The sequence below is a fragment of the Hyperolius riggenbachi genome, chromosome 4 (genome assembly GCF_040937935.1).
Source record: "Hyperolius riggenbachi isolate aHypRig1 chromosome 4, aHypRig1.pri, whole genome shotgun sequence".
Lineage (NCBI taxonomy): Eukaryota > Metazoa > Chordata > Amphibia > Anura > Hyperoliidae > Hyperolius > Hyperolius riggenbachi.
Genome location: NC_090649.1, coordinates 119,070,611 through 119,142,699, shown reverse-complemented (window position 1 = coordinate 119,142,699; position 72,089 = coordinate 119,070,611). Strand labels below are relative to the sequence as shown.

At 45.0% G+C, this 72,089-nt stretch overlaps 1 protein-coding gene across 3 annotated transcripts; it reads left to right on the top strand.

Moving 5' to 3' along the window:
* The first annotated feature begins 26,750 nt into the window (after nucleotides 1-26,750).
* Nucleotides 26,751-53,122, top strand: LOC137570480 (protein kinase C delta type-like). Of its 3 annotated transcripts, XR_011031064.1 has the most exons (10): nucleotides 26,751-26,948; nucleotides 40,085-40,191; nucleotides 41,720-41,890; nucleotides 44,496-44,587; nucleotides 46,327-46,389; nucleotides 47,975-48,107; nucleotides 49,868-50,056; nucleotides 51,404-51,532; nucleotides 52,615-52,765; nucleotides 52,924-52,985. XR_011031064.1 is itself a non-coding variant. In XM_068279148.1 (9 exons), exons 3-9 carry the CDS (start codon nucleotides 41,837-41,839, stop codon nucleotides 53,080-53,082), a joined length of 819 nt encoding a protein of 272 aa, XP_068135249.1. In that variant the 5' UTR covers nucleotides 26,751-26,948; nucleotides 40,085-40,191; nucleotides 41,720-41,836; the 3' UTR covers nucleotides 53,083-53,122. The 3 variants fall into 3 exon arrangements, 2 of the variants coding, with proteins under 2 accessions (XP_068135249.1, XP_068135250.1); XM_068279148.1 differs by lacking the exon at nucleotides 52,615-52,765 and having other exon boundaries at nucleotides 52,924-53,122; XM_068279149.1 differs by lacking the exon at nucleotides 52,924-52,985 and having other exon boundaries at nucleotides 52,615-52,863.
* The last annotated feature ends 18,967 nt before the right edge of the window (nucleotides 53,123-72,089 follow it).

Genomic DNA, 72,089 nt, shown 5'->3' with positions numbered 1-72,089 from the left:
ATCTGACCAGAGCACCTTCTTCGACATGGTTGCTGTGTCCCCCACATGGCTTGTGGCAAACTGCAAACGGGACTTCTTATGCTTTCTGTTAACAACGCCTTTCTTCTTGCCACTCTTCCATAAAGGCCAATTTTGTACAGTGCATGACTAATAGTTGTCCTATGGACAGAGTCTCCCACCTGAGCCGTAGATCTCTGCAGCTCTTCCAGATTCAAAATGGGCCTCTTGACTGCATTTCTGATCAGCGCTCTCCTTGTTTGGCCTGTGAGTTTAGGTGGATGGCCTTGTCTTGGTAGGTTTACAGTTGTGCAATACTCCTTCCATTTCTGAATGATCGCTTGAACAGTGCTCCTTGGGATGTTCAAGGCTTTGGAAATCTTTTTGTAGCCTAAGCCTGCTTTAAATCTCTCAATAACCTTATCCCTGACCTGTCTTGGACCTGTCTTCTTGTGTGTTCTTTGGACTTCACGCTGTTGTTGCTCCCAATATTCTCTTAAAGAAGAAAAAGCAATGTCTCCGGGCTCGACCACAAACTTTAAATACCAGGGAGTCGACCAGTAGCACCCTGATCCATCAAGGGTGGGGGAAGTCAATACACGAAAAAAAAGGAAGTAACTGGGTCTCAACCTGGATTTTGCAGTTATAGCTTTGGCTTTATTAGCACCATAGTAGCAAACAGCACGACGTTTCGGCCCAACGGCCTTTATCAAGTGTTACCAAATACAAAACTCACTCACATATATAAACATTAAAACACACCCATCAAGGGCGGGCACACACTTAGTAAGTTCAGAGAGACATTAGCAATTAAAGAGACAGTATCACAGAAAGCATTTGAGGCTAAAGTCCTCATTAAGTCCATTTGGTGTAAGCGTACTTAACTTATCCATCCACCTGCTTTCCCTTCTGAGTAGTGTAGTTTCACCATTTTCACCTTCATTCGTGTAAACTTTTTCCAGGACACACCAGCGCAAATCGCTGACATTATGTCCACAATCGTAGTAGTGTTTTCCTACAGGGGAGTCAATTTTTTTATCAGGATTATTAGCATATTTCTTATATACTCTAATGTTACTACGGTGTTCATTAGTTCTCACACGAACCGCTCTAGAAGTCTGTCCTACATATCCAACCCCACAGGGGCATTTCAAAAAGTATATTACATTTTCAGTTACACATGAAAAATTCCCTTTAATATCTATCTTAGTACCCTTTAAAGGATGTCTAATATGGTCACCCCTGATGATACTAGAGCAATTCTGGCAGTTCATGCACGGGAAAGTCCCCATTTTTTTAGACAAAAAGGTTCTCTTCTGTATGGCATTTTTCCTAACATCTGCCCGCACTAGCATGTCCCGAACATTTTTTCCTCTACGATAGACAAAAGATGGCGGTGTGGGAAATATTCTTGACAAATGACAACACAGGGTCAGCTTCGATCAATGTCCAATTATCCAGGATGCTCCTCCTGACTAATTGTGCATGGTTATCGAACGTAGAGATGAATTGGACATCCCTAGTGTGCTGGTTTTTAATCACTTTTTTCCTCAGCTCTCTCCTATCAAGCAAGCCAACCTCTTGTGCAGTTTTCAACAAAGCTTCCCGTTCATAACCTCTCGCACTATAATTTTCTATCAGCACATTAGCTTGGGCCGAAACGTCGTGCTGTTTGCTACTATGGTGCTAATAAAGCCAAAGCTATAACTGCAAAATCCAGGTTGAGACCCAGTTACTTCCTTTTTTTCCCAATATTCTCTTAGACAACCTCTGAGGCCCTCACAGAGCAGCTGTATTTTTACTGACATTAGATTACACACAGGTGCACTCTATTTAGTCATTAGCACCATTCAGGCAATGTCTATAGGCAACTGATTGCACTCAGATCAAAGGAGGCAGCATATTTATGCACACAGCACTTTGCAGTAATTTATTTGTAATTTGTAAAAAAAAATGTTTGTAATCATGTATGATTTTCATTCCACTTCTCATGTGTACACCACTTTGTATTGGTCTTTCATGTGGAATTCCAATAAAATTGATTCATGTTTGTGGTAGTAATATGACAAAATGTGGAAAACTTCAAGGGGGTTGAATACTTTTGCAACCCACTGTAGGCTATAAGGCCTTAAGACAAATACTTTGTTTTTTAATACTCGAATTCCCTATAAGCTAAACAAGCCTCGCCCACAGCTACTCCAAAACACCAAGACACTCAGACCCATGTAGCAAGGGCTTATGGGAGCTCAGTCTGGGCAGGAGGAGGAGGAGGTTACTGTTGAAGCTCTTTTCAGCCAGATTTGCTGTGTAAACTATCTAAACTTTAAATAAGATATATAGACAAGTTACTTGTTATAGTTAGTTTTTCATCTCGGATCCGCTTTAAGTGATTAAAATGTCTGTGCACCGATGCCTCCCATCCAACCTGAGGGAGCTTGAGATGTGCTGCAAAGAGGAATGAGCGAAACTGGCCAAGGACAGGTGTGCCAAGCTTGTGGCATCACATTCAAAAATACTTGAGGATGTAATTGCAGTCAAAGATGCATCGACAAAGTATTGAGCAAATGCTGGGAATACTTATGTACATGGGATTTCTCAGATTTTTTTTTATTTTGAATACATTTGCCATTCACATTGTCATTCTGGGGTGTTGTGTGTAGAATTCCAAGGAAAAAAATAATCTTATCCATTTTGGAATAAGGCTGTAACATAACAAAATGAGGAAAAATTGATGCGCTGTGAACTTTCCCAATGCACTCGATATATTTTGTTTCATTTAACAATAAGCAATAACTATACCCCCAAGAAATCATATCAATAATATCCAAATCCAAATCTAATAAAGCCCCAGGCCCGGACGGCTTTACGAATGAATATTACAAATGTTTTTCTAACATATTAGCTCCTAAACTCTCTGACTTATTCAATTCTTTCATGACAACTGGCTATATACCTCCAGAACTCACATCAGCAACCATCTCGGTCATTCCTAAACCGGGAAAAGATACTAGTCTTGCCTCCAACTATAGACCTATCTCCTTATTAAACTGTGACTTAAAATTATATGCAAAAATGTTGGCAAATCGCTTATTCCCTATACTACCGCAATTAACGGATGCAGACCAAGTAGGCTTCACGAAAGGTAGGCAGGCTCCAGATGGCACCAGAAGGGTTCTAAATGTTCTACATTACTTGAACACCTGTCGGAGGCCTTCTCTGTTCCTTGCCCTGGACGCGGAGAAGGCCTTCGATAGGGTTCACTGGGGCTTCCTGAGTGAGGTACTGAGCAGATTTGGGCTAAAGGGAAACTACCACATGGCGGTGATGGCGCTATACCAAAATCCCTCAGCTAAAGTAACAACCTCTGGGTTCTTATCAAAAAAATTTTACATCAAAAATGGCACCAGACAGGGGTGCCCCCTTTCACCCCTCATCTTTACCCTGCTAATGGAAACACTAGCCATATCTATACGTAATAACCCAGAAATAACAGGAATAAAAATGAAACAACAGACTAGCCTAATCAACCTATTTGCAGACGATGTCCTGCTAACGATATCTAACCCTTATAAATCTCTAGAGCAAATATGGAACGCCCTTAACACATTTTCGTCGGTCTCTTTCTATAAAATAAATGAATCGAAGTCACTTCTGCTAGACTTTAACCTGCCCCTCACTACAAAAAAAAAGATATCCCAGAGATTTCCATTCCCTTGGGCCAAACAATCGCTGGATTACCTTGGTATCAAAATACCCAAACATTTCTCAGACCTCTATGCAACCAACTTCAAACCAGCCCTATCAATCTGGAAATCAGATGCAATGAGAATTAGCAAGTTAGAACTGACTCCCACAGGTAAAATAGCAGCATTTAAAATGCAGATCTTACCAAAAATTTTATATCTTTTTCACACAATACCCATCTTTTTACCAAATAAATTCTTTAAGGAATTAAAAAAACTGCTCCTATCATATATTTGGGGGAAAAAGCGCCACAGAATAGCTCTCAACACACTAATGATACCCTCCTCTCAAGGTGGGTTTGGTCTTCCAGACCTTCAAAAATATCATAAAGCATGTATCTTGGACATGATAAGATACTGGTGGAACACAACCCACGGAAAAAAATGGGTTCTTTGGGAAAACTCAGCCCAGTGCAGCGTCAATCTGAAAAATCTACTATCCCTATCTGCTCTGCCCCGCAAAAATATAATCAAATTACCCCCAATTATCAATCTAACGACCCAAACATGGGCAGAATTACTTAAAGAACTACCAATAGACCAAACCGCCTGTAAAATCCCAATAAACATTCCAGCTTTAACAGGACATATTCACCATTTTTCATATCACAAATGGCTAAAATTAGGTATATCTTCTCTAACCGACATTACACAGGACAACAAACTAATGTCTTTTTCCTCCCTAACAGCCAAATTTCCGGGGTTCGAACATACAAAGTTCCAATTTATCCAAGTAGCTCATTGGTTACAAACATATCGCACAACAGAAATTACTATACCATGCCAGGTATTAACGCTAATTGACAGCCCACTCCAATATAGAGGGGGTATATCAGCCTGGTACCAAATCCTATCACAGAACAAATCCAACGCTTTAGAAAAATACGCAGCATTCTGGTCCACAGAGCTGCACTCGCGAATCACAGTAACAGATTTCATTAGAGCCCACAACACTCTTAGAAAACTATCCAAATGCTCTTCACATCTGGAGACCTCAAAAAAAATATTTTATAAGTGGTATACCACTCCCAGACTGCTAGCCAGCTTTTCCTCTACGCAGTCCCCCCAATGTTGGAGAAACTGTGGAGAACAAGGCACGATATGCCACTTACTGTGGGAATGCCCCAAAATCCAAACCCTCTGGACCGCCATCTCAAGCATAATATCAACTCTCACAAAAACACAGATGATGTTACCCCCGGAATTGGCGCTCTTTCTAATTGGCCTAGATAAAATCCCTTACAATTACAGGAAAATAGTTGCACACATTATCAGCGCAGCCAGACAGGCTATTCTATCCAACTGGATGACGGACAACATCCCACCAGTCTCCAAAATCATACAAAACACCCATTGCAATCTGGAAATGGAAAACTCAATTTCCCAACACTACAACTCAAGCACCAACCCTCCTACCCCTAATATTGACTGGGCAAAACTAGCACTAAAGCATATCTAATATTCACCCTTGACAAGTTTATATTAACACTAGACTAAGACATAAATAAGCCGAAATAGAAAAAAAAATAAACAAATAAATAAATAAATAATTAAATAAGATAAACCTATAAGTAGACAAATAAACCCATTACAATATCCTCTTATCCTTCCCGTCCCATACCCTTCCCAACGCCCTATTACCACCCCTCCCCACACTCACTCTGCTGAGGCAAATTGCGCGTACCTAAGTTACCTACCATGGAGTTTAGAGGGTAGGCTAAACCTGGGTAAAGTAAAGAAATGGATGATTATATCAGTCCTTTCTAAATGCACGATATACGTGTTTCTTTAGTTCTCTTTCCCTAAGTTGATCTCAAGTAACAAAAGTAAGGGGCCCTCAGGCCTAGCTTCTTCAGTTACTATACTTAACAGAAAAGATGTCAAATGTTCAAATAGTAATTACATGTTTCAAAAGGAAGAAATGACTAGATAACAGGTGATATACTATGATACTCATTGCTGATATATTGTTTAAAATTCATTGGACTAAACTGTCATGCAATTCTTATTAACGAAACCTGTATTCTATGTTATGCTTCAATAAAAATTTAATATTAAAAAAAAAACAAACAAAAAAACAAAACAATAAGCAATAACTAAAATACTATTATTATCACATGCTTTACACACAACTGGGCCTGATCCAATTCCCATTTTCTCCTAGGTTTTTTCCTAGGTGATATTTTAACATTATAAATAAAATAGGAGATATTGGCAGTGCTTCCAAATGCAAGCTGCACCCGAGATGACCAGCTGCATAGATGTGCAGATCCCACACACATACATAGTATGACCCTGAGGCTGCTAGCCATAAATGGTCTACTCATTTTCTAAAGAACAGGGTAATGATTGGCAATGCTCAATCAGGCTGCCGGCAACTGAAATGAAACCAACAGAGGGGTGCAGGGACTTAAATTACACACCTTGTATACAAATCAGAAGCAATACTATGCACTAAACCCTATTCTAAATAATTTGAATGCAAACTGATACACATGGATGCAGCTAGCCATAATAAGACTTACACTTTTGTACTACAGGAGATATTGGAAGTGCTTTGAAATGCAAGCTGCACCCGGAGGCCTCCCGGGATGGTGTGGACAGCCTGCAGCATTTGCTCTAAGGAGCATGCATGTGTCTTCCTTCCTGACTTGTAGCTACAATGGGGGGTGGAACGTGGAACTACATCATTGGTGCAAAGGCCAAGGTATTTAAACCCTGGCCAATCACTGTTCTGTCTGAGCAGCTGTGGTGTATGTCACACTGTCTCCTGTCAGTTCTCTGTCTCAGATCCCTGTCAGCCAGTCCTGACACTTTGTTCTGTCAGTCAGTCCTGTCATTACATCCTGTCAGCCAGTCCTGTCCTTTATCCCTGTCAGCCGGTGAGTCCTGTAAGTTTGTTCTACCAGCCAGTCCTGTCATTATGCCCAGTCATTTTGACCTGTCAGCTAGTCCTGTCATCACGTCCTGTCAGCCAGTCCTGTCATTTCACCCAACCGACAAGTCCTGTCAGTTAGTCCTGTCTTTACGTCATCTCAGACAGTTTCGTCATTACGTTCTGTCAGCCAGTCCTGTCAGTACATTCTGTCAGCCAGTCCAGTCATTATATTCCGCCAATCAGTCCAATCAATACGTCCTGCCCATCAGTCCTGTTTTAGGTATGGTCAGCCAGTCCTGTCGTTCTGTTTCCTTGTCAAGCAGTCCAGTGCCACCTCCTCTAGTCCTTCCTTCCCACATCCTAGGATTCACCCCTCCTGTTCTTTTCGCCACCAGTGAAGTAGCCCTGAGGGTTGTGACCTTGTGGGCACCAGGCAGCAAAGTACTCCATCTCCCATTAGGGGTTGATGGCCCATCATCCCTTGAGGGGTGCGCTGGTGAAGACCCATGCTCACTTAGAATCCAAGTGTGATGATTTGCTCAGCTGCCTGTGCAGGCAGCCAGCCTTTTGACCATTGTGTAGGTTTGCATGCTGCAGGACTCTGGAAAGAAGAGCTTCTGTCAGTTTTGCAGCTTGTGCTTACAGAGGAATTTGCATACGTTGTCATGCAAATTGCCTGGCCACATTCATTGGAGGCGTGTACTATAAGTACTATGTCTTTCCCACAATGCTTCGCTGTTCATAAGGATTTCGTCCTATGTAACACTCCTGGTGGGGTGTCAGCCTTGCTCTCTGTTTGAACATCAGCTTAGAGTAATTCCTGAATCTGCGTTAGGCAGATTTCCCTAGTGCAGTTAGGATTGTATTATCTGTATTGCCTGTTCTGTCTTGTCTTGCCTGTTGCCATTGTCCAGTCCCTACGGTGGTCGACAGGAAATGGTTCTGATCTCTGTTCTTGGAGTATAGCTGGTGCAGCGGTTGCTACCAGCTATCTCTTCTGTTCTGTCTCCTGGGATCGCGCTAGCTACTTTTCGCTAGCGCTGGGGATCCTTCTGTTCTGTCTCCTGGGATCGCGCTAGCTACTTTTCGCTAGCGCTGGGGATCCTTCTGTTCTGTCTCCTGGGATCGCGCTAGCTACTTTTCGCTAGCGCTGGGGATCCTTCTGTTCTGTCTTCTGGGATCGCGCTAGCCACTTTTCGCTAGCGCTGGGGATCCTTCTGTTCTGCTACTCTGTACCTGGATCGCGCTAGCCACTTTTCGCTAGTGCTGTGGATCCTATCTCTCGCTTGTCCCTGTTTTCGTGTGTCTGTCTGATCTGCTACAACCGCTTGCTGGAGGCTCGGTGAGGTAACCGTTAAGCAAGCGTTCGCGTCCTCTGTTTCATGTTTGTCTGTCGATGGTTATTTAGGCGTGCTTGTCTCTATTGTGCTTATCACGTGGAGACCGCGCATTACCGCGTGCACTGTTGCGAATGAGTGCGGTGTTCACGGTTAGCTAGCGTTTGTTGTTTTCTGCATCTTCTCATTGTATTATTTACTGTGCCTTTGCTACCCTCGTATTCTATTCTGATCTGCCTTGTGTCACGTCTGGCGATCGCACCTCTCGCGATCGTGTTCCTATTTCATATCTGCTGTTGTGTGTGCGCGGTCGCGGGGTGGCGACTGGATTGGCGCACACACATACAACCTGTCCCTTTGCTCAATCTCATTCGCAATCACCTCTCTTGCGATTGCGTTCTGCGCTTCGTACAATTCCTGTCTGGCATTTGTGGAGGTACAGAGGATTGGTTCCTCTGCACTCCCCAGCGCAATCTGCCGACAGGAATTTCCCTCTACAGGTGCGTAGCACCTTTTGCTGGGTGCCTGCAATTACACGCTTGTGGAGGATTTCCGCCGTGTCAGCGCATGCGTTGTGCGCTGATCACGGAGAAAGTTCCACAATCGTTACACCAAGCCTCAGGGGTACCCACACCAATCACTGGTGTCGAGATTAACAGGACCTTGACAATGGCTTTGAAGCCACCAGCAAGCAAGCAAGAAAATACTCAAAATACTTTGACAGTACTTTTTCACCTACTTTTGGGTTCTTTTTCAGTTACAGAATGTAAAATGTATTTTAAACAGAAGATGAAAGATTATCTCCTAGAAGAAAACTTAGAAGAAAAAGGTGAATTGGATTGGGCACCAATATGTTAAATAAATGCTGAAATAGTATACAGTAGTTTCACATTTTCTCCAAATGTATTGAAGTCAATGGGAATGAGAAAACCTGTTTTCATTTTCTTTTGAAAATGTATCATATGTTTTGAAAAAACTAAATTTAGATGTGAAATAACTTTGGGAAAAAATCAAGCTCATCCCAACTGTTAGCTCAGACAAAACAAGTATCACATAAGACTGAACCCTTAAAAAATGGAAACGGCAAACTCAATTTTTTTTGTTTATTTTGTCTTAATTACATCTCATTCTTGTAGTCATACCATTGCTGCTATATGTTAATAAATGTCTTCTTACAATCTCTGAACTTGTATGTTGTTTTTTCAGTAGCAACATTTTTGTTCTTAAATTTGTATCCACAGATTAAAGTGGAATAAAACTTTGACATAACATTCAATAAAAATGTGTTTTCCTACTGTGCATTACCCATACAGTTATCATATTTGCTTTTGTGCACAAGCAATATTGTCCATTTACAAATTACAAGTTCCCAAAGTACAGTTTATCTGCTCTGAAAGGTGCGATTGCATTTTATTCATTGCTGCCTTTATATTATATTTTAACATTTCTATTGAGCTCTTGTTAACTGTGAGCATGCTTGAAGCAGAGAGAACTGGTTTTCAGCACAGCTAAGAATGTATCAACTAGTGAATGTAAGCAAAAGATAATGTTATCTCCTCTTTGGATTAAGATCATGCTGAAGGGGCTTTCCACTGCAGAATAAAGTGCTGTGTTTAACTATTTGAATGCTGTTCTGAAACAAACATTTTTGTGCTAGTAGGTTTAAGGCTGTAAGCAATCTTTTAGAGCACAGAAGAAATGCTGACTTTCAGACCACTTTAATGTTGTTAGGATGAGGGTCCATCCACTTCATTAATTTCACTTTACGCACAAAATGTGTGAGTTATTTTCAGGGCCTTTTCTGACCTATTTGGATCCCTAAGTACAGCAATCTGAGACAACACCCTCACTACTACCACATACACATACAAAACAGTACTAATACAGGGCAACCACTATTATTATTTTTATTATAACGATTATTATTATTTATATAGCACCAGCATACAGTTGGGGACATCAAACTTGGAGAAGGACTTAGGAGTACTCATCGACAGCAAGTTAAATAATTGTACTCAATGCCAAGCCGCTGCAGCCGCTGCAGCTAAAGCTAACAACTGTAAGGCTTGGTGGTGTATTCTCCACAGTCAGCGTGCAACGCATGAGCTGACGTGGAGGAGGTACACACACTAGCACAAGGAAACAGGCTATCCCTAGTATAGTGGAGGGGAGGACTGACTCCAATAGGAGATTGTGGCGCACAGAGCCGGTGCAGATCTGACAGCCACAAACAATGCTTTCGTTATAACGTCTCAGCGCAAAGTAGCGCTGAGCGCATAAACCAGAACTGAGGAGATCAGGACAGGTAGACAGAATGAACGCTTGCTAGCTAGCGGCTACTTAGCGACAGCAAGCGTCCAAAACCAGACAGACTGGAATGAGGCAGCCAATGCGATGCGGCGAAGGCGTGCCTCACAAAGACAGGACAGGACAGTCAGAAAATAGCAGGATTAAGATAGATGAACGTAACACAGATAAATATACAATAAGTATGTTTTCCTAGCGTATTACAATTACAGCTATCAATGAAACTATTTGTAACGTCTGACTAACATATGTATATATCGGCAATGAACCGATATATGACATAAGCAGGAACGCTGACTAGGAATGGAGTAACACAGGGAACAGGACTCAGAAGGATTCGCTATCTCTTCGCAGAGATGAACGCAATCCACAAACGGTAACAGAACAGGATTCAGAAGGATTCGTTATCTCTTCGCAGAGATGAACGCAATCCACAAACAGTAACAGAACAGGATTCAGAAGGATTCGTTATCTCTTCGCAGAGATGAACGCAATCCACAAACGGTAACAGAACAGGATTCAGAAGGATTCGTTATCTCTTCGCAGAGATGAACGCAATCCACAAACAGAACCAGGAGCAGGGTAACTACCTCAGCACGGGTGGTCACGGTACGCGCAACCTACCAAAACGTGCTGGAAAGCTGACTAACTGCACACAGGATATAAACAGTTCGTGTACGTATAAATCAGCGACACTGATGTATCAACGTAACACAAATACAAGGAAAATAATAAACGTGCTGGTATGCATATATATTGGCCATGAACCAATATATGATGCAAAGACCAGCAAAGTATCTTTAGAACAAGAAACACGATCGAGGGCTGAAGCGACAGCAAGACAGGCTTAAGCTGAAGCTATGAAAACCCAAGGAAACCCTGCAGGAAGCAGATCTTTATACTGAGGTCATCCAATGGGAGCAGACATGCAGATTCCCACACAGGTGAATGATAATCAGTCACAAGCTGACAGCAGGGAAAGACAGACAAAGCTATGCAGCTTGCATGGAAATAGATCAGAACTGCCTGAGCTGCAGCACTACTACTTCCAGCAATAGCTGCTGCAGCAGCGATCATTACAACAACATTTTGGAATGCATTAAAAGGGAAATAAAAACTCGAGATGCTAGCTTAATATTGCCCCTGTTTAACTCTCTAGTAAGGCCACATTTGGAATATGGAATTCAGCTCTGGGCACCACATTACAAAAAAGATATTGCAGTTTTAGAGCAGGTGCAGAGACGAGCAACAAAATTGATACGTGGGATGGAAGGTCTCACTTACCAAGAAAGGTTAGATAAACTGGGTTTATTTAGTCTAGAGAAAAGACGCCTTAGAGGAGATCTAATTAACATGTATAAATACATCAGATGGCAATATAATAGCTTGGCAGATGAGCTTTTTGTCCCTAGGCCTTCTCAAAGGACTAGAGGACATGATCTGCGCATGGAGGAAAAACGTTTTAGCCATTTATTTAGGAAAGGGTTCTTTACAGTAATCTTGATTAAGATGTGGATTGCGTTGCCACAGGAAGTCGTTATGGCAAACTCTATACCTGCATTTAAAGGGGGCTTAGATGCTTTCCTTGCGTTAAAAGACATCCATGGCTATAATTACTAGGTAATGACTAATGATGTTGATCCAGGGATTTTATCTGATTGCCATCTGGAGTCGGGAAGGAATTTTTTTCCCTTTTGGGGCTAATTGGACCATGCCTTGTAAGGGTTTTGCGCCTTCCTCTGGATAAACAGGGATATTTCAGGGAGCAGGCTGGTGTTGTACTTTGTTCTCTGGTTGAACTCGATGGACGTATGTCTTTTTCAACCAAAATAACTATGTAACTATGTAGCATTGTAGCGCTGTACATAGTTTAAAAAGTCAAATATTGGGGAGCATGGATACATGAGAGGTTCAAAACTCTTTAGAATCAGGACATCCAGCAATACAAACACAAATACAGACATTATTGATGTGAGGTTTGAGACCTCACCAATATGGGCACATGTTCAAATGATAAATTACTAATCAGTAATTACTAATTACTAATTAATAATCAGAATAAGACACACCAGGAGGCGGTCTCTGCCCTTGTGAGCTTACTGTCTAGAGGAAAGATATGAGAAAACCACATATTAAATACTAAAACCTGGGTTTCTATTGAATAAAATAATAAAAGCGCAGTGAAATTATATTGCACCACACAACTCTCCTGGCCTTGGAAAGAAGCATTCTACAGGGCAGCACGGTGGCATAATGGTTAGCGCTCTTGCCTTGCAGCGCTGGGTCCCTGGTTCAAATCCCAGCCAGGGCACTATCTGCACGGAGTTTGTATGTTCTCCCCGTGTCTGTGTGGGTTTCCTCCGGGCACTCTGGTTTCCTCCCAAATCCCAAAAACATACAGATAAGTTAATTGGCTCCCCCTAAAATTGGCCCTAGACCAGGGGTCTGCAACCCGCGGCTCCAGAGCCGCATGCGGCTCTTTTTCACCTTTGCCGCGGCTCCTAGGCCGCGGCTCAGGTAGTGTGTGTCAGTGGCTGCGGCGCGCGTGTGACGTGTGCTGCCGCTGGCCGGCAGCCTATCCGAGAGGCCGCCGGACCAGTGCAGTGCAGCGCTTCGGCCGGCCATTTTCCCATAGCCCTGCAGTGTAATGCAGGCAGGACGTGACGTTGGGAAGGAAGAGGATCGTGGGAGTTGCGCGCCACAAGGAGGTCGGGACCGGAGGTCGGGACAGGAGGAGATGGTGACAGGAGGTCTTCTGACTGGGTGAGTAAATGGGTTTTTCTTTTCATATCTGCTGAAGGATTGTGCATATTGGGGTCATATCTGCTGAAGGATTGTGCATATTGGGGTCATATCTGCTGAAGGATTGTGCATATTGGGGTCATATCTGCTGAAGGATTGTGCATATTGGGGTCATATCTGCTGAAGGATTGTGCATATTGGGGTCATATCTGCTAACGATTTGTGCATATTGGGGTCATATCTGATCCCGTATATAGCATTAAGGTAAGAAACAATATATGCAGTGTTAGATTTGTTTTATAATGGTTTTGCGGCTCCCAGTTTTTTTCTCTTTTCGGAAATGGGTCCAAGTGGCTCTTTATGTCTTAAAGGTTGCAGACCCCTGCCCTAGACTATAATACATACACTACGTGATACATACATAGACATAGGACAGTAGTAGGGATTAGACTGTGAGCTCCTCTGAGGGACAGTTAGTGACAAGACAATATATACTGTACAGCGCTGTGTAAGATGTCAGCGCTATATAAATTCTAAATAATAATAATAATCCTACATGAGGCAAACAGATTTCATGGCTGACACTAACTGTAAAGATGGGAAAGTAAACATATTTCATGATGGAATGGTTAGTAGAGTAGGTAAGTGTCGCTATATGACCAGTAGGTGTAGTCAAGGGTGCAAAAAGAGACCATGTCACATTATAATAAAGGTTAAAATAGTAGGTTGGTGCTAACTCTGGCCTCCTGGATCTTCTGACTGCTGGCCACATACATATAACCATGGCACTTCCACTGTCCGTACATTACTTCTAGACTCAAACATTTGTACTTCCCTAGTCCTATTTATGTTATCTTTCTTTTCCTCCTCCCATTCCCCTTCCTACCAATTTCCTTTTGCCTTTATCATCTTCATCATCATCACCTCCCACAAACATCCTATCACTCCTGAGCTTTACCCACACAGTGTGCCTTTCTGACTTTCTAACAATCTTCACTAAACTTTCACTATTTTGTCAATTTGCATTGATGTCTGTGGGGACAAATGCCGTAGTTGATCCCAATATATTGATACCAAATTTCAGAGGTATATCAAGGATAATCCCGGGAATATGTATAAAAAAACTTGACCTCAGTTTTTAAAAAATTGACTTTAGAGGGGAAACGCGGTTTATCCCAGTGTATTGATATATTAGACAAGCTATTGTCACCAGATTTGCTAGGTAATTCAAGTTCAATAGCTCCGTTGCTGGGAGCACTCTGCACATGAGCACTACATAGTGACTTGTAGTGTGCATGAGCAGAGCACTCCTGGCTACCGGAGCGTGATCAAGGACAGGCGCTGCTGGGCCAGTGCTTGTGCAGTAATGTGCCACCTGACCAACATGGCGTGACGCATGGGGGCATTTACCAGGGAACAGAGGGGGAGGAGGAGAGTGGGGTAGGGGTGGGCATGAGGACTGCTGCCAATACATGCCGGCTCCCTCCATTTGTACAAATGACTTTGCTTTGGGTATCCTTTCAGTTTGCATGCATTGATCTATAAAAGATTTTTTTTCTGTGTCAATTGGTGAAACTTAAAATTTAAAGTGATAGTACCCTTTTTTTTTTTTTTTACAATTGCTTGGAAGGGAGGGCTCCATGCTGTCTGTTTTCTAATTGTTAGGCTGGATACACATGTGAACTTGCAAAATTGCAACAATTTAAGAAAAAAAATTTAGTGATAGAAATTTTCTTCCAATTTTCCACAATCGATTCTTACTTTTGGAAATGGGATTTCATGTTATTTAGTTAATTGCAGGAAAATAAAAAAAAGTAGAGTTAGGTTTGCTTGTGGCATGCGATTAATGGATGCATGAAGCCAGAACAATTATTGCACACTTGTGCAGTCCATAGAAAACATTACAAGTGCCACAGTGTGACCAACGCTAAAGGGACACTTAAGTCAAACAAAAAAAAATGAGTTTTACTCACCTGGGGCTTCCAATAGCCCCCTGCAGCTGTCCGGTGCCCTCGCCATCTCCCTCCGATCCTCCTGGTCCCGCCGGCAGCCACTTCCTGTTTCGGTGACAGGAGCTGACAGGCTGGGGATGCGAGTGATTCTTCGCGTTCCTGGCCACAATAGCGCCATCTATGCTGCTATTGCATATATCATATACCATATAGCAGCATAGAGGGTGCTAATGTGTCTGGGAACGCGAAGAATCACTCGCGTCCCCAGCCTGTAAGCTCCTGTCACCGAAACAGGAAGTGGCTGCCGGCGGGGCCAGGAGGATCGGAGGGAGATGGCGAGGGCACCGGACAGCTGCAGGGGGCTATTGGAAGCCCTAGGTGAGTAAAACTCATTTTTTTTGTTTCTTAAGTGTCCCTTTAAGCCTTCTTCACTTTACAAATGGCTAGTGCAATCGCAAGCACTGAGCGATTTGTTGAGCATTTTTATAAAGCGCTTTTCCCTGCGCCTTGTGCTTAGAAAAGTGCTTTTATAAAGTACTTTTCTAAGCGCTTTTGCTGAGCGATTAATTTTTACACTTCCTAACATCGGTCTCTCTTGTACCCCGGAAATGAATAAATACAATGTAGCTATCGATAAAAGTGCTCGGGAAATCGCCATTCATAGCGCTTTTTCAAGCGCTTTGCAATTTCCCTATACTTTGTATTGAAGAGCAAATGCTCAGAAAATGGTACAGGTAGCGCATTTGCGATTGGAAAGAAAGCTCATTGCTCATGTGAGAACAGTCACATAGAGCAACATTGCACTAGCGCTCTTAAGGCAATTTTTAAAATCGCCAGCGCTTAAAAAAAAATCGAAAATGCTCATAGTGTGAACAAGCCCTCAAAGAAAATGTGTACTGTTACTTTAAATTTTAAAACTGTCACCAATTGACTAAGAAAAAAGCTGTATGAGTATTTATCAGAATTTGTTTATGTTGTGCATTTTTGCAATTTTACGTTTGTCGCAAATGTGATACATTTTAACAGTATTGCGTTTGTCCTGCTTTTTTCTGTTTTTAGTAAATTGTAAAATGTTCTGCAGCTGTTCTGTGTGTGATGTGCAATTCAAGTTTAATACAACTATGTGAGAATAAAGAAAAAAATAATTTTTTGTGAAAGTTTACATGAATTCAAAAGGATGTTGGATGCACTCATCTAATAGAGGAGCTTCTGTGTTCCCAAGCCTAAGATATCAGTACCTATGAGGCCCAGTGCACACCAAAAACTTCTAGCAGATCTGCAAAACAGTAGAGGTTTTTGAAGCAGATTTCAGAGTGATTCTAGGCATGTTTGGAGACGTTTTCTAAACATGCCTATCGTTTTTTGGAGTGTTTTTGTGTAGCAGATTACAAATATTGTTACAGTAAAGCTGTTACGGAACAGCTTCTGTAACAAAAACGCCTGGAAAACCACTTTAAACAAGCGTTTTTCAGAGCGGTTTTGCACTTTCCTATACTTTAACATTGAGGCAATAACGTCTCAGAAATCTAAAAAATGCTGCAGCCCCTGAATTTGCGTTTGTGGAAAAAAACGAGCCGCTCTGGTGTGCACCATCCCATTCACTTTCATTAGCCAAGCGGTTTTTCCCCTGCAAGCGTTTTAAAAAACGCTTCAGAACCGCTCTGGTGTGCACCAGCCCTGAGATCTGTCAGCAATATCCACAAAAAGGTTGGCACCACAAAAATAGCAGTAAAAATTAGCTCTTTATGGCCCAGTGCACACCGAGCGGTTTTTGGAGCGATCCGCCGGCCGCATCCGCCTCTAAAAACGCTTGTCTAATGTATTGCAATTGGATGGTGCACACCGGCGGTTTGCGTTTTTTGCCAAGCCGCAAACGCGCCTCCTGCTGCGCGTTTGCGGTTTTCGGAAGCGTTTCGTCCTCAATGTAAAGTATAGGAAAACCGCAAACCGCTCTGAAAAACGCTAGTTCAGAGCGGTTTGCCAGGCATTTTTGTTACAGTAGCTGTTCTGTAACAGCTTTTACTGTAACAATATGTGTAATCTGCTACACAAAAACGCACCCAAAACCGCTGGGTATGTTTAGAAAACCTCTCTAAACATACCTAGAATCGCTCTGAAATCAGCTCCCAAAACCGCTAGCGTATTGCGGATCTGCTCGCGGTTTTGGTGTGCACTGGGCCTTAGTAGGATGCCATTAAAACAACATGATAGGCCTGGTGCACACCAAGCGTTTTTGGTAGCGTTTTCAAAAACGTTGCCGCTTGTAAAAACGCTTGGCTAATGCATCTCAATGGGATGGTGCACACCAGCGGTTTGAGGTTGTTAGCAAACCGCAGACGTGGCTCCTGCAGCATTTTTGCGGCTTGCAGAAGCGTTTCTGCCTCAATGTAAAGTATAGGAAAAAGCTCAAACCACCCTGAAAATCTCTGGATCACAACTGTTTTCCAGGCGTTTTTGTCACAGAAGCTGTTCAGTAACAACTTTACTGTAACAATTTACGAAATCTGCTACACAAAAACGCTTCGAAAAACGCTAGGCATGTTTAGAAAACCTCTCTAAACATGCCTAGAATCACTCTGAAAATCTGCTAGAGGATTTTGGTGTGCACTGGGCCTCAAACAAGAAAAAAATAGGCGATACAAAAACTGTTCAATAAAAAACATTGAAACATAAAAATAGGCTATGGCAGCGATAGCCCGCTGTTTCGAGCTGGATAGCTGAGTGGCTTGAAAAAGAGCTATCCAGCTCGAAACAGTGGGCTGTCACCGCCATTGCCTATTTTTATCTTGACTATCATGTCATTTTAATGACATCCTAATAAAAGAGCTAATTTTTACTGCTATTTTTGTGGTGCCAGCCTTTTTGTGGATATTGGTGAAAGTTCAGATGGAATCAGAAACACTTTCATGTAAATAAACTTCATTGGTGTACACAGAAGAAACACAATCTGAATATTTGTTTACAGACAAAAATACCAAAACTGCAGAGGAAAAAAAAGGAAAATATCTGAAAAGTTACAAAATGCAGATTCACGCACGCGAACAAATGTGTAAAATAGCTTCTGGAATTTGAATGAATAAGTGTGAGATGAGTGTGAGAGATGCCTAAGGGGAACTTCACAATATACTGTGTTGCTCATTCAGAAATATAGGAAGTTAACACAATGGTGATGAAAAGTCACATTGCATGTTATCAGTGCGATACAATGCATGTTCTGCAGCATACAATCCATAGACTAATGCTTGCGCCTCAGCCATTACACCCGGTAACGCAATACATGCTGATGGTATCCAGGCGGAAATTATCGCACCGCAAATACACCAATGTGGTAGCGCTATTAACCATTTCAACCCACGGGTGTTTTTCACCTTATGCATTAGAGCAATTTTCACCTTCCATTGATGTGCCAATAACTTTATCACTAATTGTCACAAGGAATTGATCTATACCTTGTTTTTTCCACCACCATTTAGGCTTTCTATGGGTGGTATATTTTTCTAAGAATATTTTTTTTTTCTAAATGCATTTTTACAGGAATATTAAGACAAAAACTGAAAAAATTCATTATTTCTCAGTTTTCGGCCATTATAGCTTTAACGAGAACCAGAGACGAAGAAGAAATAGATTTATACATACCTGGGGCTTCCTCCAGCTCCATAAGCCTGGATCGCTCCCACGCCACTTTCCTCCGCTGCCTCTGTCTGCCGGTACCGGGTCCCGTCATTTCGACCAGTCGACGCAAGCGCAGTGCGCTCCCTCCGTACTGCACAGGCGCATGCGTGCAGAGCCAGAGGGAGCCCCTTTGGATGCGGAAGACTGGTCGTGTCCGGCGGAAGTGACGGGACCTGGTACCGGCGATAGAGGCAGCGGTGGATGGCAGCGAGGGAGCGATCCAGGCTTATGGAGCTGGAGGAAGCCGCAGGTATGTATAACATCTTTTTCCAGTTTTCAGTAGTGTTGGGCGAACACCTAGATGTTCGGGTTCGCGAATGTTCGCCGAACATCGCCGCGATGTTCGGGTGTTCGTGCCGAACTCCGAACATAATGGAAGTCAATGGGGACCCGAACTTTCATGCTTTGTAAAGCTTCCTTACATGCTACATACCCCAAATTAGCAGGGTATGTGCACCTTGGGAGTGGGTACAAGAGGAAAAAAAATATTTGAAAAAGAGCTTATAGTTTTTGAGAAAATTGATTGTAAAGTTTCAAAGGAAAAACTGTCTTTTAAATGTGGAAAATGTCATGTTTCTTTGCACAGGTAACATGCTTTTTTTCGCCATGCAGTCATAAATGTAATACAGAGAAGAGGTTCCAGGAAAAGGGACCGGTAACGCTAACCCAGCACCAGCAGCAGCAGACGTGATGGAACAGGAGGAGGCGCAGGAGGAGAAGGCCACGCTTTGTGAGACACAACAACCCAGGCCTTGCATGAGGACAAGAAGCGTGCGGATAGCATGCTTTGTACCGCCATGCAGTCATAAATGTAATAAAGATAAGTGGTTCAATAAACAGGGACCACGCGGCAACGCTAACCCAGCAGCAGCAGACGTGATGGAACAGGAGGAGGCGCAGGAGGAGAAGGCCACGCTTTGTGAGACACAACAACCCAGGCCTTGCATGAGGACAAGAAGCGTGCGGATAGCATGCTTTGTACCGCCATGCAGTCATAAATGTAATAAAGATAAGTGGTTCAATAAACAGGGACCACGCGGCAATGCTAACCCAGCAGCAGCAGACGTGATGGAACAGGAGGAGGCGCAGGAGGAGAAGGCCACGCTTTGTGAGACACAACAACCCAGGCCTTGCATGAGGACAAAAAGCGTGCGGATATAGCAGCAATGCTTTTTGCCGCCATGTAGTCATAAATGTAATACAGAGGTTCAATAAACAGGGACCGGAAACGCTACACCATCCCAGATGTTCCCAGATGTTCATTGGTCATGTTACTTGGTTGGGGTCCTGGAGTGTTGCATAGTCATTTCCAATCCAGGATTGATTCATTTTAATTTGAGTCAGACGGTCTGCATTTTCTGTGGAGAGGCGGATACGCCGATCTGTGACGATGCCTCCGGCAGCACTGAAACAGCGTTCCGACATAACGCTGGCTGCCGGGCAAGCCAGCACCTCTATTGCGTACATTGCCAGTTCGTGCCAGGTGTCTAGCTTCGATACCCAATAGTTGAAGGGTGCAGATGGATTGTTCGACACAGCTACGTCATCTGACATGTAGTCCTTGACCATCTTCTCCAGGTGATCGGTGTTGGAGGTGGATCTGCACGCTTGCTGTTCAGTGGGCTGCTGCTGCATGGGTGTCAGAAAATTTTCCCACTCCAAGGACACTGCCGATACCATTCCCTTTTGGGCACTAGTTGCGGCTTGCGTTGTTTGCTGCCCTCCTGGTCGTCCTGGGTTTGCGGAAGTCAGTCTGTCGGCGTACAACTGGCTAGAGGAGGGGGAGGATGTCAATCTCCTCTCTAAAGTCTCAAGGGCCTGCTGGTATTCTTCCATTTTGACCTGTCTGACTCTTTCTTCAAGCAGTTTTGGAACATTGTGTTTGTACCGTGGATCCAGAAGGGTATAAACCCAGTAATTGGTGTTGTCCAAAATGCGCACAATGCGTGGGTCACGTTCAATGCAGTCTAGCATGAATTGAGCCATGTGTGCCAGAGTCCTACCAGAATCCTCATCATCCTCTTGTGAGCATTGTGATAGTTGTTGTGATGCATCATAGTCGTCACCTTCCTCCTGGTCTGCTTCTGCTGACCATTCGCGCTGAATTGTGGAAAATCCAACGTGCACCGCTCTGGCCCTCGTCAGTGGTGGCATGAAATTCCTGCTCCAACTCCAGCTGTTCCTCCTCCTCTTCTTCGTCATAGCTGCTGGGGCCAGCGTTCCCTGAGGCGGATGGCCTGATGTTGGTACCATCACGCTGATCGTTTTCTCCTTCAGATTCCCCCAGTTGCATCATGACAGCTGTTTCCTTGATTTTCAACATTGACCTCTTTAGTAAACACAGCAGTGGTATGGTAATGCTGACTGAAGAGTTGTCACTGCTCACAAGCAACGTGGATTGCTCAAAATTTTGGAGGACTTGGCAGAGGTCCAACATGTTGGCCCAATCGGATCCACAGAAGCTTGGCAGCTGTCCGGATGCGCCTCGGTACTGCACCGTCATGTACTGGACCACTGCACTCTTCTGCTCACAAAAGCGGGCTAGCATGTGCAGCGTAGAATTCCAGCGCGTAGGGACATCACACAGCAAGCGATGGTGGGGGAGATTGAAGCGCTCCTGCATCTTGGCGAGTGCCCCCGAAGCAGTACTGGAATTTCTACAATGTTTGGCCACTCGACGCACCTTCAACAGAAGATCGGCCACGCCTGGGTATGTCCTCAGGAACCGCTGAACTACTAGGTTCATCACGTGCGCCAGGCAAGGGATGTGTGTCAGCTTAGCCAACCTTAAAGCGCGAATGAGATTACTCCCATTATCACACACAACCATGCCCGGTTTCAGGTCCAGCGGTGCCAGCCACAACTCCGTCTGTTCCTTTATTCCCTTCCAAATTTCCTCCCCTGTGTGCTGCTTATCCCCAAGGCAGATCAGCTTCAGCAATGCTTGCTGACGCATGCCAACAGCTGTGCTGCACTGCTTCCATGAACCTACTGCTGCTGGGTTAGCGTTTCCGGATGAGGTACAGCTTTGAGATGCGTTGGAGGAGAAGGAGTCAGAGAGGTAGGTGCTGCTGTTGTTATCCAGTGGGAGGGACGGCGGTGCAGCTGTTTGTGGCGTGGGCAACACCCGCGCCGTAGCAGGTGAGGAATCGCTGCCAGGCTCCACAAGGTTCACCCAGTGCGCGGTAAGGGAGATGTATCGACCCTGGCCGAACGCACTCGTCCAGGTGTCAGTGGTGAGGTGAACCTTGCAGGCAACGGCATTCTTCAAGCTTCGGGTTATTTTGCTGACCACGTGCTCATGCAACTCAGGCACTGCAGAGCGTGCAAAGTGGTAGCGGCTGGGAACCACGTAACGTGGGATGGCCACTGACATCATGCCCTTGAAGCTGTTTGTCTCCACCACTCGATATGGCAGCATTTCGCAGGCCAGAAGCTTGGCTATGCTGGCTGTTACTGCCACGGCCCGGGGGTCATTTGCTGGCAATTTCCTCTTGCGCTCAAACATCTCCGACACAGACAACTGAACCGTAGCGCTGCACACGGAAGGGCTGTTGGTTGTTGTGTTTGATGAAGACTGGGAGACCTCAAGAGCACTACTCCGGAAAGTGACAGTGTCAGCGTCGTCTGATGTTTGTGAATGTTGTGAACCATGCAATGGCTGGGCTACCGCTGCTGCTGAGGCGGGTCTGGTGGTGAGTCTGGTGAACCCAAGGGAGGCAGTGTTGCTGGTACCCTGTCCTGCCGAGTTTGCCCACAGAGTGGGATGTTTGGATAGCATGTGGCGGCTCATGCTGGTGGTGGAGAGGTTGTTAATACTTTTCCCCCTGCTCAGGCGGGTCTTGCACACCTTGCAAATCGCCATGGTAACATCCTCAGTGCAGTCTTCAAAGAAAGCCCAGACTTTGGAGCACCTGCCTTGCTGGCGATTTCTGTTTGCTCCTCTTTTGCCTCTCACTTGAACTTCCACGCTTGTGGTGCCTGAAATTGCGCGCCGCCTACCTTGTGGCACAAGGCGAACTCGTGCAGCAGTGGGTTCTTCAACAGACTCATCTGTGCTGCTGCTACGACGGCAATGTTCTCGTTCACAAACAAAATCTGGGTCTCTGTCCACATTGTCCATACCCTCCTCTTCCATCTCCTGAAACTCGTCATATGTCATTGTGGGGGGCCGCCGCCGTGGAGTAGAGCTCCCCAGAACAACCTCTGCGCAGCTCACTCCAACGTCGTCTTCCAGATCTTGTCGGCCGACCTCCTGCAATTGCAACCCCTCCTGCCCAACTTGCTCTGGGATTTGGGTTTCCGAGTCCTCCTCGGACTCGCCTTGTATTTCAGTGCGCGGTGCATTTCCCACAGTTAATGGTTGCGAATCCGGGCACAACATTTCTGGCTGTTCCTCCATTGACCTTTGAAAGGTGGAAGTTTGTTGGGCTGGGAATAGCTCCTGCGAATACCCCATTGTGTCCTGAGGTAATTCATCAGACTGGTTATCTGGCAGTTGTGTGCGTGGTGTCGCTGCCGGTTGTGTCAGCTTTGTGCCCGCTGGCTCCTTGTAACTGGCTGAGGACTCGGACCTCGTGCGTGATGTGCTGGTGCTGCTTAACCCACTGCTGGACGCTTGAGAGGTCATCCAAGTAATTATCTGGTCCTGTTCTTTTGGATTTGTGAGGGTTGTTGTCCTGGACAACATGGGCGGTATTGAGTGGGTTTTCTTGGGTGCTCCCCTGTGGCCTGTACGTGAACCGTCAGGGGAAACACCTTTTCCCTTGCCCCTCCCTCTTTCACCAGATTTCTTCCTCATTTCACTTATCCTTACAGTACACGCTGACTGGCAGCAGTACAGTGGCAGTACAGAAATGCTATACAGTACCACTATTCCCAGCAGCGACACAGAGCACAATGCTATACAGTGGCGGGTGAGCGGTGTACCACTATTCCCAGCAGCGACACAGAGCACAATGCTATACAGTGGCGGGTGAGCGGTGTACCACTATTCCCAGCAGCGACACAGAGCACAATGCTATACAGTGGCGGGTGAGCGGTGTACTACTATTCCCAGAAGACACAGAGTGGCAGTAAACAGAATGCTATATAGTGTGGCTGAGCGAGGTACACAGAGTGGCAGTAAACAGAATGCTATATAGTGTGGCTGAGCGAGCCGTGTACTACTATTCCCAGCAGACACAGAACAGTAAACAGAATTCTATATAGTGTGGCTGAGCGGTGTACCACTATTCCCAGCAGCAACACACAGCACAATGCTATACAGTGGCAGGTGAGCGGTGTACCACTATTCCCAGCAGCGACACAGAGCACAATGCTATACAATGGCGGGTGAGTGGTGTACCACTATTCCCAGCAGCGACACAGAGCACAATGCTATACAGTGGCGGGTGAGCGGTGTACCACTATTCCCAGCAGCGACACAGAGCACAATGCTATACAGTGGCGGGTGAGCGGTGTACTACTATTCCCAGAAGACACAGAGTGGCAGTAAACAGAATGCTATATAGTGTGGCTGAGCGAGGTACACAGAGTGGCAGTAAACAGAATGCTATATAGTGTGGCTGAGCGAGCGGTGTACTACTATTCCCAGCAGACACAGAACAGTAAACAGAATGCTATATAGTGTGGCTGAGCGGTGTACCACTATTCCCAGCAGCGACACAGAGCACAATGCTATACATTGGCGGGTGAGCGGTGTACCACTATTCCCAGCAGCGACACAGAGCACAATGCTATACAGTGGCGGGTGAGCGGTGTACTACTATTCCCAGAAGACACAGAGTGGCAGTAAACAGAATGCTATATAGTGTGGCTGAGCGAGGTACACAGAGTGGCAGTAAACAGAATGCTATATAGTGTGGCTGAGCGAGCGGTGTACTACTATTCCCAGCAGACACAGAACAGTAAACAGAATGCTATATAGTGTGGCTGAGCGGTGTACCACTATTCCCAGCAGCGACACAGAGCACAATGCTATACAGTGGCGGGTGAGCGGTGTACCACTATTCCCAGCAGCGACACAGAGCACAATGCTATACAGTGGTGGGTGAGCGGTGTACTACTATTCCCAGCAGACACAGAGTGGCAGTAAACAGAATGCTATATAGTGTGGCTGAGCGAGCGGTGTACTACTATTCCCAGCAGACACAGAACAGTAAACAGAATGCTATATAGTGTGGCTGAGCGAGCGGTGTACTACTATTCCCAGCAGACACAGAACAGTAAACTGAATGCTATATAGTGTGGCTGAGCGGTGTACCACTATTCCCAGCAGCGACACAGAGCACAATGCTATACAGTGGCGGGTGAGCGGTGTACCACTATTCCCAGCAGCAACACAGAGCACAATGCTATACAGTGGCGGGTGAGCGGTGTACCACTATTCCCAGCAGCGACACAGAGCACAATGCTATACAGTGGCGGGTGAGCGGTGTACTACTATTCCCAGCAGACACAGAGTGGCAGTAAACAGAATGCTATATAGTGTGGCTGAGCGAGCGGTGTACTACTATTCCCAGCAGACACAGAACAGTAAACAGAATGCTATATAGTGTGGCTGAGCGAGGTACACAGAGTGGCAGTAAACAGAATGCTATATAGTGTGGCTGAGCGAGCGGTGTACTACTATTCCCAGCAGACACAGAACAGTAAACAGAATGCTATATAGTGTGGCTGAGCGAGGTACACAGAGTGGCAGTAAACAGAATGCTATATAGTGTGGCTGAGCGAGCGGTGTACTACTATTCCCAGCAGACACAGAACAGTAAACAGAATGCTATATAGTGTGGCTGAGCGAGCGGTGTACTACTATTCCCAGCAGACACAGAACAGTAAACAAAATGCTATATAGTGTGGCTGAGCGAGGTACACAGAGTGGCAGTAAACAGAATGCTATATAGTGTGGCTGAGCGAGCGGTGTACTACTATTCCCAGCAGACACAGAACAGTAATCAGAATGCTATATAGTGTGGCTGAGCGAGGTACACAGAGTGGCAGTAAACAGAATGCTATATAGTGTGGCTGAGAGAGCGGTGTACTACTATTCCCAGCAGACACAGAACAGTAAACAGAATGCTATATAGTGTGGCTGAGCGAGGTACACAGAGTGGCAGTAAAAAGAATGCTGAGCGAGCGGTGTACTACTATTCCCAGCAGCGACACAATGACTGGGGGGACCCTGGCTAGCGTGGCTGGAGCGCGAACTACCCTGCCTGCCTACCCAAAGCTAAACCCACAGACAAATGGCGGAAATATGACGTGGTTCGGGTATTTATTTACCCGAACCACGTGACAGTTCGGCCAATCAGAGCGCGTTCGGGTCCGAACCACGTGACCCGTTCGGCCAATCACAGCGCTAGCCGAACGTTCGGGGAACGTTCGGCCATGCGCTCTTAGTTCGGCCATGTGGCCGAACGGTTTGGCCGAACACCATCAGGTGTTCGGCCGAACTCGAACATCACCCGAACAGGGTGATGTTCTGCAGAACCCGAACAGTGGCGAACACTGTTCGCCCAACACTAGTTTTCAGCTTTCCCTCGTCTCTGGTTCCCTTTAAAATAATACATGCTACCATAATTAAAACCTTTGTATTTTATTATATAATTTAAAAAATGTTTGTAATATACCATCTTCACATGCATATAAATTTTTTTTTTTTTTTTTTTACCATTAAAATTTTTTGGTGGTAATTTTTGGTGTGGGAGGTAAACAGTTAATTTTAAATGTAATAATGTGTGTTTATTTCATTACAAAATGTATGTAGATGTAGTTTTACTATTTGGCGAGAAGATGGCCACAGTCACTGGCGTAACTATTGGCCCTGCAAACACTGCAGAGGCAGGGGGCCCAGGGGCATGCAGGGGCCCGTGGGAGAGACTGGAGGTAGGACGGAGGTGTCCCCCAGCCCTCTCCACTTCAAACGTAAAGTCTGCAGGACCGGAAAAATCTGTAGCACTGAGGCTGCCACCACTCACATCATAGCCCCGCCCCCTGCAATCCATACAAGTCTCTTGCTCTTCAGCCTGTGTCATCACGTCTGGGCCACGCAGAGTGCAGGGATTGGGCCAATTAGTTACTTCCTACTCCTCTGGACTCCTGTCATCCTCTGCGCAGCTAAGGCTTGTTGTGCAATGATCTCTGCACCGTGACAGACTCCAGCGATGCCCCACTCAGATTCACGACGTGTGAACTCTGTATACCTTTCCTCATATTCACCAGGCACATCTACTTCAACAAGGAAGAGGTCATATGGCAGGGCAGGGGGCGGATGGAGTCCAACGTTACAATCTAGCAGCAGGTCAGAGGTGACTATCTGGTATGTAATGTGGCCTGACGATGATAACATGCATACCCTCTGTCACTCCTCTCTGACAGGCACATCCAGTGTTTTCTGTAGCGTGTCTCTGCTTGTTGGCATATGACATTGCTTTTCCTATAGTTGGAACTTGGGCTAGAAGTATGTAATGTTGCTTGTGCAAAGCTCTGCTGTACTCATCATGGGGTATGTTCTTTAGTAGCCTACTGCCAGTGTTCTCAGCAAGGAGTGAGTTACAAGATGTTCTGCAGCAGCTCAGAATTGCTGTCCACTAAGCCAAGTTTCAGTGTTCTCACCGTGTTGTGCTGCTTGTTTCAGGATGTTCTGCAGCAGTTTAGCAAAGCTGCTTGTAAGTTAGGGGTGTTTTAATACTACAGCATTTGCTGCTGTAGTATCAAGATAGCCAGTACAGTACTTTTCATTGGTTTGTGTACAGGAGATGGATGCAAATCAGTATGGACTGGATCCCCTGGCAGCAGGTGTGTACCATGCCCTCCAGCACCCAGGGCAGAGACAAACACGCTGAAACCAGCGCAGGAGATTTGGGTGCAGCGCAGGAGATTTGGGCAAAGCCGCCGCCCCCACAAGCCGTAATAGGAATTACAGCTATAGCAGCGCATAGGGGGTAACTTCAGCGCTGTCAGAAGACGGCGCTGAAGTTACTTTTAAAACATAATAATTCGGCTTGCAGCAATCGCTGGATGCCGAATTATATCATTCCCCCACTATCCATGGCGGCCTGGAGGAGGAATAGTATTTAATACGGCCGGGACTTGTGCGGCAGCAGGATCAGCCATATACCAGCTGTATCCTGCGCTGAAGCCTCCTGCGCCGATTCCTCTTGTACGGGGGCAGAGATGCTAGAGAGTGCTATTTCTTCCACAGCCATCATGCTCTGATTCCTTGTGTAAGCTGCAATACACTCATAGATTTTGCACGATGTGGCAAAACAATTGTTTAATGGGGAAACTGTCACTAATTATGTGTGTTTAGTGGGGGAAACAAACTATGTGTGTTTTGCTCACTAAACTCTGGCTAATTATGTGGGGGGGTTTGTGTGTGTGTGAGAGACACCGATGGCTAATTATGCGCTTTTTTGTGTGGGGGAAATGCTGACTAGTTGGGCGTTGTTCTGTGGGGGAAACACTGCCTAAAGTTTTGTGGTGGAGCGTATAGAGGGGGCCCCATGAGATTTTTGCAGGGGGGCCACAAGGTTTCTAGTTACGCCCCTGGCCACAGTCAAAACAATGTTTAGTCCGGGAAGTGAACGCTTTCACTTCCAGAAAGCGTAAGGAGGACGGGAAACTTTTTTCTATCAGAAAGACGCCAGCTTCTGTTAAGAAGCCGTTGGTCTTTCAACCAGGGACTTAGATCAATAAGTGGGAACACTTAGATCAATGAATGGGAACTATGTTCCCATTTATTGATCTCCGGGCCAATGGGGGCAACACAGGCGAGAGCACGCAGCAGCAGCTGCCTGGATGTGACAATCATGTCCAGGCGGCTTAAATGGTTATATCTGCATCACACATATATTTGCATTCCACAATTGATGTCACTATCCTATATGGGGTTTGTGTAATTAACCAGGAAAACTGTCCCCATAGACTTCAACGTAAATGCAAGAATTGGAAACTTTGTGAAATTATTTCTAAGTACCAGGCTACCACAGGAGGGGTCTGATGCAGTAAACTGCGTTAAAGTTTCTGTGTTCAGGGACCGCACAGCAATAACACCATTACTAACACCGGGGGAACACCGTCCGTTAACTCCTTAGCGCCATGCGTGTTACCGGGTTAGTGCACATTGCTATGGCAATGTGTGGTAACAAGTGTGGCGCTAAGGGGTTAATGGGCCGTTCTCCACCGACGCTAATGAGGGTGAAATTGGCAACTTTGCCGCAGTTTACTGTCTCAGGCTCCATATTACACCAAGATAGCAGATACAGTATCCCAACCTTTATACCCAACTAGCTGATGCCCCAGCATTTCTCTGGTATGTATTTGGTTGTTGTTGTCGCTGCCCAATTTTACTAACTTTGACACACAGTCACTCATTAACCAAGTTTGTGAGTTTTGGGGTCCTTTGCATGAATACTTTAAATGTTTTCATTGCAATGAAACAAATCTGACTGGCTGTTTGTGGCTCCACCTTCTTTTTGTAAATTTTGACCCCAGTCATTAACCACTTCAGTCCTAGTCGTTTTCACTTTATGCATCCGAGCAATGTTCATCTCCCATTTATTAGCCTATAACTTTATCACTACTTATCACAATGAACTGATCTATATCTTGTTTTTTCCGCCACCAAATAGGCTTTCTTTGGGGGGTACATTTTGCTAAGAGCCACTTTACTGTAAATGCATTTTAATAGGAAGAATAAGAAAAAAACTGAAAAAATTCATTATTTCTCAGTTTTCGGCCATTATAGTTTAAAATAATACATGCCTCCATAATTAAAACCCACGTATGGTATTTGTCCATTTGTCCCGGTTATTACACCGTTTAAATTATGTCCCTTTCACAATGTATGGCGACAATATTTTATTTGGAAATAAAAGTGCATTTTTTCCGTTTTCCATCCATCACTATTTACAAGCTTATAATAAAAAAAAATACAAATATTTCATCTTTACATAGATATTTAAAAAGTTTAGACCCTTAGGTAAATATTTATGTGTTTTTTTATTGTAATTTTTTTTTTTTATTAAACATTTTATGTGGGTATTTTTGGGAGGGTGGGATGGAAATAGTATTTATTTTTGTAAATATATGTGTATTTTTTTAATTTTTTTTTTACATTTAGATGTAGTTTACTTTTCGGCCACAAGACGGCAGCCATGAGTTTGTTTACAATGACGTCACATTAATAGTAACATGTAAGCTTAGAGGGTCGTAGGGGGGACATAGGAGGCAGAAAAAGCTAGGCTTCCGAGAGAAGCTGTCGCTTTTCTGCGCGGGAGAGGAATCAGTGATCGGGCACCATGGCCTCCATTCACTGATTCCCTGGCTAACGAACCGTGGACTATTCCAGGTTTGAAGCCTCTGCCACTAACAGTGTAAGAATGGTAGCAATTTAAATATTCTCATTGAAAATGAGTAGGTTAATTCTGATTGGCTCATCAGAAGAAAAAAGTTGAGGCACTGTAACTTGCAAAGGTACATTTACTCACAGTATACAGACAGCGGAAATGCGGTGGGGGTGACGAGGCCTAAAACTTGCAAAGGTACATTTACTCACAGTATACAGACAGCGGAAATGCGGTGGGGGTGACGAGGCCTGACAGCTGTTTCGCTTAAAATAAGCTTCCTCAGAGGCCAAAGGTATGTACAACAAGACCCGAGTGTGCCCAGTTTTAAATAGGTTTCACTTACCGCCATAGTTGCGGCTGACGCCGTCCGCTCTCGCTGGCCGCGGCTTCCGGCGCATAAGCTCCGCCCCCCGGAAGAGATTCAGACGCTGCTCCAACCTATCGGTGAGCTGCGGGTCTCCCCGCCTCTGTGCGTCATCTACTTCCTTCTGGGGATGTCATCGAGCGCTTACCCATTGGCCAGCAGTAGCGGCAAGCTGTCAACATGTTCATTAACCCTTTAGGGCACACAGGGGGACACAGCCGTCTGTTAAAAAAACAAAGTGGATACAAAACTTTAATTACAAGAAATTTAAAATACACATTGTACTAAGGACTACAGAGAGGAAGTTTCTACACTAGTATTTAGAAAGATAACAATGCAGCTCATTTCTTTCATTAAGCCCTAACGGGCCACATGCATTAGTTTCAGAAATTAACCTGGCTTCTTGTTGCAGTAACATTTGCTCATGATTACCACCCCTATTAGGAACAGGGACTTGTTTCAACCCCATAAATCGCAAATGATTAACATGTCCATCATGGACATCTCTCATATGGGCAATGAATCTACCTGCACCTACTCCTGTCTGCACAGAATGAACATGTTCTTGAAATCTTGCACAGATCATGCGGGTTGTTTGCCCTATATAAAATCGATTGCAAGTACAAATCAGTGCATACACGGCAAATTTGGAGCGGCAATGCAAAAATTGTTTAAAATGTATTGTTTTTGCGCCCAATTGCACGCTTTTGCCAGTTAAAAACTGGTTACAATGATTGCAATTTCCGCATCTGAAGTTGCCTACTGGTATATTTCTCTGCAACCAATTTTGATCTGGTTCCACCTTGAATTCACTATTTGTGACGTGGTCACCAATCGTTTTGGCCTTTCTGAAAGAGATTAAAGGTTTTGAACTAGCTACAGCGGAGGACCTAGTGTTTGATTGAAATTCACACCAATGTTTATGGATTATTGCTCTTATCTTTTCGGCCATAGGGGAGTAGTCAAAAATACAAGTCAGGGCTTTCCCTCCTCTCCTGGAACTTCGTTTCCTCTCACTTTTATTTATCATCAAGTCAGTACGTTCCAGAGCATCTGCTCGTTTAAATGCTGCATTTAGATCAGCCATAGGGTATCCCCTAATGGACAATCTGATTGCCAGTTCTCTACTCTGGAGGATAAAATCCTCCCTTTTGTAGTTATTACGTTTAAGTCTGACAAATTGTCCATAGGGGATGGCTTTGATCGTGTGAGGGGGATGGAAGCTGGTCTGGAGGAGCACGGAATTGGTAGCCGTGGACTTTCTATGCCCTCTGCTGAAGATTTTATGATCTTCAACATACAGTTCTAAATCCAAAAAGGACAGACTGGTTTCAGCCAATTCGCCCGTGAACTGCATGTTGAGGTCATTCACATTAATATAATCAAGGAACTCCCCAAACTCACCATCCGTGCCCCTCCAGGTCAGCACCACATCGTCCACATAACGGTACCAATGACCAATTTTCTGTCTAAATGGATTCTCCTCTCCCAGGATGTGTCTTTTCTCCCACCCCCAGAGGAACAGATTCGAGAAGGTTGGGGCTACCGGCGTTCCCATGGCAACCCCGGATCTCTGTTGGTACCATCTGTTGTTAAAGATAAATACATTGTGGCTTAATACAAAATTGAGACACTGCATCAGATAGTCTACCCATGGTTCATCCTCTCTACAGGTCAGGAGTAGTTCTTTAATGACACGGATGCCACAAGCTTGGGGAATTCGGGTATAGAGGTTGACCACATCAATTGTGGCCAACCTCTCATTCTCCCCAAGTTCCACTCCCCCAATTCTCTCCAGGACGTCCAAGGTGTCAGCCAGGTGGGTAGATACTACCCTGAGGTACGGTCTGAGTTGGTAATCAAGATATTTGGATAAAGGCTCTGTCAAGGAGCCCCTGGCTGACACAATCGGTCGTCCCGGAGGTGCAACCGGGTCCTTGTGGATCTTGGGGAGAAAGTACCAGACTGTTTTTTTGGGATATTCGGGTAGTAAACCCTCTCCCATTTTTTTGGATAGAATTCCAAGTTCCACCCCTTGTCTAAGTAGACTTTGTAGAGCAGTTTTGTGCTGGTGAAGGGGATTGCTTTTCAATTTGGAATAGAAACCATCGTTCCCCTCTAATTGTCGAGTGGCCTCCTGTATATAGTAGTCCTTGGACATAATAACGAGGTTCCCCCCTTTGTCCGCTTTTTTCAGGATTATTTGATTGTTTCTTTTTAGCCACTCTAAAGCTTGCCTCTCTTCTCTGGTGATGTTTGATTCCACTTCTGGATAAATAAGTGCTTGCATGTCTTGTAGAACTTTGCGATTGAAAATGTCCACTGCTGATCCAGGATTTGTTCTAAATTCTCTAGTAGATTTACAGGGGCGGAAAACCTCCTCACTGGGATTGTCAATGTTCTCCGCTATCTCCATTTCCACATTACCTTCCAACCAGAGTGATTCTAAATTGGCAAGGGCTTCCTGGTCTGTAGTATTCTCGAGATTGGGGACAAAAAAGCCTAAGTTACTGATAGTTGTGTGGCTATTGAGGCGAAAGTCCTCTGGAATGTCAGTTCCTTTTCCCTCTTGCCACAAAGCAATATTAAGCTTTCTGATGGTCTTATACCAGTCTACTTCAAAGTTGAAGCGGTCAAAATTGCAGGTTAAAGAAAAGTTGAGGCCTTTTTTGAGAAGGGATTCACACCCACTAGGAAGTATAACTCCTGACAGGTTGATGATTTGAAGGTTCTTCTCTATCTCTATTGTTTGTAGGTTTACTATCTCTTCCTGCGTTGACCCCTCCCATAGGTCACCCTCCCCCAGGTAACCCCCTTTACGGGTGTCTTTCTGATGGTGACGGGACCTCCCTCCTCGTCCTCGTCTGATGCTTCCCCTAAAGGGATGTCGACACATCTTTTCTTGGGAGGAGTTTTCAAGACAGATTTTGGTTTACGTTTGTTTTTGGACGCCCCCACCGCATTTCCGCTGTCTGTATACTGTGAGTAAATGTACCTTTGCAAGTTACAGTGCCTCAACTTTTTTCTTCTGATGATACAAGTAGTCTACATGATGCGCACGTAACTTTAGGTGACACTCCAGTAGTAGCCACCCTCCTCTGATTCCTATCTAGTGCCACCCGCTTTTTCTCCTTCACTCATACTAATTCTGATTGGCTGTTGTAGGCTCCACCCACTTTCCTGAATATTATTCCCTGTCACCCAGTGACCAACTGTACCAAGTATGAGAACCCTGCCATTAACAGTGTAAGAAGACTATAGTTTATGTTTTCCTATGTAAAAAAGTTGGTTGTTGTTTCCACCCACTTTTTCTAACCTTGACACACAGTCACTCAAAGTTTATGAGCTTTGGGGTCTTTGGCATCAATAATTTACATTATTCCATTGAAATGAAACAAATATTATTGGTTGTTTGTGGCTCCATCCCCTTTTCTAAATTTACACCCCAGTGACCCAATCACTGACTGTACCAGGTTTGAGGCCTCTGCTATTAACAATGTAAGAATGGCTGCAATATAAATGTTCCTCTTTAAAATCAATAGGTGAATTTTGATTGGCTGTTGTAGGCTCCACCCACTTTCCAGAATATTAATCCCAGCCACCCAGTGACCAACTGTGTAAAATTTAGAAACTCTTCCATTAACAGTATAAAAATGGCTGCAGCTTACATTGTTCCCAGTGAAAAATGTGTTTTTTTTTTTTTTGCTCTGCCCATTTTTTGTAACCTTGACACACAGTCACTCGATGACAAAGTTTGTGAGCTTTCGGGTTCCTGGAATCAAAAATGTATAAATGGAAGCAGTTTATCCAGCAAATAAATCTGATTGGCTGTTTGTGACTCCTCCCCTTAAGTAAATTTGAACGTTTACTCCTAAAAATGACTTTTTTTAAAAGGAACTCCGACTAGTAAATAAAAACAAAATCTGAACTTACCTGGGGCTTTCTCCAGCTCACAGTAGGTCGGGAGGTCACTCGGCGTCCTTCTGGCTCCTCTCCCAGGCCCTGCTCAGAAATGGCTCCCGGCGACATCGGGAACAGGTGTCGGGCTCCCTTTGCCGGAAAGATGACGTCAGTCGTCACCACGCCGGCCGCCTCATGTCATCACGGCGATTAACCCGCCGGGACCCATTTCTGAGCAGGGCCTGGGAGAGGAGCCAGAGGAATGCCGAGGGACCTCCCAACCTACGGTGGGCTGGAGAAAGCCCCAGGTAAGTTCAGATTTTGTTTTTATTCACTGGTCAGAGTCCCTTTAAGTATCCCAAGGTTTCCTTTTATTAGTGTTGATTTCGAATAAAGCTGTTTTGATGCCAGGTGTTAGGCTAGGACAACAAGGACCTCAGGTTTGTCAGAATTCAGTTTTAGTTAGTTTTCAGACATTTGTCATTCTGTAATAGCACCATTGTGGCTATTTCTGTGAATAAAATCAAAGTATCATATTTTAACCACTTAATCCTATCTGGACGAGTATTCTCATCCAGATAGGTGCAGCTGAAGGCAATCGGGGAAGAGAAGCAAAGCTTCTCCAAACCAGCTGCAGTGCCTGTAAGGAATGGACATAACCCCGATCAAGGGGCCATCTCCATTCATAAGAATAAATGTGAATGAACAGGAAAAAAACCTTCACAAACACATTCTTGTAAACCAAGGAGTGTTTATCACCATCTAGTGGCGAAAAATGTTAAATTACGCTGCACAGATTTTTTTTATTAAAAAAAATAAATAACAGTAATATACCCTCGTGATATACATATTAAAAAAGCTAAGTCCCTAAGGCAACTATTTATAGATGTTTTTGTTTGTTTACTATTTGTTTCTTGGTAACTGGGGTGGGGGCTTTGGAAGTGATTTAATCATATTAATTTTAGTACATAAGGGCTTAGAATTGATGGGACACACATAAATAACACAGAAAAAATACACCTTTATTTCCAAATAATATATTATTGCCATACATTGTACTAGGAACATAATTTAAATGTTGTGATAGCTGGGACTAATGGACATTGCTTATTTTAAAACTATAGGGGGTGGAATTGGAGAAATAGTGTGGTTTTTTTTTGTTTTTGTGTGTATTTGCCTTTAAAAGGCATAGAAAATAAAGTAGTTACTGAAAACAAGTATGGCTTGCAAAAAGCTTAATTTGTGGCGATAAAAACAAGATATAGATCATTGACATGTGATGCGTAGTGATAGTTATTGGTGAATAAATGAGAGGAGTGCTGACAGGAGAAAATTGCTGAAGGTGAAAACACCAGCGGGCTGAAGTGGTTAAATGTCATCAGGCTTAAATCACAAAGAAGGTGAGGTGTCTTCATTTGTATTTACCTCCACATCCTGCACCATGGCAGCATTGCTTTGAAGTGAACCCGAGGTGAAAATAAACTGATGAGATAAACAATTATTTTAATCCTCCTACTCCTAAAAATGACGTTTTTTTAGTATCCCAAAGTTTTCTTTTATTGGTGTTGATTTAGAGCAGAGCTGTTTTGATGTCAGGTGTTGGACTGGGTAACAAGGATATCAGTTTAGTCAGAATGCATTTTCAGACAACTGTCAATCATCCACTCTTGTAGCTTAGCTAAGCAAGAATTTATTTTTGGAGTAGGGTCTGTTCCACCAGTATGAAGGATAAGTATAGCTGCGTGTCATCAGCATAGCAATTGTACATCAGGCCATGTTGTTGGATAATTGTACCAAGTGGTAGCATGTAGATTGCATATAGCAGAGGAGATTGGATTGAGCCTTGTGGCACTCCAAATTTTAGAGGTGCAGGGCTGGATATGACAGGTCCTAGGGATACTCTCTGTGTTCTGTCAGTCAAGAAAGATCTAAACTACTGGAGTTTACATTTTCCAATTAAAATGCATGGCTGAAATTTGATTGGCTGATTTATGCCCCGCCCACTTTGCATGAATTTGTAACCTCAGTCACCAAATGACCAGTGTTGCGCCAAAATTTGCGTAATTACGGACGCAAATTTTGCCGCTTCGACATGAGTTTGTAATTTCGCATTGCTTAATTTTGCGTTTAGGTGCAAATTTGTGTTAAACTTTACATTTTTAACTTAAGTTGGAGTTTTCTATAGAAACACAGTTATTTTAAAATGGATATAATTTCGTTTTTAATAGTAATTATGCAAATTTAAGTAATTACTAAATTCAGGAAAGTCACTCATTGATTGCAATTACTGATTGCAATTACTGATAATGCAAAGACCCCTGCATATGCTCTCACTTTAAATCTATCAAGAGGATTGAGCCTTGTGCAGCCATTTCTAAGAGAGGTGCTCTTTGTCAAGGTGCACTTAGTGGTCATGCATGATGAGACACTTGGTTTTGGGCCCTGCAATATCCGATGATGCAAAGGCCCCTGCATGTGCTGTCGCTTGAAATGTATCAGGAGGCTCAACCTGCAGCCACTTCTAAGACAGGTGCTCTTTGTCAAGGTGCACTTAGCGGTCATGCCGAGACACTTGGTTTTTTCGCCTTGCAATATCTGATAATGCAAAGGTCCTAGCACGTGCTGTCGCTTTAAATGTATTAGGATGCTCTGTACTGTAACACAATTTTAAGAACGGCCGAATCTCCCCGTTAAACACGAAATTTTGATTTATTTCCATTACGGAAATTATCCTAATTACACAAATCAATCATAATTATGAAATTCCACATAAACGTGAAATTTCGCATAACTTTGCAAAATTACGAAGTGACCAACTGTGCCAAGTTTAGGGACTCTGGCTTTATTACTGTGAGAATGGCAGCGTTTTACATGTTTAACATTGACGTGAATAGGTGAAAACTGATTGGCTGTTTGTGGTTCCTCCCTGGTGTGCAGGGGAGATGCGAGACCCCCAGAACAAATCATCCCAGGTAGTCATGGAACTGTATACCAAGTTTCATTGAAAACGATCAAGGCGTTTCTAAGTGATCGCGGCACATACATATATAAATACATACATACACACGCACATACACACACATTCAATTTTTTATATATAGATGGTTCTGAGTTGTATTATGGTTCCATTTTCAATGATCTACTCTTCTTTGCTATGTTTTTTGCTATATTTTCTATATAAAATACAGAAAATAATTACATTAGGGAGAAAGGACTGGGCCTCCCCAGTTGCCTCCGCCAGGCCTCAGGAATTGGATTTTGACATCACACTATTATGATGCATTATATTAGGGAGAAAGCACTGGGCCTGCCCAGGCCTGCCCAGGTGCATCCCCCAGGCCTCAGGAAATGCATTATGACATCACACTATTATGATGCATTTCCTGATGTCTGTAAAACCAGCTGTCCAGCCTAGATTCAGTCAGTCTTATTTTCACTAGCGACTAGTGAAGGTGTTTTGACTTGTGCTTGATAGCGATTTACCGTTCATTATATTCTATAATGAACAATAAACGGAGGAGGAGTGGGAGAGATTCCAAACGAGGTGTGGCAGCCCCCCAGTACTCATGTGAGTGGGCAGATAAATCCAACCACAAGAAGAGACTGAGGGAAAGATCTGGAAATGACCCAGTGGAAGGACCCAGCACACCCGCCACACCAGTTCCAGCACTACATCATGTTATGGGTGGTGTTTGGGGTTTCCTGGGCATGATAAAGGCCTTTTGTGGCAGAATGTTTCCTGCTGTTCCATTCCAGAGAGGAAACAAGAGAGCTCGATCCAGCATAAGCTCATCTGGAGCTCCAGATAAAAAGCATAAGGCCGAACCAAACAGCACAGGTAAGCATTGAATTACAGTGTATCTCATAAAAGGACATTAAGGACTATGTAAAGTCAAGCAGTCAGCACTAGTCCTACATTGAGTTTATCATTTTATATGTAGGTAGAAAAAAACAAAGTCTTGTAAAGTAATACCTTTTAATGGCTAACTAATCAAGTTAAATGATGCAAGCTTTCTGGGATCTAGTCCCCTATCTCAGGCATATTTCCAGATGTTAGCTGAAGTAAAACATTGATGTAGGTAATTAGTAAACACAAAGATGACAGTTGTGCTGGTTACTGTTTAGCAGTTAGATGTCAGGTGATCAGCAGGCTGGAGCCAGTGAGCTCATGCAAGCATACATGAAATCTAGCAGCTTTCTGAAGATCATGAAGCCAAGTCAATCATGTTAAATAAGGAGTCTTGAACATTTTTATAAATTTGTACTCCGAAATCTTTCTTGCTTGTTCATTTTTGAAGTTACCCTTAAGAATAAGTGAGATCTTGCTTCCATGTTGTGTCCTGGTTCACAGAAGTGTTGGCCACTGATGTATTCATTTTACCCTCACTTATTCTAAAGCGGTGATGCAGTTTTGTCCAGCCTGTTTTCAGGCTTGAATCACAAAGAAGGTGAGGTGTTTCAATTTGTATTTCCCTCCACATCCTGCACCATGGCAGCATTGCCTTGAAGTGAACCTGAGGTGAAAATAAACTGATGAGATAAACAATTATATTCATCCTCCTACTCTTAAAAATGACTTTTTAAAGTATCCCAAGGTTTTCTTTTTATGATGTTGATTTAGAATAGAGCTGTTTTGATGCCAGGTGTTGGGCTGGGACAACAAGGACCTCAGTCAGGGGTGTAACTAGACTTAATAGGGCCCCCCTGCAAAAATGATAGCAGGGGGCCTCCTTGCTCCCTCAACCCCATGCGGGTCACGTTATCGGGAGCTGGCGAATGGCAGCAGAGAGTGTTTTGTTGTAAAGCAGCATCTGGAAGCAGGAAAAAATGACACATGCTCCTGCACAAAGTTTCTGTAAGTGAATGAGCTTAGTTGGTCCAGGTCGCAGGTTGTCTGGCGGAGGTGTCAGAAGATGTCTGAGATATCTTTTTTACTAATTCCTTTGAATTCAGCCCAGGGTGTTAAGTTGTTCTTACGTCTATTCATTGGCGCTTAAAATGTCTTGAATAAGTTGCTGTAGACTGAATGAGAGACTGTCTAGAGCAGGGGTCCCCAACCTTTTTCGGCCCGGAGACCGCTATCCACACCAAACTTTTCCCCGGGGACTGGGGAGGGGGTGTTGGTGGGAGGGGTTGGGAGTGTGGCTGATGGGGGTGGAAGGTTTCAGGGGGAGGGGCTTTGGTCAGTGCGGCAAAGGTAGCCAGGTACAGGTATGGGTTTATCTAGGTATAGTTTCCCCAGTGTAGGGAGTATAGCTACCCCAGTATATGGAGTATAGCTGCCCCAGTATAGCTGCCCCAACATAGGGAGTATAGTTACCCCCGTATAGGAAGTATAGTTACCTCAGTATAGCTTCCCCAGCATAGGGAGTATAGTTACCCCAGTATAGGGAGTATAGTTACCCCAGTATAGCTGCCCCAGTATGGGAGTATAGTTACCCCAGTATAGGTAGAAGATGCCCCAGTATAGCTAGTATAGTTGCACCAGTATGGGGATTATAGTTGCCCCAGTATAGGTAGTTACTCCCTCCCCCCGCGGCCACCGCTGTGTTACCTCAGCTGGCGGCCACTTCCTCTTTGATATTGCGCTGTCCGCTCCCTGTCCTCCATGCCTGTCTTTTTATTCACAGCAGCACATCTCCCGGCTGCTGTGAACAAGCAGGAAGCAGGGGGTGGATTTGAGGGTGGAGTCTAATTTTACCTGTCTAATCTTCTAGAAAAGAGACTTCTTTTATGTATACAACATACTCTGTGGTTTATTCAGTCATTATCTATAGATGTCTTACTTATATGTGCATGTAGGAATATTAGCTTCAAGTATATGTCTTTCTTTCTCTGCAGATGTTATTGAAACAGAGGCCAGCAGCTCAGAGCCGGACACACCGCCAGCACTGGCTTTCAAGAACCTATTATTCCACCGGGAGCTTGGAAGCGGCAGCTTTGGCTGGGTAAGTAATTCAGCAATCAATTTTAATGATGGTTTACCCCTAATTCCTGTATAGTAATAATGCGGTTTTGCTCCATGTCAAGCAGCATGTCGGGTCCAGTCAGGAGGGGAGTAGGGAGGATGAGGTGTTACGCTGCAAATCACAGCAGGAAACAACAGAGGGCTCAGATCTTTCCAGCTGGGCACTTTGCTGTAGAAGAGGCCACTGATGACAGAAGACACTAGCAATCGCTAGCGTTCGCGCTAAACGCTAGCGATTGCTGAATCGCAAGTGCAGGAAACTTCCCGGCGATTGCGTTCACGATTTTGCTATGCAATGCACTGCATAGCAAAATCGCGGCAAAGATCGCTCCGTGATGCGTTCGCGTTTGAGTCAAAAACGAATCGCGGTAGTGTAAATTACCTACTGATTCCTATGTTAAAAAGCAAACCGTAGCGATTTCAAAATCACTAGCGGTTTGCGATTTTGCGCTTCAGCATCGCAAACGCTGCTAGTGGAAAAGGGCCCTAATGGGAAAGTGATAATGGAAGTAGCAATGATGTCATCATGAGTGTACATTAGATGCTTCCACAAGTTAAAGAGCAATGTTAGTCTAAATTTCTCATCTTATGGACCCTCTTCTAATATAAAGTAATAATTACCTGCCGCATCTTTTTGTGCTGAATATCTCCCTGAGCCCTGTGTTTGCCGACTTCTGGTGCATAGCCCCACCCTCTTGCAGAAATGGTCCTCGGCACTTCTCTATCTCCGATAGAGAAAGCCCCATGGTGTTTTATACCAGGGGCAGGGCTACATGATGGAAGCTGGAGGACACAGGGCTCAGGTAGAGATTCAGAAGAAAAAGTCTAAATTTCACTAAATTAAGTCTAAATTAGAAGATCCTCTTCTAATACAGTATATCACCTGCTTGGGTCAGTTGTTCCCCCAGTATAGTCAGATGCAATGTCCCCTTACCACAGCCCAGTATAGGTGGCCAACTGATGTCCCCATCCCTTATATAGCCAAATGCCTCCCTCCCCAGTATAGTAAGATGACCCCAAGTATATTCAGGTGTGCCCCCCAAACTAGTATTGTTTGCCAGATGGCCCCTTTATCTATAGTCAGCTCCCCCTTCCATATAGGTAGCCAGATGCCTCCCCAGTATAGCTAGTTAACCTCCACCCCCATTAGATTTACCCAGAGGTTCCCTCCCTCACTATATATATATAGATGTTCCCTCCCCAATATATCTGTAGCCTGACGACCTCCCTGCTCGGTATAGGTTGCCAGATGCCCCTAACCCAGTTAAGTCAGATGCCACTCTGCAGTATAGGTAGTTAGTGAAATGTCCCCCAGGAAAGTCATATTTCCCCCCTCCTCAGCCCAGTATAGGTAGCCAGATGCCCAACCAGTATAGGTGGTCCACCCTTCCTGTCCCATAAAGTTCACTAGCATTGAAGCATTGGCTCCAGATATAGCCATCACAGGTCACTAAAATGTAATTCAGTCTCTCCACTATAGCGCTGCATTAACTCTTTTTCTCTTCTAGGTGATTCTGGCAACACACAGAGCTACTGGCCAGAAACTAGCTGTGAAAGCAGTAAAAAAGGAGGTTCTACTCCAAGGCAATCCATCCGAAGTCCTACTGGAGAAGCAAGTGTTGCAGATGGTAGGAAGTAGCCGTTTCTGCACACACGCCTACGGCACCTGCCAGAGTAAGGTAAGTGTTTTACCCCCTTCTGTTGTCCTCTAACCCATAATACCTGTGAGACATATTTCTCTCTCATATCTGCCTATCATGAAGCAACCTGTGGACATTTGGCATAGGCAGTTCCTGTGTAACCCCTTCTGTTTCTTCTCATATTCTCCACCAAAAGTAAGACCCTCACCCTACACGTGTTACACCCTAACTACACACATGGAAATACCCAGACTGTCTATAGTAACGGACAATCTCTTACCCTGGCAAAACACTCAGCAGTTTTTAATCAACATTAAAGGAAAACACAATTAAATCACCATTAAAGTGAAGCATACACTGATGTGGCAATTCAATCAAAAGTGAACAACATGCCCCCTTCTGTATGTTTCTCCTTTGAGAAACAGTTGAAACGTACACTGAGCTGAATAGAAGCAAACATTATTAACCCTCAGACTGCTGCGGGCATCTATAGGTGATCTGAGTTTCGCATAAAGGCATTATAGTACAAAACTACTTCTGCCTACCAGGGACATCTGTAGGAGATTTTGTTTCCCCATATTCCTTTGCCACAAACGTCTAAAAGGGCCAATCAAATGCTTTCACTACAAGATGTGATCCATTTATTTTACATTTTAAGTCCATTTTACAATACTTTTTCATAACAATTAACATAATTCTATATCATTATACTGAGCATAATTCTTAATCATCTTAAATAAATTTGCACCTCACTGACAATCCCTACTGACTAATATGGACTTTTCTGTATGTAGATTTGGGCAAGACATTTAATAAACACAATACAAACATACCGTGTATAGAATTAAACGATACAAGTGCTCCACACAAAAAAGCAATAGTAGCTGCCAGAGGATCCTTAATCCACAAGGAACAACAAAATAGTACACTATTCCTCAGTGCTCCGGTCAGCAGTGATTTGCAGCTGCCCAGTGCAACTACAACTTGATAGGTGACCTGGTACCACCAAAGTAACCAGCACAATGGGTCAGATCACATATAATCCAGTTGTAATCCTCTGACGACGGCTCTTGCCGAAACCTGGTAGGGAGTGGAGCTGTGGGCATATACTCTCAGACACTGATTGCACGCGTACGTTAAAAAGGGGCGCTGGGAAAAAAGGGCGCAGGGTTTTAAACGATAAGCATGGATAACGTTTAAAAATGTATTGTACTGTATTTCGTTTAAAATTAATGTTTTATAAAGTTATAAATCATTAAATAATGTGCATTAAATCGGCAATTGTAAAAACGTTAATCTTTCGTTTAAATAGTGAAACGTATAATAACGTTTAAAAAAAAAATTACTAAGTAACCCTCCCTGTACCTACCACTAACCCCTAGACCCCCCTGTTGATGCCTAAACCTAAGACCCCCTCTGTTGGTGCCTAAGTAACCCTCCCTGTACCTACCCCTAACCCCTAGACCCCCCTGTTAGTGCCTAAACCTAAGACCCCCCTGTTGGTGCCTAAACCTAAGACCCCCCTGTTGGTGCCTAAACCTAAGACCCCCCTGTTGGTGCCTAAACCTAAGACCCCCTGTTGGTGCCTAAACCTAAGACCCCCTGGTGGTGCCTAAACCTAAGACCCCCCTGTTGGTGCCTAAACCTAAGACCCCCCTGTTGGTGCCTAAACCTAAGACCCCCCTGTTGGTGCCTAAACCTAAGACCCCCTGTTGGTGCCTAAACCTAAGACCCCCCTGTGATAAGCATTAATAAAGTTTCAAAAACATATTGTGCGTTTTTTTCGTTTAAAAATAATGTAAAAAAAAAAATTTGTACTGTTTTTCGTTTAAAAATAATATTAAAAAATGTATAAATCATTAAATAATGTGTAATCATGAGAAGCAGTAATTAAACATTAAGTCTCCGGGCGCCGCTTTTAAAACGTTATTTTTCTCCGGCGCCCTTTTTTCCTATTGGGCGCCCATTAAACGATATTTATTATGGGAGTGAATGGCGGCGCCCGATTTGTCCACTAGCCTCCTGCGCCCTTTTTTACTGTTACCGATTGCACATTGCATTTCACATGCATATTACTTAAAGGCACATATATGCATCTGGGTCCTGTGTGCAAGGACCCAGCATTGCAGTATCTGTTATCCTACTAATGTCTGATGCAGTTGTTTTTATTGAATTAAAACTGGATTCTGTGTGATCTGACCCATTGTGGTCACCTATCAAGTTGTTGCACTGGGTGGCTGCAGATTACTCCTGACCAGAGCGCTGAGGAATAGTGTACAAAACAAACTTAGCAGGCATTGGCATGTAGCTTTTTTTAAAGGGAACCTGCATTGAAATAAATCTATGGCCTTTTACTTACCTGGGACTCCTTCCAGTCCCCTGTGGTCCACAAGGTTTCTCGGCGACCTCTGACACGCCTCCATTCTCCCGCCGGCAGCTTTGTTACATGTATGACCTGAATGCGGATCGCAGTGGCTCTGTTAGGGAGCGTTCTGCACATGCATGGTCCTGCAGGCATAAATGGGAGTGAGAAATGCATGGGCCGGTGAAGCAGAGGTCATTGGAGGACCGGAGGGGTGGGTGGGTATATACTGTATCTTGTAACCCGTTTTATAACCTGTTTTCTGTTCTTTCATTTATGCAGAATCACCTCTACTTCTTCATGGACTATTTGCAGGGTGGAGAATTGCGCAACCTGATTGTAGACAGAGCTCCATTTACTTTACGCATGATAAGGTAAGAATGCCAAATACAATTCTGTCTTCCTAGGATAAAAGGCATTTGCCATGTGCAGCTTCACATGAGCAAGAGGTGACTTCACTAATGCAACTTGTAGACAGCTGTTTGAGTCCCTCATCAGTGCCAGAGTTAAGGAAGCCGCACATCGAGTGATGATGGCCAGATTCAACCAAGAGACAAATCTCTCTCTAATCGAATCTGATTAGAGAGAGATCTATCAACTGCCCATACAACAAAGGCCAATTCCTGATCAATTTCATGATGAAATTGATCCAGAATGGGCCTTGTGCGTCACATCCATCTGCCTCGCTACCCTGACGCTGTCCCCTAATGAAAAATGTGCCCCATGTAAAGTGTACATTACCTTCCGCGGTCCCCAGCTGGCTTCTGGGATTCCTCCGTTCTGCATACTCGCGCGCCCCACGTGGGTTTCTAGTAAGGGCGCACGTGTGTGACATCAGAAATACACATGGGGCGCGCGAGTATGGACAGAGGAATCTGCCCGGAGCAGCAGAGGGACAAGCGAAGGCCCCAGACAGGTAATGTATAACATGCACGGGGCACCGGGGGGGGGGGGGGGGGATGGGCTTATTTTTAATTAGGTGGGACAACGTCGGGGGTTTAGTCAAGTTCAAATGTTGTGAAACGTCCCAACATCTGACAGCCGCCAAGTCTTCTGATGTATGGCCATCTTTAGAATGATATACTTCTGTTTAGACCAGAAGGACTTTGTGGGAGTGAGACTTTGTGGTAGTGAGTGTAGGAGGAACTACTACAGGATCTACTACTGCTGTTTCCAAGCCCCTGAGGCTGTATAAAGTGTAGTAAAGTCTTGCCAAATCCTCTTCTTCTGAGCTGAGCTCTTTCCTAGTCCCATCAAATTGCTCCAGCTCTGTCTCTGAATCCTGATGATGTACTTGTGTAAATGTCTAGTTCCTTCCCACACCCCATCCTGCCATGTCTGAGCGATACATGTGACCAATTTCGGCCCTTAATTGGTCGAATCATCGGTCAGGCAAGTCGAGAGATGTATGACTACCTTTTGATCCATCAACTGATGCTAAAAATAAGGCAGCAGCAACACAATGTACTGTGCGAAACATAGCTCACTAGTGACCACATGTTCAAAAAAAATGAATCCTGTAACCCTAGGAATATTTGCAGCTCAGTCATCATATTTATTTATTGAAGTGTACTTGAGAAGGTATGTTGGCCTTTATCTATACTTACCTGGGGCTTCCTCCAGTCCCATGAATACCGTGGCTTCCCTCCGTTCTGGCGCTATGACTCCCGGTAATACCGTCCTCTTTGGCCCCTCCGTTCTGGCGCTATGACTCCCGGTAATCCGGTCAGTCGCCGTAAGTCGTGGGCTTCTGCGCATGTGCAGCTCAACCGTGCACGTGCCCTCAGCACGCTCCCGCCCCCTGGAGCGTTCTGCACCTGTGCAGTACTACTGTGCGGGTGCAGAATGCTCCAGGCTACAGAAGCAAAACTAGGGAATCCTGCCACTGCCCGGCGGAAAAGAGGGGCATAGCGGCAGAACAGAGGGGCCAAAGAGGACATTGAAGGAGACCATGGTTCTCATGGGGCTTGAGGGAGCCCCAGGTAAGTACAAATAAAGGCTAGTGAACCATCTCAATGGTTCACTTTAAAGAGTCTGTAAGATATTTATTAGACGTATTTAGCTCAATGTGTACAAATGTTGGTATTATTAAATCTTTCTTTTTCCTTTTCAGATTTCTGTGTGCAGAAATTCTATGTGGCCTGCGTTTCCTGCACTCAAAAGGGATCTTGCACAGGTGAGTGCTCTATTATTAGCTTGATGCAGTTGAGGTTGGACAACCTGGATTTATTATAAAATCTTCTTACTGTAGCTGGGTGTGTGATGGAAAATGCAGTCATGGAATCAGGGGTGTAACAATAGCCCCCCATGACCCCTGTTATCGAAGGGGAGCCCAGGAGCGGGGGGGTGTACCGGAAGGGGGAGCTGATGGGGGTTGGTCATCCTGTATGTTGCTAATGCAGATTGACAGCGGAGCATTATATATTATCTGTTCCCAATGGCGATATTTGTCCTCTTCACTTCCTCTGCAGTTTACCAGTGCTGTGCAGCCAGCCAATCACCATAGGGCTTCCATCCCTGTCACATGACATGGAATAGAGGTGAAGATTAGTTGGCTGCCAGGCACTGGTAAAGTGGAGAGAAAGTGAAAAGGGACCTATATCGCTGCAAGGAGAAAGTCATGTATAGAAGCAGGTACCCCCTAGCTCCTGCCCACCCCCCTCCTGGGATGGAGGTTTGGGGGGGCTTGGCCATCAGATCTCTGCAGGAGGGCTGCCCGGGCCCAATGTGGTTTTTCGCTACTGCGTAGAATAACTTTTTCACTATTCATTTGTGACCACGGGGGCGGCTGTCATCTTTTGTCACCTAATAGCAGATAATTTCTAGTAACCCCAGGCCAGCTTTGCTAGGTGAAGTAGATTCCTCCCATTGGTTTTGCAGAGCTTTTAAGATTTAGGCTCAATGGCCTCAATTCTGGTAGGGTTATCAAACAAATTACCTCATGTGAGGTAATTTACCTCATGAGTTAATGACATTTAGCAATTCTGGTAGGTTTTAGTCATGTTTACCTCATAAAGGTAAATTATGAGGTAATTCATGAGGTAATCTGCATTAATTTTACAGAAAATAGGTATTCCCATGGAAATTAGGGGGCATGTTAGCACATAATTTACCAATCAGTTTAAAACCTGCCTGTACCGGAAGGCAAAGTCAATTTGTATGCATTTTGCAGTTTTTAGTGGAGTTCTATTGCTGTTTTAGTATTCAAGCTGTGTAATAAAAATAATAGTAGAAATACAACTCCAAATATTTACTGTATTTTTTTTAATGGGGGATGCCTATAAATATACTTTTCATAGGTTGCTACATAATCGAAGACACCTTCCCCCCTCAAAAAAAAAAAAAACTTTCTTCCAAAGACTATCCTAACTTATGGAAGACAATTAAAGAGTAGACTACTAATATTTATTTACTGCATGCTTACCACTGAAATACAGTACCTCATGTTTCACCTCACTTTATCCATTTACCTCATGTTTTACCTCATGTTTTCCCTCATGTTTGGAAATGGAGAAAAATCTTTCAGAATTGCTAAAAAAAAAGAGAAAAATACCGCATGAGGTATTTTTCCTACAACAAAATATTTAGCTCACACAGCTACCAGAATTGAGGCCAGTGTGTCTGTTTATACACCGTATGTTTCTAAACTTCCTTCAAAGCTCCTAAGTTCCTTTCATGAAATGTTTGTCTTCCTATTCCAAGTGTCTATCCCTGCCTAATGACTTTCTGACACACAGAGCTGACACTCTTTTTCTTTACAGAGACCTAAAACCAGAGAATATTCTACTGGATGCTGCAGGACATATATGTATCGCAGATTTCGGCCTGGCTGTAACCAACACGTCACACAAAAAGATGGACGTTGCTGGCACCATTGGCTACATGGCCCCAGAGGTAAGAATCTGGTTATGTTTCTACTGATATTACATGTCCTCCAAGAGAAAGTTAGTCTAACAAGATAAAATTATAGCATGATCTACAAATGATGAATAATAAACACTTCCATATAAACATATGCAGTACTTCTATGAAGAGTGGCTTCTTTTAATTTTCTGTACAAGTGTCCCTCACTGCCTATGAACTCTCTTAGTGCCTGTCTCCATCTATTATAAATAATGTAACGGCTAACAATAATACATTGCATAACAATTTAATTGCAGCCCCCAGGTAAATAGTTTAATGGCTATCAATATTACGATAAATAACAATTGCGCCCATTTTTAACGACACTTTTTTTAACTGCTCCTTCAACAGAATAAGGCTGGACTCACAGTGTGCCAGACAAAAAACTGATCCTGTTTTCCGTTTAACCTCTTGAGGACCATGGGCTTTACCCCCCCTAAAGACCAGGCTATTTAAAAAAAAAAAAAATACCACTGCAGCTTTAAGGCCAAGCTGCAGGACCACACAACACAGCACACCAGTGATTCCTCCCCCCTTTTCTCCCCACCAACAGAGCTCTCTGTTGGTGGGGTCTGATCGCCCCCTCCCCCTCAGTGTTTGTTTGTTTTGTGTAAATGTTGTCTTTTTTTAAATAAAACTGCCTATTTTTTTTCTTTTTGCTTTACCCTCCCTCCCTCCCACCCCACAGCCAGCCAATAACGGTGATCAGCTGTCATAGGCTTCTGCCTATGAGAGCCGATCGCTCTCTAGTGTCCCATGGGGACAACCGTGTCACATGGCTGTCCCCAGTACAGCGCTGCTGCCGATCGCAGCGCTGTACAATGTAATTAGACAGCAGTTCCGCCGTCTAACAGTCTCCCGAGCGGCAACCACCGCTTGGAGACTGAAGGCGGAGCTCCGCTCCGCCCACTAATAGAAGATGCGCGCGCAGCGTGCGCGCGATCTCCTGTATTGCGAGCCCCAAGAACTTTACGCCAATCGGCGTTAGCTGGTCCTGGGGCTGCCGTAGCGGCCACGCCCGTTGGCGTGACGCGGTCGGCAAGCAGTTAAAGGGAACCTTAACTGAGATGGATATGGCTTTTTCCTTTTAAAATAATACCAGTTGCCTGACTCTACTGCTGATCCTGTGTCTCTAATACTTTTAGCCACAACCCCTCAACAAGCATGCTAATCAGGTGCTCTGACTGAAGTCAGACTGGATTAGCTGCATGCTTGTTTCAGGTGTGTTATTCAGCCACTACTGCAGCTAGAGATCAGCAGGGCTGCCAGGCAACTGGTATTGTTTAAAAGGAAACATCCATATCCCTCTCACTCAAGGTTCCCTTTAAACGTATCAGTTTCTTACAATGGCATCAGTCCGCTCCACTTTCGTGTCGCCGCTCACTTGGAGCAGGGAGCCATTTAAAGCACTATAGTAATACAAGAGGCAATATTATCCATCAGTGAACAGGACTACCACCATACTCAGATGTGGGGGGGGGGCTGCTGTGGACAGGGGAAGGGGAGCTGCGGTGAACAAGAGCAGCTGACAGGCGGTGGATTCACCATCTTTAGCTGCTCTTGGAAAAGAGGCCTGAGTTGTGAGTCTAGGCTACTTACCGTTAGCATTTATTTTATTGTTTTGCAACTTTCTGTTATTGGTCAGTGTGAATTTCACTTAATTGTAACCACATCACATAACTGTCATCAGATTTGTCTCCTGCTAGGCTGCTCTCTGTACTAACTCCTCCTCACTTTCATCTATCTTACAGGTCATGATCCAGGAGCCATACAGCTTTGCCGCAGATTACTTTTCATTTGGCGTTGTGGCATATGAGATGGCTGTGGGGAAATTCCCGTTCAAGGATGACAATGTACCCAGCATTGTGCAGTCTGTTTCATTTGATGAACCAACATTCCCTCGTTTTATGAATGCTGACCTGAAGGACTTCCTGCAGATTGTAAGTATATAAACACGTAGCTGGTCCAGACATACAGTATACTATATAGTATCAACACCCCAACATTCTCTTCCTGTCATATCTAAGGGCAGACAGTAAAAGGTCACCTCTGTTGGGAAAGTAAAAGGGTTGTTTTATCCGTTTGTAATTGCAAGGAAATCATAAAATGCAAGGACATCAAAAGTCAATAGGAATTCTGGGGCATCCTATACAATAAAACCTCTGTCTCTGCGTCCTCCTCTGTCCCTGTGTCCATGCGTCCGCTCTGCCTTTTGCGCATGCATGGTATGTGGACAGACTTTGGGCAGCGGTCATGGACGAGAGACGTTTGTGCGTGGGTCACGACCGTGCATGCACATGTGTTGCTGCCTGCGCATGCAGGTCGCGGTCATGCGTGTGTCATGGCTGTGGCCTAGCACCTGTTTTTTAATGGGCGGGTCTTTTTACTAGTGTTTTATATAAATGTGATCCGATTGCAATCTGAATTTGCCTTATTGAAAATGTCCTGCCTGCTACATTTCTTCTACATTCCTCCTTGTGTTCCTAGCGGCAGTAAAAAAAGATTGCAAAATACCATTGCAGCACAATAGCATTATATATGCGGTTTGCGATTTGCAATGGGTTCACCAGTAATAGCTTTCATTATGTATCAGTGTAGGTTAGCTTGAGAACTAAAGTATTCAGTAGTGAAATGTTGAATGATAGTCATTCTGAGTAAAATATTTAGCAATACTGTTGTTCAGGGCAGTTTCTAGGCTAAATTGCACCCAGGGCGAGGGTGTAAAAATTGCACCCCCTCCACCCCTGTGGACTCGCAAACCCTTCCTCTTTAGGGACAGTCACACAGCCACAGATCACTAGTAGATCTGCCTACTTACTAGTGACCAGCTGCTCATCCAGGAGGAAGCAAGGCAAAGGGAACACACAGGTAAATACAGCCTGGAAAACTGACTCCTCCATGCGCACTGACAGCCTACAGTACCACTACAGGACAACAGGTGTCATCATGCGGTGCTGAGGCAGGCAGCCCAGGAGGAGTCAAGGAAGGTGATTGCGCTGGTAATCTTCTTTCTTTTGGCTGCACCGTGCATCACCAGCTCTCTAGCAGTTATGTTCTTCTGCCTACGCCTCCCTTCTTCTACTTGCCTGTCTGCACCCAGAGCAGCCGCCCTGCCGCACTGCCCAAGAAATGGCCCTGCTGTAGCTGGTGCAGTTGGAATGTAAATATTGTTGGAGACATAGTGGTACACTTCTAAATATCTCACCGAAACACAAGAAAACTTTTAAGGGTTAACTGTCCACATTAGTTTTGTCACTAATGATTATTTTTTCTGTTTTTTTTTCCAGCTTCTGTGTAAGGATCAATACACACGGCAAAGAATGGTACAAGGGCTAGAGCATCATCCATTCTTTACAGGAATAAACTGGACTGATATGGAGGCTGGAACAGCCAAGCCACCCTTTACCATGGAGCCGGTAAGTACAGAAATAAGATATACATTTATGGGCAATGGGCCGTTCTTTGTGTCTGCTGGACAAGACTGGAATCAGCATTGTTAGTTTTGCAATGCTGACTTCCTATCCTACAGTATGTCAGATAGTGCTTGGCTGGACTGATCAGCGGTCTGTGTCAAGTTCAAACGGTTCCCTTTATCTCATCATCATCCACTTGATATAGTCAGGGAGGAGCTGGGAGGGGCACCGGCCAGTCTTTCCCTCCTGTGTACACAGAGCTGACTCTGTCCCTGTGCTCCACAGAAGGAAGCAGAGGAGGGAGCTGAAGTGAAGAGAGGGCAGAGAAAAGGGCTGGTGGGCCCCTCAACACTAAATAGGCCCCGGGGACCTGCTCTGATGTGGTTAGGTGATGACTCTGTGCAGGAAAGGAAACTCTCACATTCTTGACAACTCTCTGGTTTATGTGACTAGTTTTTCTAAAAGGAATTGTCCTTAACCACTTGAGGACCACAGGCTTACACCTTTTTACAATTCAGTGCTCTGCAGCTTTAAAAGCTTGTTGAACGGCCATACAACTGAGCACACAAATGAATCCCCCCCCCCTTTTCTTGCCACCAACAGAGCTCTCTGTTGGTGGCATCTGATTGCAGCTGTCAGGTTTATTTATTTTTTAATGAATTTATAAAGAATTTTTTTATTACATTTATGTATTTTTTAATTTATATTTTCCCCCTCCCTTGCTCCCCCTGTGATCCAATCCGTGATCACCTCTCATAGGCATCAGCCTATGAGATGACATCACATTATGGGCCACTCAAGGGGACAGCTTTTCTTCTGACAGCCTACTAGCTGTGATCGCGGGCTTGCAGGCTGTTTATGGAGTGGAGCTCTGTAACTAAAGCGGGGATGCGCGTGCATCAGTGCGTGTGATCCCCTGCAATCTCCTCAGCTTGTCCACATAGTATAGACACACTGTACCACTCGGGAGATTCGCTGCAGTGTCCCTTTACATTGTAACACACTCTTGCCATCCTATGTAATAATAAACGGCAATGCATCTTCTCTCTGCATAATATTGTGCTGGTCTGGCTTGTGTGTTGCAGAAATGTAATGAAGAAACCCAAACATTGTGAACAGGCCCATGGGAAAGTATGGATCCATTCTGCTGCTATCCTCTCTGGGAAACTGTCCAGCTGCAGACCTTGGTGTGACCAGAGTCCTAGAGGCAGAAGATCACCACAATCTCTTTTCAGTGTAAAGCTCATCATTGTACATCCAGAGAATATGTATTATCCAGTGATATGTCTACAGCGTGTTTTATTCTGCCATTGGATATATATTTGGAAATGAGATAAGACCAGTAACATTTTAGTACATTGCACTAAAGACCTTATTTGTTTTCTTTTTTCTAGAACCCTCTAACTGACGTAGAGGACAATGCAGAAAAGGAAGTCTTTCTGTCATCCATTGAGCCACAACTCCCTTCACCAGAGACCAAAGACATATTTCACGGTTTCAGCTTCATGAGTGATCGGTGGAGGGAGATGAAGACGCCAGCTGAAGTGACGTAAAGAGATGCGATCATTCCACTTCTATTAGCATGGAGCTCATCTGTCTACAATTTGACTACATAGGATTATTGTATTTATCTAAGTTAATAAAACTGTTGCAATGTTATTGCCAATTAGTGTACATTTGTGTATTACAACAAACCATACAGAGTGGTGCATGCTTAGTTGACACTGAATGTAACTAAACATAAATACACTTACTCAAAGGGAGCCTTAAGTGAAAGGAAACCTTAAGTGTCCTCCCGATCTGCACCGTTCTGACACTGTCAGCCCTGGTAAAGTTCCCATCATGTGGGTGCTGCTGGGTGGAGGCAGAAGGTCAGTGTGGGTTCTACTGGTGGAGGGAGGTCACTATGGGTGCTGCTCTAGGGAGGGAAAAAGTCAATGTGGGTGCTGCTGAGGGAGAAGGTTAGTGTGGGTGCTACTGGTGGAGGGAGATAACTGTGGGCAGGGCCGGTTTAAGCAACAATGGGGCCCCAGGGCAAAATAAACCTGGGGGGCCCCCCAACATAAACCCCGGGAACAAAAATTGGCATTAGGGGACCTTTTTTGCAGCTGGTATAGTCAGGGTGTGAAGTCCCAATCGGTCGGAGCTCCACATTCTGGCTATCCCAGCCTGCATGGGGGACAAGGGGTTAAAAAGTTTCAGGAGGGGGGACCCCACATAACTTTTTTTTTTTTTTTTAAATCCCCACACTCTAAACATAAAAAAAAAATTAGGAAAATAGGAAAAAATGCCAGGGATCTTCATACAGCCATATTGCGGCTGTATAGCGATCCCTGGCCAAAGCGCTGCGGCTGCGTATAGACCCCCTGGAAACCCCGTCAGGAAATTTATTGCGCTTTCGTTTGATGCATGTAAACTTACACTACCGTTAGGTTTGCTACTAAAAGTGACATTTACCGCATTTAAAAGTATACTTTTTTCCTTCGAAACTTTAAAATCGATTTTCTCAAAAACTATAAGGTCTTTTTGAAAAATAGTTTTTTCCTCTTATTCCTAATGATCTCCTTAACATATCCTGCAAATTTAGGGTTTCTAGCATTTAAGGTGGATTTGCTATTAACCATTCAAGTCGGCAGGTTTTTAAATGTGTATTTTTTTTTCCTTTGAAACTTTAAAATCGATTTTCTCAAAAACTATAAGGCCGATTTGAAAAATTTTTTTTTCCTCTTGTAGCTACTGGGGGCCCCTACAAGCTCTGGGGCCCTGGGGCAGCTGCCTCCTTTGCCTTAATGGTAGCGCCGGCCCTGACTGTGGGTGCTGGTGGAGGGAGAAGGTCCCTGTAGGAAGAGGTGTCGGTGGGTGCTACTGGGTGTAGCGAGGCCCTGTGGGTGCTGCTGGTAGGAAGCATATCACTGTGGGTGCTACTTGTGTTCCAAAATATAGGTGAAAAGTCCTGGATGTGAGAGTGAGAGAAGGTGAACAGACTAGAAGATTGGAGCTTGAGGATGAACGGTTGTGAGCGGGATGGTTTCTGGAGATTAGTGGCGGAATGTTTGGAGGCAGCGGCTTATAGAGAGTAGCGTTTGAGAGGGTTAGGAGTTTGAACTGGATCCTGTGGGTAAATGGAGGGATTGGGAAAGAGGGGCAGCATCAAAGGAGCAGTAGGAGAAGAGGAGGAGACAGGCAGTACAGTTCAATAGGGGTTGGAGAATTCCCATCCTTCTTTGCAGTGTTTTACTTATATGGTTAAAGAGACTCTGAAGCGAGTTTAAAACTCACTTTTTACCTTATAGTCACATGGGCATGTTTGCCCCTTGCTAAAACCAAGTTATGACTTTGGGGTGACCTAGTCAACATGCATAGATACATCCAAGCACCTATATAAACTTGGCAAATTATATCCCCAGATCTGTAAGAAGGACAATAGGACATGGACTACATGTGAAGAAAACGAGAGTTTACCACCTGTTAAGATGGGGAGTATTATATCACAGTAAGTACTTACAGCCAAGTCTATATTTGCAATTAGAAGCTGCTTGGATGGTTTCTTAATTGGAAGAACACGCACAGCTGTGATTACTGTGATTACCAGGTGCAGGAAAGTGTGTGTGTGTGTTTTTCTAGATTAGGGTAATGTGAGGCTCAAGACAAGACAAGGCAAATAACATTTATATCGCGCTTTTCTCCTGGCGGACTCAAAGCGCCAGAGCAGCAGCCACTAGGGCGCGCTCTATAGGCAGTAGTAGTGTTAGGGAGATTTGCCTAAGGTCTCCTACTGAATAGGTGCTGGCTTACTGAACAGGCAGAGCCGATATTCGAACCCTGGTCTCCTGTGTCAGAGGCAGAGCCCTTAACCATTACACCATCCAGCCACCCCAAAAGATAGGATAGTTTTTACACTAGGTTTCGAGGGGGGGGGGGGCAGAGAAGGTAGTGTAGCCTTAAGCCCAGTCTACACGTTCCGATTTTTGTACGATTCGATTACGATTCTATTTACGATTCAATTAAATCCAACATGTCTGATCCTAATTCGATTCGATTCAACTCGATTTGCAATTGCAAAACAATGGCAAATCGAATTAAATTGAATCGAATCCCGATCGGACAGGTCGGATTTAATCGGATCGTAATCGAATCGTACAAAGAAATCGTATCGTGTAGATGGGGCTTTAGGGTGCTTTTGGGAACTGATAATTAAAACATCACATTACAATGAAAGTGAAAATCACTACAGGAGTTAAAATGCCTGTTAGGATGTGCAAAAAGTTTGGCAAGCAACATGAATACGCTGAGGAACTGTGTGATTTAGTGGTCCTGAGACTTGGCTTCATTCAGCACATGATTAAGCTGTGAGTATGAATTCTCTCTTCTGGAAGGACAGGGTTTTCAGTTCCTATACAAAATAGGATATCCAACTGTGGAGTGTACTAAACTCAATTAAGGGTCAGTCCTCCTAGGATCGGTCAGATGGGCTCTCAGCCACTGTCATACCGATTATATATATTTGTAGGAGAACAGAATCGTTTTAAAATAAAAATGCATTCTTGCAATGATATACAAAAAACAAAAAAAAACTAAAGTTGCATAGAACAAGGTTATAATCAGTACTTAAATAACAAAAATATGTAAAAAGAGAATTAAGTATTAGTCATCTGAATTACATAAGGAAAGTACATACCACACACTCTGAACCACGTGATTCCTGGGACTGAGCGATGACGATGATACTGAGCAATAAAATATAAATACATTTTATATTAATATAAAATAAATAGGAGTAGAGAGAATTTCAAACATTTTCAGACATCCCTAGAGTCTAGAGGAAATGGCACTGGCGAATTGATAAGGGGGGGTCTGAGGTCAATCTGAGTGTGTGGGTGGGTGATTGGGTGCCCGCAAGGGGCAGATTAGGGTCTAATCTGATGGGTAACAGTGACAGGTGGTGATAGGGGGTGATTAGTAGGTGTTTAGGGTAGAGAACAGATGTAAACACTGCACTTGGGAGGTGATCTGATGTCGGATCTGCGGGCGATCTATTGGTGTGGGTGGGTGATCAGATTGCCCGCAAGGGGCAGGTTAGGGGCTGATTGATGGGTGGCAGTGACAGGGGGTGATTGATGGGTGGCAGTGACAGGGGGTGATTGATGGGTGATTGATAGGTGATTGACAGGTGATCAGTGGGTTATTACAGGGAATAACAGATGTAAATAATGCACTGGCGAATTGATAAGGGGGGGTCTGAGGGCAATCTGAGTGTGTGGGTGGGTGATTGGGTGCACGCAAGGGACAGATTAGGGTCTAATCTGATGGGTAACAGTGACAGGTGGTGATAGGGGGTGATTGATGGGTAATTAGTGGGTGTTTAGGGTAGAGAACAGATGTAAACACTGCACTTGGGAGGTGATCTGCGGGCGATCTATTGGTGTGGGTGGGTGATCAGATTGCCCGCAAGGGGCAGGTTAGGGGCTGATTGATGGGTGGCAGTGACAGGGGGTGATTGATGGGTGATTGACAGGTGATTGACAGGTGATCAGTGGGTTATTACAGGGGGGATAGGCATACAGTACACAGGGGGGGGGGGGGGCTGGGGAGAATCTGAGGGGTGGGGGGGGGGGTGATCAGGAGGGAGCAGGGGGCAGTTTAGGGTTAAAAAAAATAGCGTTGACAGATAGTGACAGGGAGTGATTGATGGGTGATTAGGGGGGTGACTGGGTGCAAACAGTGGTCTGGGGGGTGGGCAGGGCTGGGGTCTGAGGGGTGCTGTGGGCGATCAGGGGGCAGGGGGGGGGGAGATCAGTGTGCTTGGGTGCAGACTAGGGTGGCTGCAGCCTGCCCTGGTGGTCCCTCGGACACTAGGAACACCAGGGCAGGAGGCAGCCTGTATAATAGGCTTTGTATACATTACAAAGCCTATTATACAACGCACATGCGGTGATCCGGGTGCTAGTAACCTGCCGTCGCTTCCGAACGGCCGGCGGGTTACAGCGCGAGGGGGGCGGAGCCAGTCGCCAGCGGCTGATCGCGCCACGAATGACGCGATCGCCGCATAACCATGCCCGCAGCCGCCCCCGCCGATGGGCGTATTGCGGTCGTTTGGGCCCGGTCTTTGCCATCGGCTGGGGGCGGTCCTTAAGTGGTTAAATGGTCTACACATTTTTTTCTAAAGAGCAACAGGAAATAGGCAGCGCTCCTAGTAAGGCTGCAAATGAAATAAAACCATCTATATACCGTATTTTTCGGAATATAAGACACACTTTTTCTCACCAAGAAATGGGGAGAAAAAGTCCCTGCATCTTATATTCCAAAGGCAGGGAATCCCCGACTTAAAAACGCCCGCCGATACGAACTGCCTACCCGCCGCTACGTCGGGGACTCCCTGCCTTGCCCCCGTGTGGTCTGCCGGCCCCCGCTCCCCCAGTAACAATAACTGCAGAGCGACTCACCTCCCTATGGATTCCAGCACTGGGTGGTCCTCTATGCCTCTTTCTTGTCAGCGCTACCCCTGTAAAAGAATCGTTAGTGGCAAAGCGGCTCACCTTCCTCCAGCGGGCGATCTGCAGTTATCTTGCATACTGCACGGCTTCCCCTAATGACGGCTTATGTTAATGACTCATTGGCCTCGATTCACCAAGCGGTGATAACTCAGTTATCACGCCTAAAGGACTTTAGGCGTGATGACCTTTTCACCACTGAGTTATCACCGCTTTTTCCTGCTCTTCGCGCGAAGTTACCGCGCGAACGCGCGTTCGCGCGTACGCGCGTGAGAGCGCGCGCAAAGTCCCATAGGGTTTAATGGGAGCTTCGCGCGAAGCGTCGGGTGCTGCGCGCGCACTTACGCGTGTACGCGCGTACGCGCGTACGCGCGGTAACTTCGCGCGAAGCCCTTCTTATCATGCCTAAACTGAGTTTAGGCGTGATAAGGGCCTTTTCACCACGGTGCTAACACTTTGCACCGCTTGGTGAATCGAGCCCCTTGAGTAATGGGGAATGACTCATTGAATCATTAACATAAGCCATCACTAGGGGGAGCCACGGGGGAGCGAGCTGTTAAAGCTGCAGAGCACTGGATTGTAAAAAATAGCCCGGTCACTTGGGGGATGTAATCCTGTGGTCCTTAACCCTCCTGGCGGTGTGCTAAAAAATCGTCAGGGGGCAGCAAATCTTTTTTTTATAATTTTTTTTTGTTCATGTAGCGAGACAAAGTCTCGCTGCATGATAGCCTCCGGCGATCGGCGATCAGGAGATCCCGTTCAAAGAACGGGATCTCCTGGAGGGCTTCCCCCGTTGCCATGGCGACGGGGCGGGATGACGTCGTGACGTCATAGGGGATTCCGATCCACCCCATAGAGCTGCCTGGCACTGATTGGCCAGGCAGCGCACGGGGTCTGGGGGGGGGGGCGGCTGCAGCGCGACGGATAGCGGCGGATCGGCGGGTAGCAGGGGCGATCGGGCACTGCACGCAGCTAGCAAAGTGCTAGCTGCGTGCAGCAAAAAAAAAATTATGCAAATCGGCCCAGCAGGGCCTGAGCGGTGCCTTCTGGCGGCATAGCCCGAGCTCAGCTCGGGCTTACCGCCAGGAAGGTTAAAGTAGATCCGAGATGATCTTTTATACATTGTGTCACAGTAGCCCTAGTGGCTGACCGCACTTAGCCTTCTAAACGGTGCCAGCGCACAGATCGTGCGAACTCTGGTCGCAGTCAATGCGCAGGAACCGTTAAGAATTAGCCGCAGACAACTCAGAAGGGAGCCTGTGAGACACGGGTGATTACAACTTCACCCACTGGTTCAGGGTACTGCCACCACTGCGGTTACCATGGGACCGTGGAGCCCATTAACTGACTAATCCTGCGAATAAAAAGGTTAAACACACGATATTCTGTCTAGCCAACAACAAACAAACAGTAGCGTATCTTCAGAGACCCGGGATCAGTTCTGTGTGTGCTGATAAGCAGGGTAGCAGACAGTGAATGACTTGGAGAAAGTCGTTTATTCACGCAATATAAATAATTAATATATACAGACAATTATTAAAATCAACAATTATTAAAACAGTAATAGCAAGTATAAAAAATAAAAGAAGGGAGAAAAATACTTAGTTCCTGGAAAGATGTCCTTTTTGTGGGAAAAATCAGTTCTGGATTTCAATCAAAGTTCAGAGTTCAGACCAGGTGGATGCCAGCATATCCTCAAGCTGGCATCTGATGAGTGCAAGATGTTTCAGGCTGGAGGACACTGAGTTTGGGTCCTCAGCCCTTCTTATGCCCCTGCTTCAGTAGGAGGGAGTGAGGGCGGGGAGCCATACACCCCCTTAGAAGATGAGATGAGCCCTCCCCTTATCCTGGGGGCTAGAAATCATATCTACCCATATATGGGCTCTATCTCACAGAACCGTACAGGTCAGGGCAGATTTATTAACATTTTCAGGTCTGTCTCGATTTACCCAGCGCCCTGATACCAGACATGAGGGGTGGGACCCCTGTGGTATCATCAGGGCATTTTCAAACTGCCTAACTGGCAGTCCTTACCTCAGAATGTTCTGAAACTTCCTCAGAACCAGCACCGGGGCTCATGCTACACTTCCCCCACGTTTGGTGAAGCTGCCATCTCAGGAACCCCAGAAATATTACAGATCTGGGAAGTTATGGATTATGCCATGAGACTTCAGGTTTATTCAGGGTGTGTTCTAGCTGCTAACAGCTGACTTTCCTTTGATCTTTACTAGGGAGCAAAGTGTCAAGACCTCCCGTGGATTTGTAGCCTGCCTGGCTGTACCTAGGCATCCTTTGGTTAATTAACATCTCCATGAGATCAGCTAAGTGTCACCTGGTTCCCAGAACCAAAAGGGGAATTGTGCCTTCCACAGGGAATATGTCCAAGCTAATTAACACCTTCCCCCCAGGCTGTCACTTCAGCTAAGACAGATCCCCCAGCTGTTCCTAGGCAGAGAGATACTACACATCAAATCTTGGTTCTATTGATCTGAAGCGCGATCGATGCAGGAATCGAGTCCGTGACAGCCCTCCCCCTTGTCTGCGGCTCAGCCACTCATCCGCAAGATGTGTGGCGGCGCCGCTAACCTGGCTGACGGGCCTCGAGTTGCCGGTACGACGGGAAAACCTATTGGAGCCTGTGGCTCGGTTCCCCTGGACCGATCGCGGTCTGCTACCCTCAGGGTTGACCCAACATGGACCGTTCTGGACAGGGCGTTTGCGCCACTGCAGTCGGACGTGGTGTCTGCCGGGACTGCTGACAACGGGCAGTGGGTTGGTTAGGTCAACAGCCAGCCCACGCAGGGTTCCCCTGCTGAGTGGCTGTGGACCTAAGGGAACCCCGCGGGAATCCCTGGACCTTCCCAGCTCCTGACAGACGGCACATGCCCTGCAGTAGTTTGCTACATCCCTGTTCATCCGGGGCCAATAAAACTGGTTCCGAATACCGGCGAGTGTCTTGCGGACACCCGAGTGCCCTGTCAGAGGATTACCATGTGCGGATTTCAGCACATGTCCCCTGAACGCACTCGGGACCACAAGCCACTTGGTATTCGCGTGGGATCTACCTGTAGGGGGCTGTACAGACTCACTGTACAGTCTCCCACCTTCCCAGTACACCTTGAAAGCGGCCCCGTCTGCGAGGGGCTCAGCGGCTTGCTGCCTGAGCACCTCCAGGCTTGGGTCACTTTGTAGTGCGGCTGAGAATATGGCGCTGTCTGTTTCAGCCAACTGGCTCATGTCACACGAGGCCAGCGGCTGAAAGGTCTCATCCCTGCGGTCAGAGGAGGGGGAGGAGGCCGGAACCCCCTCCACCTGTTCTGAGCTCGGGTTCTGAGCAGTGCAGCTGCGCGGTACTGCTAGCACAGGTACACTGTCAGAATGGCACAGACGGACATTACTCAAATCATCATTGCATGCAGTAATGACATTGACAGGTATAGACATTTTTTCATTACAGACAGGTTGTACAGTAAACTCAGGTACAGCTACAGCATCATCACAACAGACAGTCTGTACATCAAACTCAGGTGCCTTTGAAGCAGGCACTATCGAACCTGGTACCCTTGAACTGGGCACATTCAACCCACCTCCCCCTGGTGCTCCCCCAAGTGTATAAAGTACCTGGTGGTGGGTGGAGAGTCCGTCTCCTTCCGTGAGCGACAAGGCGGTCGTGGCAGGTTCATAGTAGGACACAAGCTTGCCCAAATCAGTCCCTAGCAACACAGGGACTGGGAGATCCTTCATAACCCCAACAACCCGTTCTTGGACTCCTCCCACTCCCCAATCCAGCTTCACTTTTGCGTGGGCTATGTGGAAAAGGGTGCCCTCTACTCCAGTAAGGGCAAGGGATCAGCTGGAGCTGATGCTCTCCTTTGGTACAAGGTGTGAGTGAACTAACGTGATGTCAGCTCCGGTGTCTCGGAATCCGGTGACAACTTTGCCGTTCACTCTAACAAGTTGCTGCTGGTCGGTTCGGTCGCGGATTTCCTTTCCGCGGGCAAACAGGACAAAATCTGATGATCCAGGCTGTGGTTCGCTGGCGGGTTGCCTCTGCTGTGGGTGAGGTGCAGGTGATGCAGATGATCCAGGTGCTGGTGGTGTCTGTCTCCGCTCCGGGCAGTCGAACTTCATGTGTCCGGGCTGGCGGCAGTAGTGACAGGTGACCTCTCCAGGCGCTGCAGGCCTGGGTGCAGCAGCTGCGCTGGGTGGCCTCTGTGGCGGACGGCTCACAGGGGCAGGAGGGTCTGCCGAGGTATTGGGCTGACCTCCTCTCCAGCTGGACGGGGCAGTTCTGCGGGTATCAGCCACCCGGGTAGTTGCAAAAGTCTCAGCAAGGTCTGCAGCGACAGTTGCTGAAGCCGGCCTGCGTTCTAGCACAAACTGGCGTACATCAGCAGGGCAAATGTTCAGAAATTGTTCCAGGACTATCAAGTCCTCCAGGACATCATAAGACCCTTTGGTGAGGCCTAGTGTCCACTGGTGGAGTGTGGTGAGCAAGCTGCTGGCCACATCTCGGTACGAATCAGAAGGCTTTTTCTGCCAGGCCCTGAACTTTTTCCGATAGGCTTCTGGCGTCAGCTGGTACTTAGTAATGATAGCGTCTTTTATAGCAGCATAATCATTATCCTTCTCCGCAGGCAATTCTGCGAAGGCATCAAGCGCTTTGTAGCGCAGCAAAGGTGTCAGATGTCTGGCCCACTGGTCTTGGGACAGACGATACTGACGGCATGCTTTTTCAAAAGACCGCAAAAACAAGTCAATGTCTGTGTCTTTTTCAATATTAGCAAATTTAAATTTTGCACTTACGGGTGGTGCAGCTCCTTCAGCAGGGAGGCTGGGCGGTGAACTCCGGCTGGCCTGTTGCACTTTTGCCATGTTTAGCTCATGCTGTCGTTGGCGTTCCCGCTCAGCGGCATCCCTCTCCGCGTGGCGTTCTGCGGCTTGCCGCTCCCGTTCCTCCCGCATTTGGCGCTCCTCACGCATGTACTGCAGGTACTTGTCCAGGTCAGTGTCCATCAGCTTTTGTAATGCCTGCTGCATTAGCGGATCAGTACAAACGGACAGTCCAGTACTGGCCGGTTCCAGGCGAGTACTTTCAGAAACTCTGGGATTGGAGTCCACACTGACATTCTCCTGCGTAACTGTTGCAGCAGGGCCCGCAGGATGCTCAACCTCCGTATGCGCAGAATCTTCAGTCTCTAGTTCCCCTTGACTTGGGTCAGATGGGCTGGTATCCACTTCAGCGGACACCCCCGGCTCCCGCAGTTGCTGGGTATCCCATTGAAACAATTCCGTTACCAGGTCCCCTTGTTTCTTGCGGCCGACATCAATGCCTCTCTCTTGGCAAAGATTTTGCAGGTCCGCCAGGCACATTTTCTTGTAGTTCCCGGACATTTCCACGCCAAATAAAATAAAACTTTTGGGGAGGGGTACTGGCTACACAGTCTCTCTCTATATATAAAAAATATATTGCCTTCCAGCTACACCAACGAATTAGTTCGTTTCTCGATAGCGCTAGCGCTATCGTAGATACTTTCAGCACAACACAGGTCCCAACCGCTGCCTAACACTGTCACAGTAGCCCTAGTGGCTGACCGCACTTAGCCTTCTAAACGGTGCCAGCGCACAGATCGTGCGAACTCTGGTCGCAGTCAATGCACAGGAACCGTTAAGAATTAGCCGCAGACAACTCAGAAGGGAGCCTGTGAGACACGGGTGATTACAACTTCACCCACTGGTTCAGGGTACTGCCACCACCGCGGTTACCATGGGACCGTGGAGCCCATTAACTGACTAATCCTGCGAATAAAACGGTTAAACACACGATATTCTGTCTAGCCAACAACAAACAAACAGTAGCGTATCTTCAGAGACCCGGGATCAGTTCTGTGTGTGCTGATAAGCAGGGTAGCAGACAGTGAATGACTTGGAGAAAGTCGTTTATTCACGCAATATAAATAATTAATATACAGTGGAGGAAATAATTATTTGACCCCTCACTGATTTTGTAAGTTTGTCCAATGACAAAGAAATGAAAAGTCTCAGAACAGTATCATTTCAATGGTAGGTTTATTTTAACAGTGGCAGATAGCACATCAAAAGGAAAATCGAAAAAATAACCTTAAATAAAAGATAGCAACTGATTTGCATTTCATTGAGTGAAATAAGTTTTTGATCCCTCTAACAATAAAAGACTTAATACTTAGTGGAAAAACCCTTGTTTGCAAGCACAGAGGTCAAACGTTTCTTGTAATTGATGACCAAGTTTGCACACATTTTAGGAGGAATGTTGGTCCACTCCTCTTTGCAGATCATCTCTAAATCACTAAGATTTCGAGGCTGTCTCTGTGCAACTTTGAGCTTGAGCTCCCACCATAGGTTTTCTATTGGATTAAGGTCCGGAGACTGACTAGGCCACTCCATGACCTTAATGTGCTTCTTCTTGAGCCACTCCTTTGTTGCCTTTGCTGTATGTTTTGGGTCATTGTCGTGCTGGAACACCCATCCACGACCCATTTTCAGTTTCCTGGCAGAGGGAAGGAGGTTGTCGTTCAGGATTTCACGATACATGGCTCCGTCCATTTTCCCGTTAATGCGATTAAGTTGTCCTGTGCCCTTAGCAGAAAAAAACCCCCAAAGCAAAATGTTTCCACCGCCATGCTTGACGGTGGGGACGGTGTTTTGGGGGTCATAGGCAGCATTTTTCTTCCTCCAAACACAGCTAGTTGAGTTAATGCCAAAGAGCTCTATTTTGGTCTCATCAGACCACAGCACCTTCTCCCAGTCACTCACAGAATCATTCAGGTGTTCATTGGCAAACTTCAAACGGGCCTGCACATGTGCCTTCTTGAGCAGGGGGACCTTGCGAGCCCTGCAGGATTTTAATCCATTGCGGTGTAATGTGTTTCCAATGGTTTTCTTGGTGACTGTGGTCCCTGCTAATTTGAGGTCATTCACTAACTCCTCCCGTGTAGTTCTAGGATGCTTTTTCACCTTTCTCAGAACCATTGACACCCCACGAGGTGAGATCTTGCGTGGAGCCCCAGAGCGAGGTCGATTGATGGTCATTTTGTGCTCCTTCCATTTTTGAACAATCGCACCAACAGTTGTCACCTTCTCTCCCAGCTTCTTGCTAATGGTTTTGTAGCCCATTCCAGCCTTGTGCAGGTCTACAATTTTGTCTCTGACATCCTTGGACAGCTCTTTGGTCTTTCCCATGTTGGAGAGTTTGGAGTCTGCTTGATTGATTGATTCTGTGGACAGGTGTCTTTTATACAGGTGACTAGTTAAGACAGGTGTCCTTAATGAGGGTGACTAACTGAGTAGAAGTGTCTAACCACTCTGTGGGAGCCAGAACTCTTAATGGTTGGTAGGGGTTCAAAAGCTTATTTCACTCAATGAAATGCAAATCAGTTGCTATCTTTTATTTAAGGTTATTTTTTCGATTTTCCTTTTGATGTGCTATCTGCCACTGTTAAAATAAACCTACCATTGAAATGATACTGTTCTAAGACTTTTCATTTCTTTGTCATTGGACAAACTTACAAAATCAGTGAGGGGTCAAATAATTATTTCCTCCACTGTATACAGACAATTATTAAAATCAACAATTATTAAAACAGTAATAGCCAGTATAAAAAATAAAAGAAGGGAGAAAAATACTTAGTTCCTGGAAAGATGTCCTTTTTGTGGGAAAAATCAGTTCTGGATTTCAATCAAAGTTCAGAGTTCAGACCAGGTGGATGCCAGCATATCCTCAAGCTGGCATCTGATGAGTGCAAGATGTTTCAGGCTGGAGGACACTGAGTTTGGGTCCTCAGCCATTCTTATGCCCCTGCTTCAGTAGGAGGGAGTGAGGGCGGGGAGCCATACACCCCCTTAGAAGATGAGATGAGCCCTCCCCTTATCCTGGGGGCTAGAAATCATATCTACCCATATATGGGCTCTATCTCACAGAACCGTACAGGTCAGGGCAGATTTATTAACATTTTCAGGTCTGTCTCGATTTACCCAGCGCCCTGATACCAGACATGAGGGGTGGGACCCCTGTGGTATCATCAGGGCATTTTCAAACTGCCTAACTGGCAGTCCTTACCTCAGAATGTTCTGAAACTTCCTCAGAACCAGCACCGGGGCTCATGCTACACTTCCCCCACGTTTGGTGAAGCTGCCATCTCAGGAACCCCAGAAATATTACAGATCTGGGAAGTTATGGATTATGCCATGAGACTTCAGGTTTATTCAGGGTGTGTTCTAGCTGCTAACAGCTGACTTTCCTTTGATCTTTACTAGGGAGCAAAGTGTCAAGACCTCCCGTGGATTTGTAGCCTGCCTGGCTGTACCTAGGCATCCTTTGGTTAATTAACATCTCCATGAGATCAGCTAAGTGTCACCTGGTTCCCAGAACCAAAAGGGGAATTGTGCCTTCCACAGGGAATATGTCCAAGCTAATTAACACCTTCCCCCCAGGCTGTCACTTCAGCTAAGACAGATCCCCCAGCTGTTGCTAGGCAGAGAGATACTACACATCAAATCTTGGTTCTATTGATCTGAAGCGCGATCGATGCAGGAATCGAGTGCGATCGTTCTTTTCTTCACGGGCGGTTCCAGGACGCGCCTGCGTCCCCGCAATCGTCCGTGACACATTGCATAATTGTGTTCCTTACATATACAGTGGGTTGCAAAATTTTCCACATTTTGTCACATTACTGCCACAAACATGCATCAATTTGATTGGAATTCCATGTGAAAGACCAATACAAAGTGGTGTACATGTGAGAAGTGGATCGAAAATCATACATAATTCCAAACATTTTTTACAAATAAATAACTGCAAAGTGGGGTGTGCGTAATTATTCGGCCCCCTGAGTCAATACTTCCCATCAACTCTGACCAGCTTCCCTGTCCCTGCTGAAGAGAAGCACCCCCCGAGCATGATGCTGCCACCACCATATTTGACGGTAGGGATGGTGTATTCAGAGCGATGTGCAGTGTTAGTTTTCCGCCACACATAGCGTTTTGCATTTTGGCCAAAAAATTCCATTTTGGTCTCATCTGACCAGAGCACCTTCTTCCACATGGTTGCTGTGTCCCCCACATGGCTTGTGGCAAACTGCAAATGGGACTTCTTATGCTTTCTGTTAACAACGCCTTTCTTCTTGCCACTCTTCCATAAAGGCCAATTTTGTACAGTGCATGACTAATAGTTGTCCTATGGACAGAGTCTCCCACCTGAGCCGTAGATCTATGCAGCTCGTCCAGAGTCAAAATGGTCCTCTTGACTGCATTTCTGATCAGCGCTCTCCTTGTTCGGCCTGTGAGTTTAGGTGGATGGCCTTGTCTTGGTAGGTTTACAGTTGTGCCATACTCCTTCCATTTCTGAATGATCGCTTGAACAGTGCTCCTTGGGATGTTCAAGGCTTTGGAAATCTTTTTGTAGCCTAAGCCTGCTTTAAATCTCTCAATAACCTTATCCCTGACCTGTCTTGGACCTGTCTTGTGTGTTCTTTGGACTTCCGACTGTTGTTGCTCCCAATATTCTCTTAGACAACCTCTGAGGCCCTCACAGAGCAGCTGTATTTGTACTGACATTAGATTACACACAGGTGCACTCTATTTAGTCATTAGCACCGTTCAGGCAATGTCTATAGGCAACTGATTGCACTCAGATCAAAGGAGGCAGCATATTTATGCACACGGCACTTTGCAGTTATTTATTTGTAAAAAAAAATGTTTGGAATCATGTATGATTTTCATTCCACTTCTCATGTGTACACCACTTTGTATTGGTCTTTCATGTGGAATTCCAATAAAATTGATTCATGTTTGTGGTAGTAATATGACAAAATTTGGAAAACTTCAAGGGGGCCGAATACTTTTGCAACCCACTGTAGGCTATAAGGCATTCCTTAAGACAAATACTTTGTTTTTTAATACTCTAATTCCCTGTAAGCTAAACAAGCCTCGCCCACAGCTTCTCCAAAACACCAAGACACTCAGACCCATGTAGCAAGGGCTTATGGGAGCTCAGTCTGGGCAGGAGGAGGAGGAGGTTACTAGCCAGAGATTTCAGAGGCAGAGGGGGGAGGGGTGAATTTCTCACAGGCTGAGGGGTGGAGATGCAGTTGCAGATTACCTGTGTAATGATGACAAACAGAACATGACAGCTCTCATTGTATCACAGGAATAAATCATCTTAAACTGTTGAAGCTGTATGCAGCCAGATTTGCTGTGTAAACTATCTAAACTTGAAATAAGATATATAGACAAGTTACTTGTTATAGTTAGTTTTTCATCTCGGATCCGCTTTAAGTGATTAAAATGTCTGTGCACCGATGCCTCCCATCCAACCTGAGGGACCTTGAGATGTGCTGCAAAGAGGAATGAGCAAAACTGGCCAAGGACAGGTGTGCTAAGCTGGTGGCATCACATTAAAAATACTCGAGGATGTAATTGCTGCCAAAGATGCATCGACAAAGTATTGAGCAAATGCTGGGAATACTTATGTACATGTGATTTCTCAGATTTCTTTATTTTTAATACATTTGCCATTCACATTGTCACTATGGGGTGTTGTGTGTAGAATTCTGAGGGAAAAAAATAATCTTATCCATTTTGGAATAAGGCTGTAACATAACAAAATGTGGAAAAACTGATGCGCTGTGAACTTTCCCAATGTACTCGATATATTTTGTTTCATTTAACAATAAGCAATAACTAAAACACTAATATTATCACATGCTCTACACACAATTGGGCCTGATCCAATTCCCCTTTTCTCCAGGTTTTTCTCCTAGGTGATATTTTAACATTATAAATAAAATAGGAGATATTGGCAGTGCTTCCAAATGCAAGCTGCACCCGAGAAGACCAGCTGCATAGATGTGCAGATCCCACACACATACATAGTATGACCCTGAGGCTGCTAGCCATAATTGGTCTACACATTTTCTAAAGAACAGGGTAAGGATTGGCAATGCTCAATCAGGCTGCAGGCAACCGAAATGAAACCAACAGAGGCGTGCAGGGACTTAAATTACACACCTTGTATACAAATCAGAAGCAAAACTATGCACTAAACCCTATTCTAAATAATTTGAATGCAAACTGATACACATGGATGCAGATAGCCATAGGAAAGACTTACACTTTTGTACTACAGGAGATATTGGAAGTGCTTTGAAATGCAAGCTGCACCCGGAGGCCTCCCGGGATGGCGTGGACAGCCTGCAGCATTTGCTCTAAGGTGCATGCATGTGTCTTACTTCCTGACTTGTAGCTACAATGGGGGGTGGAACGTGGAACTACATCACTAGTGCAAAGGCCAAGGTATTTAAACCCTGGCCAATCACTGTTCTGTCTCAGCAGCTGTGATGTATGTCACACTGTCTCCTGTCAGTTCTCTGTCTCAGAGCCCTGTCAGTCAGTCCTGACATTTTGTTCTGTCAGTCAGTCCTGTCATCACGTCCTGTCAGCCAGTCCTGTCATTTATCCCTGTCAGCCGGTGAGTCCTGTAAGTTTGCTCTACCAGCCAGCCCAGGCATTTTGACCTGTCTGCCAGTCCTGTCATCACGTCCTGTCAGCCAGTCCTGTCATTTCACCCAACCGACAAGTCCTGTCAGTTAGTCCTGTCTTTACGTCCTGTCAGACAGTCTCGTCATTACGTTCTGTCAGCCAGTCCTGTCAGTACATCCTGTCAGCCAGTCCAGTCATTATATTCCGCCAGTCAGTCCAGTCAATACGTCCTGCACATCAGTCCTGTTTTAGGTATGGTCAGCCATACCTGTCGTTCTGTTTCCTTGTCAAGCAGTCCCGTGCCACCTCCTCTAGTCCTTCCTTCCCACATCCTAGGATTCACCCTTCCTGTTCTTTTCCCCACCAGTGAAGTAGCCCTGGTGGTTGTGACCTTGTGGGCACCAGGCAGCAAAGTACTCCATCTCCCATTAGGGGTTGACGGCCCATTATCCCTTGAGGGGTGCGCTGGTGAAGACCCATGCTCACTTAGACTCCAAGCCTCAGGGGTACCCACACCAATCACTGGTGTCGAGATTAACAGGACCTTGACAATGCCTTTGAAGCCACCAGCAAGCAAGCAAGAAAATACTCAGAATACTTTGACAGTACTTTTTCACCTACTTTTGGGTGCTTTTTCAATTGCAGAATGTAAAAGTTATTTTAAACAGAAGATGAAAGATTACTGTATCTCCTAGAAGAAAACTTAGGAGAAAAGGTGAATTGGATTGGGCCCAATATGTTAAATAAATGCTGAAATAGTATACAGTAGTTTCACATTTTCTCCAAATGTATTGAAGTCAATGGGAATGAGAAAACCTGTTTTCATTTTCTTTTGAAAATGTATCATATGTTTTGAAAAAACTAAATTTAGATATGAAATGACTTTGGGAAAAATTGAAGCTCATCCCAACTGTTAGCTCAGACAAAACAAGTATCACATAAGACTGAACCCTTAAAAAAATTGAAACAGCAAACTCATTTTTTTTTAGTTTATTTTGTCTTAATTACATCTCACTCTTGTAGTCATACCATTGCTGCTATATGTTAATAAATGTCTTCTTACAATCTCTGATCTTGTATGTTATTTTTCAGTAGCAACATTTTTGTTCTTAAATTTGTATCCACAGATTAAAGTGGAATAAAACGTTGACATAACATTCAATAAAAATGTGTTTTCCTACTGTGCATTACCCATTCAGTTATCATATTTGCTTTTGTGCACAAGCAATATTGTCCATTTACAAATTACAAGTTCCCAAAGTACTGTTTATCTGCTCTGAAAGGTGCGATTGCATTTTATTCATTGCTGCCTTTATTTATATTTTAACATTTCTATTGAGCTCTTGTTAACTGTGTGCATGCTTGAAGCAAAGAGAACTGGTTTTCAGCACAGCTAAGAATGTATCTGTCACAGACCGCTAGGCCGCTAGGCCGGTCTGCGGATGGGGTAAATCGATCAGCGTCAGAAATCCTCTTACACGGTCATTTGTTCATCACGAAGGGTAACCCGCGTTCACAATTTGATGAACTGACTCGCGAAGGGAGCGTTCTGATACCAACCGAATCACTCCACACATATACAATTCGAAGATCTGCCACCAAGCGAGTTACACAGCCCGCTACTGTAATTTTACTAGGGCTTCGAGAACGCTATATTAACCCTTAGCAGTATGCAAGAATCTGGGTCAGATCGTTATGTCTGGGCCGGGTTCTCGCATACGGGTTATAAATGTATACTTCTATTAAACACAGGGTAGCGAGTTCAGGAGAATAGGTACGATTGTGTATGTTCAGCAACAGGTCATAACCGCTAAACGATTTTTAAACGTTTAATAACACAAATGCATTACATACAGTTATATACACCTATTAACATATAAAACACAGAGCTTAAAAATAAAAGGAATAAAATCAGAAAATTCTTACTTCGTTAGCTGAGCAGTCCATTTGAAAAATGAAGAAAATAGTCCAGTTTAAAGTAGGCATTCAGGTTAAAGTCTTTGTACACAACATGCGCCCGGTTCTCCTTGAGCACATGTCTAGACCTTCCTGGTAGATGGAAATTGAAGAACTGGGTGGAGTTCCTTGCAAACGCTTTTTACTGACCAGAGTTTTGGGGCGGTCACTACCTGGAAAGTAGGTGTGTTTGAGGCAGGGTTACCTCCTGAAAGTCAGGTTGCCACCCCCAGACTTGGAGCAAGGAATGTACCAATTATTAATAATTTGTGTAATTCCGCCCCAGATGAGTGCATCGCAAATGCGCGACCATATTCATAAGCAGCATGCGACTCTGTATTAAATGAGTCTATACACGCCTAGTCTGTCGAATTTGCTCTACGCAGGCCGGATAAAGTGGTTTCTATATGGATCCCTGATAGCTAGAAACGTGCACTTTAGGTGAACGATAGAACTGTTTCCTAGGTATCAGAAAATGTAATTTTGGTCTTGCTGTGCCAAACCTATTTTGAATTATTAATAAAGTAAATGTTCCCATTGTGTGAAGCTATGAGTTTTTGGAGGGAAATTTGAATCTCAACCAGTTTGAGGAGGTTTTC

What these genes read in the sequence shown, in the direction of transcription:
- LOC137570480 (XM_068279148.1), top strand. Translation starts at nt 41,837, where the DNA reads ATGGTAGGAAGTAGCCGTTTCTGCACACACGCCTACGGCACCTGCCAG. An exon ending in TCAAAAGGGATCTTGCACAG is followed by an intron (nt 46,390 to 47,974) that starts GTGAGTGCTCTA and finishes TTTTCTTTACAG; the next exon opens with AGACCTAAAACCAGAGAATA. An exon ending in CACCCTTTACCATGGAGCCG is followed by an intron (nt 51,533 to 52,923) that starts GTAAGTACAGAA and finishes TCTTTTTTCTAG; the next exon opens with AACCCTCTAACTGACGTAGA.